The following is a 72,089-nucleotide window of genomic DNA, read 5'->3' on the forward strand; positions in this document are numbered from 1 at the left end:
ATTAAAAAAAAGCTCGAATGACACCATCAGACTTGAAACCATACATAACTACGATCATGACAAAAATGGAACCCACATGCATGTAGCTATAGTGCTATACCATACACGAATAATACGACTAATTAGAAGTAGCAAGCAGCTCCGTTGGGTTCATCGTAGCATCATTCTTGAAAATTCCGTATATATATAGTCAAGTCTTTGATGAAAAATTAACCGTGACGGTGTAAAATACTGCCCTCAAAACAGGCCCTATCTCCAACATCCAACAATTCTAATATGTCGAACAATAGTCAACAACACGCCCTCATTGATAACCTACTAAGAACTTCAACTCGACTAAAACTGACCCGAAAACGACCTATCCATCTCGAAAACAGGGCAATACAAACACAACTCCGACCTTAATATTTTTACTAACAAACACAAGGATTTCATGCTACATTATCACCCTAATATGTCCCAAAAATTTCAGACCAAACGGTGTTAAAACGAATGCATACCATGTAACGAGATTTTACCGACGTCGACTCAGAAACAGAGCACAACCTACTTCTACTATTCTGCCCATCTACCATACGTAATTTCTGTCTATAAGTGTCATATAAAACATGTTTAACAACTCCTAAAAGACCGGTATTCAGTAAAGTTAATAACCCAAATCCCGACTCGGTAATTATTCATTAAACAAATACTAAGCGAGAGGTATGTTGAACACCGGAAATAAGGATGAATAAATCTACCTCAAGTCACGAGTATCACGTTAGTAGAGGTGTTGGGAAGGCTAAACGATGGCAGTGGAAATGAAACTTGTGCGTGTTAATGTTGATGTCAATAATATACATACATATTTGATCTGTTTCTAAATTATCCTATGTGTAATTAATGTTAAAGTCATTTCATGTATGGTTTATAGTTGTATACCAGTATGTCTTCATATAATTAACTATGGGCATAAAGTTAATTTATATGCTAATTGCATTATCCGCTGATGTTTTGGTAGAATGTTAGTAAACGTTTGGTAGAAAGGTTCTGAACCTTTGGTATAAAGGTTCTGAACATTCGGTACAAAGGTTCTGAACCCGAGGTTCTCATGGTTCTCATGGGAAAGGGGTTCTCATAGGATCCTAAATATATATATATATATATATATATATATAGAGAGAGTCGGGATCCGGTGAGAACTCCTAGATATTTGAGGATTGAGTAACGAATGAAATATCACTTGTTCTTCTAAACAATATCAGTCGCTGTTAAAGGTAAAAAAAAAACACTCAGCCTTGAAAAATAAAAACGCGTAAGATTATATTTTCAATCTACACTTTCTCTCTCTAAAACTGAATGAAAAACGAAGGGAACGAGGGATTAGATTGTCGAATCAATCAAAATTACGAAGCAATACCGATCATTCTTCATGATAATTGCGTTTTGAGCGGAATTCAGGTAAATTTTGCCTTAATGCTCTCGAAATTTTGAATTTAGGTATATTTTAGTGAATTAATTGCTAAAATCGAGTAATTATTCAATTAATGTTGTATCATTGTTTTGAATTTGTGATATAATAAAAAACTAGGTATAATTATGGGAAATTGTGCAATTATTTTCAGATTTTGATTCGTTTTTGCTCAAATTAGGTATACAAATTATTACTAAAATTTATTAATTTTCATTTATTTTCATATAATTGAACCAATTACTATCATCAATTGCAGTTATAGTTGTTAATTAGATGTTTTTTTGTTTCAATCCCGAAAATTAGGGTTTAATATTGTTCGATTGTGAAATTTAGGGTTCAACAGTGAATCTGCTTTGTGCAAACTTGAGTGTACTTATCTTATCTTTGTTTCTGAATTTCTAGTCAAATTCGCCTCGAGTTATAGATGATTATGAATAATTTACTTGGAGTTTTTATTTTATATTATTGGATTAAGATTTTTGAAGTGCAACAAGGTGAACGGTTTTGTTATGTCGATGGAATATACGGATGTAAACAGCGATTCAACATCCCGTGTGAGATGATTGTGTGCATACAGCCAAGCCATTAGTCTTGATATCATGTGCATACAGCCAAACAATTAGTTTGACTATGTTGATTGAGTAAATGGATATAAATTATTGTAGTGATTGTGGTAGTGAACTGGTGATGGTTTAGCAAGTTATGGATTCTATTGATTTGGCTTGAAAGTTTTATTGAAAGAAAGTTCAATTTCGCTTATAAATGGAATGGCGTAAACTGTAGCAACTTTTGATTATTTATGGCTAGCGTTGTCTGTACAAGTGTAATAGTACTAGTAATTAGGCAGCATCACAATAACTTTGCTTTTGGTGAAATAATGATGCCTTGTGGGAGTCTTTGTAGGTTTGTTTTTGTTTTTGTTTTTGTTTATGGATTTCGTTTACAGGATGAATCAGGATGAGAGTGATTCCCAATTCAGGTCTCCACCAATCTCTGCCTTTCACTTTAAGCTTACTACTGTTACTAGGCCCTTTTTTTTCCTGATCACAAAATTCTTGTAAAAGACAGACGAACATATTTGTTACTTATATTTTACTTTTGTGATATTGTGAAACAATATCAAACGTTATTAGAAACAATATCACACCTTATACAAAACAATATCACTATTTCACAAGTGCTTTAAATGACTCCCCAATTTTGTGATACTGTGAAACAGTATCAGAACCATTAAAATAAAATACCACAAGTCTTTAGAAACAATATCACAGTTTTGTTATTAATGTGTTAAACTTACTCCCGACATTATGTTTTTGTTCTTTTTTTTTCTTTTTTTTTTTGCAGATTTCTTCACTTGCAGATGTTGATTAAGAGCTTGTCTTCATGCTGAGAAAGTCTATATTACATCATCAACTTAGCAAAATCGTCTTTTTTTAATCATTTTTACTCACATGTACAATTTTTTTTATGCTTAGATGTAATTCCAAATGGCAACAATTTTGTATTCTTTCTCCATTTTTGGTTAACAATATCATAAAACCTCAGAATCAATAATATAGTGTTACCAAGATTTACTTTTTGTATTTTACAATATCACAAATTATTGTAAACAATAGCACACCGAGTCTGGCTTGTTCGCCATGATGCACATGTTAATGTACGAGGGTGATAGTTTTGGTCACGTTGATCTCGAGAGGAAGGTGAACCGTCGATATTTGGTGATCCAGTTGGCAGCGACGCTTGTCCTAGTTGACATGAGCATCATCGGGGAAGGAGTTATGTCCAAGGTCAATGGTTTCATTGGCGAGAAATTACAGATCCTGAAGCAAGTAGAAGCCAGACGAAAAGCAGCGCGGAGAGCAGATAAAAAACCCGCGAAAAAATAGAATGTATTTTCTTTGATTCTGTATTCTCTTTTTTTTGCAACTCTAGTATGTTGTCAAGAAAGTCCTTAACAACTTAGACAACTTTTTGGAATAGATTGTTACTATATCATCTTGGTCAGTCATAATTAAAATCCAAGTTTTACAGATAAGTATTAGAGTTATACACTCTGTGAAGTAAAGTTATACAAATTATGTACAGGAGTTATACAACACATGACTGCAGTTATGAAAAAAAGGCAAAATTTATTAGACAGCTAAGAGTTATACAAAAAATATCAAGAGTTATACAAACTGTGTACAAGAGTTATACAATATATGACTGCAGTTATGTAAAAGGCAAATTTTATTAGACAGTTATGAGTTTTACAAAAAATAACAAGAGTTATACAAATTGTGTACAAGAGTTATACACTCTGTGAAGTACATTTATCCATATATGGGTAAGAGTTTTACTTAAAGCCACTGAAAATATAATTCGTTCTTAAAGCCACTTTTAAATATTAGATATGTTGCCATGAACAGAAGTCATCAAAATAATGTAAAAGAGTTATACAACATTAGCTTGAAATTCCACACACCATATTACTGAAGTTATACAATCTGGAAGGTGCAATCCCCCTTCAAAATAGACAAAAGCTAGCTATTAAATACCCCTTCCGTCTCACCAGATTTTTTACCTTTTAAAGAAAAAAAGATTGTAAATAATTTGTTGAGACGGAGGTATTTTTCTACTGCCTACTACTACAGCATGTTAAGTTTCTCTATTCTTCTTCTTCTTCGTCTTCTTCTTCTTCTTCTTCTTCTTCTTCTTCTTATTCTTATTCTTCTTCTTCTTCTTCTTATTCTTCTTCCTCTTCCTCTTCTTCTTCTTCTTCTACTCTTTCAGATGCTGGTGAAGACGGTGGATGCTCAGAGAATGGGTTAGGACAGTTCCGTTTATCGTGGTGTGCCATTTGTTTACAGTTATTACACATGCGCTTTGGCTTACAAGCCAAGGCAATGGCTTTAGCCTTAGCTGACACCATTCTTTTACCGCTGCCTTTGTTTTTCGATTGTTTTGGTGGAAGTATTGTTACCTCGTCACTGGAGGAGCAACCAAAGATTTGCTCAAATTCCTGCTGCTTTGTTAAATCCTTCTTGTACGGTAAAAGTTTCTCCTTGAACTCTCTAATTAATGAGCTTAAGTTCACAACTTCAGTCACACTCGTGCCACGAAGTAAACCAATGGTTGCATGAACTTCCGACCACAACTTCACCATCGCAACTTCTTTTGCATCAGCGCTACTATTTGTTTCCATTTGTTCACCATCACATTCTGATAATCTGAATTGCAATGCATCCTTTCTCCATCTTGTAGAAACGTAATCAATTGGAATTGTCTTCATGCCGTTAGCCGACAAAATCCATACTATATGTCGACACAGTAAATCCCATCCTCTCAAACATCATACACACCGCACGTGTAGCCTTGTGTCCCCGTAATCAAATTAAATTATGCCGTTAGTAGTCTTATACATATAATAATAAGAGTTAAACATTATCAACGTAGAGTTATACATATGGCAACAAGAGTTATACATTCTGAAAGCTAAAGTTATTCAAACTCTAATCAGAGTTATACTACAAATAGTCATGAGTTCGGTGAAAAATTGAATAAGTTCTAATGTTATTCTGAAAGTAAAGTTATACATATGGCAACAAGAGTTATACATTTCGAAAGCTAAAGTTATTCAAAATGTAATCAGAGTTATACTACAAATGACAACGATTCAAGGTGAAAAATTGAATAACTTCTAATGTTATTCGAAAGTAGAGTTATACATATGGCAACAAGAGTTATACATTCTGCAAGTAGAGTTATGCATATAATAAGAAAAGTTATACATTCATAAAACTTAAGTTATTCAAAATGTTGTCGATTTATACACAGAGATAAGCTCAGTTCATGAACAATTGTATAACTTCTATGTTCAGACAATGTAACTTTGGCACTATATCTAGCAACTTCAGTCAACTACCACATAAAGTTGATGCCAAAATGTTGTTACCTGGGTTGTACTCTACGTTGAAACTTTTCTGTCTGATTGAATCCTTTACGATCACTTAACTCCATCGACCTCAGATAGCCCCCGGTCTTACATGTATCGATTGAGCAAATGACCTCTAGTTGGAATTCCTTGAAAACCTCACGGGTATAAACATTTGACGCATATTCCTCTACGGGTAAATGCGTCCCCGTTGCCGGTGTTGAGTGTCGGTTTTCATGGTCAAGTCTCTTCTGCGTATGCCGTTGATGGTCCATAGCGCTTTCAAAACGCATCCAAAACTCCACTAACGTACCTGACTTCTGCTCGAACTTCTTAAAAAAACTAATACTGCTCTCTGATCTCTGGGTTGTCCTCATTACACCACCCATGTTCAAGTCCCTGCAACGTGCCATCACCCATTGGCTCCTTTTATCGTACGCTTCTATAAACCACTCTTCGTTCACAAGACCACGCTCTTCCATTATTTCTGCCCACCTACAGTCAAAGGCGTCTGCTTCTAGGTTGTCGTCCCATATAATGTTGTTCAATTTCTCAATGAATTCCTTATAATCCTCTCTTGTCACCCCGAACTTCGATGGCACCTTGTTCATTATATGCCACATGCAAAATCGGTGGCGTGCAGTCTTGAAGGCAAGGGGCACGGCCTTAATAATGCCCGCATCTTGATCTGTAATAATGTACTTGGGTTTCTTTCCACCCATAGCATTCAAAAACCTGTTGAAAACCCACTGGAAGGATTCATGGTCTTCATGGGCAATCAATGCCCCAACGAATGTCACTGACCGCTTATGGTGATCTATGCCAGTGAATGGCGTGAAAATCATATCGTACTTGTTTGTTGAGTATGTTGGGTCGTACGACACTGCATCTCCAAAAACGGAGTAATTCCTTCTAGCGGTTCTGTCAGCTCATATTGCCCTTCGAAGGCTGTTATCCTTGTCAACTTCATAATCAAAATAAAACCCCTGCCTATTTTGTGCCATATTCTTGAACCGGTTAATGAACAATTGACCGTCCCGTTTATGGATGAAGCACTTCACATCTCGGTGGAAGTTCTTAAAATCAGTTAAGGATGCACCAATGTTCTCGAACCTGTTTACGAACTCCTTACACATGTTGTACGTTCTAGTTGCTCCTATCCTCAACTGCAGTGGACAACAAATCCTGATCAGTGCTGATTAATAACCAAGAATTCCTCAACTATAAGTCCTTTCAGCTTTTCTTATAACTTCATGAAACATATGCATAACTCCATTGATTGATTGTGCAACTTCTTATTATTTATAACTCTTAGGTTTACATAACTCTATCATCTCGGTGTATAACTTTAGAAGTTTGCCATTCATTTAGTGGAGGTTTGATTAATAGTAAACTAACCCTTGAGTTGTACATTATCAAGTACTTTTGAAAATCTTCTATGTTCCGCGACATCTTTTGAAACTGACGATCCTCACTCGATACAAGCTCGTGATTATGCCCCATGTGGAATCGGTCAATTACTAGTACTCCATTCTTCATAAATAGCCTGACATGTGCTTTACACCCTACCCTCTTGACTGTATATTTCCTCTGGTTCGCAGTTCTTTTTCCCCATTGCATTTCTTCTTCCCTAATCCCGGTCTCATTTTTTTAATTACTGCCTCTCCTTTTGGGACATATGTGAATCCCTCTCTGTTGCAAACCAGCAACTTTGACTTGATTTCACCGTCGCGCCATTTTTTCGTCGAGTACTTCCGAACATCAAACCCGGACGCCAATGCATAAATATTTTATAGAATGTCACTGCCTCGTCGATTTCAAAAAATTGTTGCCCTACACAAGGTGTAAACTCCGCTGCCAAATGCTTACAATACTCGTTTCACGCCTTACGACCATCTGAGCAGAATCAAACATCCATGAAATGATTAAGAAATACATAACTCTACGCATATACTGTATAACTCTATGTACAGACTGTATAACTCTGGGCACAGACTGTATAACTTTGGGTATATAATGTATAACTCTTACCATATCATGTATAACTATAGTCACACTCTGTATAACTCTAGGACTTCGATGTATAACTCTAGGTAGATACTGTATAACTCTATGCACAGACTGTATAACTCTAGTCACAGTCTGTATAACTCTAGTCATACAATGTATAACTCTAGTCACAGTCTGTATAACTCTAGTCATACAATGTATAACTCTAGGGACAGTCTGTATAACTTTAGTCATACAATGTATAACTCTAGTCACAGTCTGTATAACTCTAGTCATACAATGTATAACTCTAGTCACAGTCTGTATAACTCTAGTCATACAATGTATAACTCCAGGGACAGTCTGTATAACTCTAGTCATATAATGTATAACTCTATACACAGTTTGTATAACTCTAGTCATACAATGTATAACTCTAGGCACAGACTGTATAACTCTAGCCATACAATGTATAACTCTAGTGATAGTTTGCATAACTCTTAGCATATAATGTATAACTCTAGTGACAGTTTGCATAACTCTTAGCATATAATGTATAACTCTAGTCATACAATGTATAACTCTAGGCATATAATATATAACTCTAGACACAATCTGTATATGCTAAGAGTTATACATTATATGACTAGAGTTATACATTGTAGACTGTATTACTTTAGTTTCAGAATGTATAACTCTAGTCATACAAACCCTTACCCATGTATGGATGACTGTACTTCACAGAGTGTACAACTCTTGTACACAATTTGTATAACTCTTGTTATTTATTGTTAAACTCATAACTGTCTAATAAATTTTGCCTTTTTCATAACTGCAGTCATGTGTTGTATAACTCTTGTACACAATTTGTATAACTCTTGATATTGTTTGTATAACTCATAGTTGCCTACTAAATTTTGCCTCTTTTCATAACTGCAGTCATGTGGTGTTTAACTCCTGTACAAAATTTGTATAACTCTGGTCAGACAATGTATAACTCTAGTCATATAATGTATAACTCTAGGCACAGACTGTATGACTCTAGGCATATAATGTGCAACCCTCCACATCCTATAACTTCACTTAATGAATGTATAACTTAAGCAATTACATGAATAACTATATCAAAATTGGTTGTTTAGTAAGAGTTTTTACGCAAAAATTCCGGTTAGAATTACTCTGTTACCTGAAGCTGCAGCAAATTGTCAAAGAGTTTTACAAAAACCAGTGGAGTTATAACACGATGAATATATGCACTGCATGAGTACACTGTATTATTGAAATTATACATATACGTGTCACAGTTTTACATAAACCCACTGAAATTTGCCATCATTTTTTACCATGAACAAAATGAAAAAACAAATCTAATGAACAATGATGAACACAAATGAAATAACTTCAAGCTACAATAATGAACATCAATCCAAAATTACATATAGCGAACATCAAGTATTCTTGAACATCAAGCTACAATAATAACGTAGACACAAATACGAAAGCAAACAACTCACCATCGACGGCAACTTCAATCTGCATATGATCCATTTCACAAACACTCACCGTAATTTTGATCGTCTTTCTCTGATGAACAATGACAATATTTTGATCTTCAACAAAGCGAATGAATTTTAACGGATGAACAATGAAGTACTTTATCTGATAACAATTTATTTATCTAATGATCAAAGAAGTAGTTTTACAGTTGGGATGAAATTTCTCTTCCTTTTTTGATGATTTATATTGGATTTTACAGGATTTAGGTGAATTTGTATGGTGATTTTTATGGGTTTTGCTTGTGTGAGAGGTTTTGAATGATGAATGAAGAGGGAAAGCATGCAAACTGATATATTTGTGTTTGTTTATTCCTTTTGTACGTGGGATTTGTACCAAAAATAGGACAGAAAACAGTAGCAGTGACCCCTCTTTCATACAACAACCATTTCCTTTTTTTTTCCTCTAAAAAACGCCCCCCTCTCTCTTTATCTCATCCCTTCAATCCCTTCATCCAAGGGTTCTTATAAGGACTTAGGGCCTTATATGGTATTAAGGCCTTATAAGAACCCTTCTATATATATATATATATATATATATATATATATATATATATATATATATATATATATATATATATATATATATATATATATATATATATATATATATATATATATATATATATATATATATATATATATATATATATATATAGAGAGAGAGAGAGAGAGAGAGAGAGAGAGAGAGAGAGGAGATCTAATGAGTCCTTTACCTCATTTGAGTCCTTAAGTCCTTATAAGGACCTTTAGAAGGACAACATCTAAGGTGGAGATTATTTACAAAATATAGGCCAAAAAAAGGGAAAAGCTTGGGTAGGAAAGAGGAGAACAAACCCTGCAAGTTGTCCTTCCCAATGATCAAAACTGACGGACAAAAGGATATATCCTTTGTACTATGTTTACACTCCCATATTCTTCCTTCCTTAACACACTTATTTCCAACTGGGTTCTTTCTTTCTTCTCTCTAAAACTGGGTTCTTCCTTTTGAAAACGAACTTTTCAGCTAAAATTCTCTCTAAATCTTGCAAATCATCGTAAACATGCAAATAATAGACAACATCAATGGTATTTCTTCATTTTATTCATTGTTTTCAGTCACGTTTTAATATTTTCAGTTGAATAGGATGGATGAAGGTCATGATAAAATTTGCATGTCATTGTATTTGTTCATTCTTGTTATTGTTATTTGTTAATGGGTTTGAAATGAAGATTGTTAGAAGTAAATCTGCATGCTGGGTTTTCATTAATTTGAGTATTAAGTAGTATCAACGCATTCTGAGAACATTTACATGAACACTTTGGCTGATATTTTATATTTACACTTTTTAATTGTTATAGTCACCTTTTAATTGTTATTGTTATAGTTTTAATTTTTTTTTTTGAGAAAAGATCATTATCATTAATAAAAAGTCATACGACATCTACAACATATGCCAAGCTCAATCGGATACAAATCGATTACAGCCATAGAAAATAAATTATTGTTCAAAGAATGAAACACCGCAACAGAGTCTCTATCATCGATTCGCCGCAAAAGGCTTTCATCCATAAGAGGGTCTCCGAATCTTCCTTGACGATTATATATTTCTTTTGACGTGATTGATTGTAGCCATGAATCGGACAAAATATGTAAAACCATACAACGATATATAACAACGCTGATCTTCTGCTGACTTATTAGAAAACTGCAAACGAACCAGAAAACGAAAGCTCTCAAACTGAGAGAAGGACACCACCGATAGACGGGGACAGAGCCCTCAGAAAGAGAGACGAAACAAAAACGAAAGCGGAAATTAAACAAAAACATAAAGGAAGCAAAGCAGAACACAGGAAAATAACGGAAGTCACCGCCTCCCTACCAACTCACAACACCGCCAGATCCAAGCACCACCCTGCCACACCACCTCAACAAACCGATAAGACCCGAACAACCCACATACACCACGCAAACCGAGAGAAACGGGCAGACCCGTGCGATCCAGAACCGGGCGTTGGTAAGAAAGGGAATGGGGGTTAATCGGAAGAAAGGAGACGGTCGCCGGAGAAAGGTCTTGAGAGACCCCATCCCCGGCGACATGGTAGGAGGTTGATGGGTGGCGGTGGGAGGAAGGAGGAGAACAGCGACAACAAATGGGAAAGATTTAGGGTTTTGTTTTTTAGAGAGAAGGGGGAGAGAAAACTAGAGAGAGAATCGTTAAGTTATGTGTGTTATAGTTTTAATTTGAGTTAGCATTCTGACAACATTTACACTTTTGCTGACATTTACACTTTTACACCATCACATTTACACTGCATTTCTGCTGACATTTACACTTACACTTTTGGATGTTTACATTTACACTTACACTTTTGGGACATCATAATTTGGACATTTACACTTTTGGAACATTTACATTTATGGGACATTTACATTAACACTTTTGGTGTAGTTTTAAATTTACACTTTTTAATTGTTATAGTCACCTTTTAATTGTTATTGTTATAGTTTTAATTTGAGTTAGCATTCTGACAACATTTACACTTTTGCTGACATTTACAGTTTCAGAACAGTACATTTACACTACGTTTCTGCTGACATTTACACTTACACTTTTAGATGTTTACATTTACACTTACACTTTTGGGACATCATAATTTGGAAATTTACACTTTTGGAACATTACATTTATGGAACATTCCCTTTACATTTACACTTTACTTCGACTTACGTTTACACTTACACTTCATATCTGATGACATTTACACTTAAACTCTGTGGACATTTACACTTACACTTCATATCTGATGATATTTACATTTACACTTAAACTCTGCGCACATTTACAGACTCACTAAAACAGAATGGAGTGCAACCTGACAGGCAGGAGCTATGTAGGGAGGTCGAGAAGAGGTTTACACCGTACATCGGGTAGGAGTTTGGGGGGGGGGGGTTGAGGACGCGGTGACTTTTTATAAGATATACATCATTGCTTGTGGGTTTGATGTGCGTAGGTACACAACAAAAAATGGCGTGGCGGTGAGATCAAGTCAAAGCTCGTCGTCTGCAATTGAGAAGGTTTCGCTCACAAGACGCCAAGTAAAGAACGGGATGACGGACTGGTTGGGGAGAACTCACAGAGGATATTCAGGGTCACTAGAGTGGGGTGTAAAGCGAGGATACGACTATATATGAAAAATGGTCTTCTATTAATTGACCGGTTCCACGAGGGTCACAATCACGAGCTTATCTCACTTAAGGACAGAGAGTTCCAGAAATTGTCGCGTAACATAACAGATTATCACAAGATGATAATCGTTTCGAACTCAAGGGTTTGTAATATATAATCACTGTCTATACTAAATAAATAATTTCATTCATGTTATATTTATATAACGTATCTGTTAATGATTGATTGACAACTAAAGATATGAGCAACAAAGACATACAGAATCTGCAAAGAACAAGTGAATGGATTCGAGAACATTGGAGCAAGCTTAAATGATTTTAATAACTTCCATAGGGATGTTAAATGTTTCATTCAAGAACGGGATGATCAGTTGTTCGTTGACCATTTCAAGGAAATGACTGAAACAAGAATAGGTTTCTACTTTGACTATGATCTTGACGATGATGGCAGCCTACGTAGGGCCATATGGGCGGACGGTATTGCCCGAGATAATTACAAAATTTTTGGTGATGCGGTGTCATTCGACCCAACTTACTCCACCAATAAGTATTCTATGGTATTCACACCATTCACAGGTGTTGACCACCATAAACGATCTGTGACGTTCTGTGGGGCTCTAATTGCAAGGGAAGATTATGAGTCATTTAATTGGGCTTTCAACCGGTTTTTACAAGCAATGGGGGGTAAGGAACACGAGTACATAATTACAGATCAGGACCCAGGTATTATCAAATCTGTCCCTCTTATTTTCAAGACAGCGCGCCATCGGTTCTGTATGTGGCATATAATGAACAAAATGCCCAGTAAGTTTGGTGTCTCTAGGAGTGATTATAATGACTTCATGTGTAAAATTAATGACATTATATGGGACGATGAGCTTGAAGCAGCAGAATTTGATGGTATCTGGGAGCAAATAATTGAAGATCATGGTGTTGGCGTAAATGATTGGTTTGCGGATACGTATGCTATAAGGGGACAGTGGGTGATGGCGCATTGCAGAGACTTGAGGATGGCATCGATTATGAGGACGACTCAAAGATCAGAGAGCGAAAATAGTTTTTTCAAGAGGTTTGAGCATAAGTCAGGAACATTGGTTGAGTTTTGGATGCGTTTTGAGAGCGCTATGGACCAACAAAGACATACACAGAAGCAGCTTGACAACATGGATAAGCACTCGTCCGCAACGGCGTCAACACATCTGGAGTTAGAGATTCATGCTGCAAAGGTGTACACCTATTCAGCTTTCCACAAATTCAAAGAAGAAGCCATCTTCTCAATTGATACATGTAGAACAGGAGGTTTCACTGAGAGTGGCGAGCTAGAGGTAACTACTGTCAAAGATTCATCCAGGAAGAAGAATTTTGAAGTTGGATACAGTCCAGGTAGTTTACACTTTCTATAACTTACATTTACACTTCCTATAACATAACATTTACACTTCTTATAACTTAACATTTACACTTTACAGTTTATGACATTAACACTTTACATTATATGACATTTACACTTTCCATGATATTATATTTACACTTCCTATACCTTAACATTTACACTTTTCCAGTTCATAACATTTACACTTTCAATGATATTTACACTTTCTAGTTCATGACATTTACACTTTCAATGATATTGCATTTACACTTTCAATGATATGACATTTACACTTCCTATAACTTAACATTTACACTTCTAATAACTTAACATTTACACTTTACAGTTCATGACATTTACACTTCCTATAACTTAACATTTACACTTTACAGTTCATGACATTTACACTTTACATCATATGACATTTACACTTTCCATGATATGTCATTTACAGTTTCTGTTTTTATCTCATTTAAATTTCTATATAATCAGTTACACTATTTTTAACATTCACACTTACATGCTAGCTTTAACTGATGACACAGGTATACGTAAAGCAAGCTGCAGTTGTACGATGTTTGAAAGAACCGGAATCCTATGCCGCCATATAATATGGATTTTTTCAGCAAGTGGTATAAAGACTATACCAGAAGATTATGTTGTAAATAGATGGATGAAAGAGTATCTCCGATTAAGGATTTTTAAATGTAATGGTGAAGGGACAGAAAACATGCAAGTCATCGATGAAAAACAAATTGCAATGTCAATAATGTGGTCAGAAGTTCATGAAGCTATAGGGCTCCTTCGAGACAAAGGAGTAGCTGATGGTGACAGCTTTTCCGCTGTAATTAGGGCATTTAAAGAGTCGTTGTCACCATTAGGGGAAGTGTTGAATAAAAATCAACAAATAGAGAAATTTCTGAATTGTACGGCATGTGAGGTAGTGACGATATTGCTACCAAAGAATTCAAAAAACAAGGGTAGCGGAAAAAGATTGTTGTCAGCCAAAACAAAAGCAATGGTGTTGTCTAGGAAACCCAAACGTAAGTGTAAGAATTGCAAGAGAAAGACAAATCACGACAAGAGGAACTGCCATAACCCCTTCTCAGCACACACGCCATTGTGCGAAGGGTCGTCTGAACCAGAAGAGGATGAAGGAGAGGAGGAGGAAGAGCTGGAATCAGAACAAGAATAGACGTCAGAGCAGTGACAAATGTTGCTCTATATATTTTGAGTGTGTAACTTTAAACTTTGATGTGCTATAACTGAAGCGAGGGATTAGGAATTGGTCTCATGGCAGTGTAACTTTGAACTGCAGTTGGTGTAACTTTTAGTAACACCAACGTTAGAGTTACACTGTCACAAGACCAAAATCTCTCTGTTTTATTAGATAGCCAAACATTGTGTTACTTGAACTTATTTTGGATAACTTATGTTATTTCAAGTAACAGTTACACTTATTTTCAAGTAACTTGTGTTAACATTTACACTTCCCATGTCACCACATTTACCCTTTACCTTTCATTCACATTTACCTTCCATCTGAATAAAACTGAAATTCAATTTCAGTGTGTTTACATTCATACTTTCAGTATGAAAACGTTTACACTTTCAATAATAGTTTCATCTGAATGAAACTATTCTTCAATTTCAGTGTTAACATTTACACTTTAAGTGTGTTAACAGTTACACTTGCAATTTAGTCACATTTACACTTTGAAAAAACTATGATTATAACTGCCAAAAAATATACCATTACACACATTAGTGTAAACATTGCCAACCAAAATACAAATAGTCAAGATTCTTTTCTAACTTCGACATTGCCAAACAAAATACATTTCAATCAAAAATATGTCCACAAATTGTTTACTTTTTCGATAACACAGCCTTAACTTTGCGCTTCTTTTGTAACTTGCCCCATAAATCTTCTTTTCCAGCGATAAACCCATTCAACTTTGCTTCAAAAACGTCTCTGTTGACATTTATGTCCGCTAGTACAAGGGTGGCCACCAACTCGACTACCAAGTACCGTCGATTCCTCTTCCTCTCCAAGTCTGGATGCTCAAAAGATTGACCCTCGTACATCAACATATACATCATACAGAAAATCCATGATTCTGTTATGTGAGGAAGGGGTGTTTGGCGCCTGAACGGGATTTGCCGATGCTCAAAGCTAGTAATCTCGTACCCCCTGTCCGTTCTGACATCCAAATAATCGCTAACAGCTGATGCCTGCCATTAAAGCACTAACAATTAAATAAACCATATATTGTTCATCTCTTCGAAAATGATTTATTGGCATCAGACTTACCACTTGGCGAGTAACATTGCACATTTGATCGCTCCCGATTGGCATGATGTTGGTAGTCAAGGAGATCAACGATTTGCGCTCCAAAATTTATACATACGCATGCAAAGTGCCCACCAATGTTGACAGATACGAAGATAAACTCGACATTCAGGTTGAAATTTTTATCACAGTCCTGGATGAAGGTATCCCAAATTAGATACAGCCGATCAGTGATAGCATTAGACTGTGAGCCTGCTTCACATATATCCAAAAGCTGCATGACACATTCCTGTTCAGAGAAGTGAGTGAGCCTACATAATAAAAGTAAAAATAATGTATGACTTTTAGGCTTTGTGTTGGGGGGGGGGGGGGGGTACCATATGACGTATCCCAAAGAAGGCCATCCTAGGAAGTAAGTATTCAGCAGACTCCAAGTGGTTCAGCAAAACAGCCCAGGACTCAATGACAACAGGCGACATTACAACCTCAGGAAGCATGGACATGATGTCGAACCGGCGTAGCGCGGCATGCCTACTGTACCAAGAGATTGATTCGCTACAATGAAACACACGTATAGTAGTAAGAAATTGAGAATTAGTTAGAAATTCAATATCGTAACTAATTGACCCTGTTATAAGAGTCTGAGAGATACTAACGAATTTTCAAAGTCGTGGTCGTCTAACAAGCAATAGTCCACCGCATGCTTTCGATGCGATTGAACACCCCCGACCAAAGTTTGATTGTTCCGTAAGAAGGTCGAGACAACAAGAATCTGCGTACCAGCAGCCCCACAGTCGATTGAGCATCCCAAGCCATCCCCCCCGCCCCGGGGACGGCCCCTTACGGGTGACAAGGGTTGGCTTCCTAAAGACTGCACTGACGCTTGAATAACGACGGGGCTGCTTTCCGCCGGTATGACTACAGGTTTGACCACAGGGCTTCCTTCTACGCATTTAGGGGGTGGGTTTGCGAGACGGGGCGTTCATCGTACGTAATCTCTTCCTCATCGTCCGGACTCCATGCATGGCAAAGCATTGGAGACCGAATTCAGACCTTGACCATACTTTTCCCTGAATTGGGTTATCCTTGCGCGAACGCTTTCCCTCACTTTGTTATGGTCACTTAGGATAAGGATCGACACCACTTCAGCCCGGATGAGGTTGATAACGTTCATCTCACCTAAGGCGCAGTCAAAAGGCTTCCCATTGAAAAGCAGCATGTGTATCATCATGTACACCCCGCAATCATACGCAGAATACCCCCTACCTTGCCATTTAAATTCGACATTGACAAATTTAACCCCGGCGACCTTTGAACCTCTGGCAATCCCTTTAGACTCCAGATACTCGCCCATTAAATCACACTGTAAAAGGTATTTCAAAAAAATAGTCAATTTAAAAATAGTGTTTACAATTCCAGAATACATATACACTAAAGAACAAATTAAGGTATGCTATTTATAGTTATTACCGCAATACGCGAAATTCCAAAATATGGAAGCTTTTCAAAATCATCGTCGTAACGACGATTGTCCATATACTCTATCTGCTCAGATACGAAGTTTATGCATGCACATCTGTAATGATCATTATTGCCAGATAAGACCGGGATGAAGACCTGGCGGATGTGACAACAAAGCCATAACAGTTAAACTCGGTAAAATTTCACATTTACACTTTCAATAATTCGTCATATTTACACTCCCTATGTCATGACCTTTACACTTTCCATATAATCACATTTACACTTTATATGTCATGACATTTACACTTCCTATTTAGTCACCTTTACACTCCCTATGTCATGACATTTACACTTTCTATATAATCACATTTACACTATACATCATGACATTTACACTTCACTATGTCTCACGTTTACACTTCATATGTCGTGACATTTACACTTTCTTCTTAATCACATCCACACTTTATATGTCATGACATTTACACTTCACAATATCTCACATTTACACTTATCCCTATCATAATCAAGTTCAAAAGGGAGACACATTTACACTCCCTATGTCATGACATTTACACTTTCCATCTAATCACATTTACACTTTCTGTGTGATGACATTTACACTTTCCATCTAATCACATTTACACTTTATATGTAATGACATTTACACTTCCTATTTAGTCACCTTTACACTCGCTATGTCATGACATTTATACTTTCTATATAATCACATTTACACTATACATCATGACATTTACAGTTCACTATGTCTCACGTTTACACTTCATATGTCATGACATTTACACTTTCTTCTTAATCACATCCACACTTTAAATGTCATGACATTTACACTTTCTATATAATCACATATACACTTTCTGTGTGATGACATTTACACTTTCTGTGTGATGACATTTACACTTCACAATAAGTCACATTTACACTTACCATATCAGAATCAAGTTGAAATGGAGACAAACAGGATTGAATCCAAGCATCCCACCCAGCCCAGATTTCGTCCTTTTTGTCAAGAACAATCTTCTTGGCTTTCCAAATATCCAGTGCAACACTCTGTTCAAATAAAGGGCAGCGCTATTAAATTTAGACACTTACGTTACAATTAAATTGAAACTATACAAATTGCATTGAGTGAGGATAGGACAAATACGGTGTGACTAAGCCCGAAGAAACAACGAGAGGATGCAACTGGTGCAGTTTGGTCATACATCATCTTATTGATTAGTAGGCACCAACAATCGATTACAGAAAACATAACTTCCTGTCCAGGTTTAAGGGTTAACATGTCTTCCCGTGACACGAAGAAAAAGTCTGAAAATACTGCCAATTCTCCTCTACAAAAAAAGAAAAAATTATATAAGGCGAACATGATTACGACAACTTATAAGTATTAATATGTTTGACATAGAAGTTAATCGACTCACCCTTTCAACCAAGCTTCTGATTTGTTAAATACGTAGTCCAGGACGTATTTCCTTTCCTTAAAAACATTCCTAAATAATTTCTTATTCAGCTGCAGGTCTACAGTAATAAAGCCCTGCTCGGGCATGGGTTCCCCACAATCCATGGTGCAAGTCGATTCTCAGGGACCACTTCCATGCACTGTAAGGGCTCAGTTGAATGAAATAGGAAAGGGTGGTGATCCAGGTTACTCCGAGGGACATAAATTTCCCGACCAGCCGCAGGAACGGCTGGTTTAGAAGGGCCTGCCGCATCAGTCGTTCCAAACTCCTCAACTGGAACCCCCTTAAATGCCTGAGCTAGCTCTGGAGTAGAAATAAACGTACACTAAAATTCCGGCAACTTAAACTCGGAGGAGGGTGCTTCAACAACCACCTTATCTGCTCCCTATACAACATCCATGGGCTTGTCATCATTCTGAAATGAACCGGGATAAGTGGGTTGTGCAGTAGGGCGTTGACCTTGCTCGTTGACCATGCCACTACCACTCTCTGACCCTTCTTGAGATGCATCTTCACGGTCTGTGGTTGAAACAACGCCTGGCTCAACATCCGGTACTTTCGTACCACTAAATTGGGGTCGGTCAACGGGCTGTTCCACTCCCGGTGCACTGCTAACATCCACAGCCTCGCCAGGCACTAGTCCAACCACCAGTGATTCGGGCCCACGGCAGAGCCCCTGATCTTGAGGCGGCTCCATATCCATGCCCTGCACAGCCTCGTCCTGGTCTCTCGGTGCACCGCTAACGTCCATAGCCTCGCCAGGCACTAGTCCAACCACCAGTGATTTGGGCCCACGGCAGGGCCCCTGATCTTGAGGCGGCTCCATATCCATGCCTTGCACAACCTCGTCCTGGTCTCTCGGTGCACCACCCTCTGCCACTTCACCGTCACCGCTATCTGACAACCTTCGCAGCGCGTTATCAATATCAGCTGTCGCTATAAATTTCAACTAAAATGAAGATGAACCATCTTCAATTGACGGGACTACCACATCCGCATCCACCTTGTTCGCTACTTTTGAATAAGACACTTTCCCTTCACCAGTAACATGCCCCTGTTCTTGAGCCGGCTCCATATCCATACCCTGCACAAACTCATCCTGACCTCTCTGTGCACAGCCCTCTGCCCCTTCACCATCACCAATATCTGTCAAACCTTGCAGCGCATTCTCAATATCAGCAGTTGAAATAAATTTTAGGTGAACTGAAGATGAACCATCTTCAGTTGACTGAACTACCACATCCGCATCCACCTTATTCGTTGCTTCTGAATTACCCTTCTCAACAACATGTTCAGCTTTCTCAGGGGCGCCACTAGTAACAGGCACTTCTCCTCCCACACTTTCCTGCTTCGCGTTTAATGAGCGCTTCGTATAAGCTTCTTGAACTTCATCCGGGCTATAAATTCTCTCTAGAATCTGCCGATCCGTTAATTGAGTCAAGTCGTCGGTTAAATCTAGCCCACATTCCTCTTCCTCTCGTCGACAGGGTTCGTTAAGTTCAGCGGTGTTGTAGAAATCAGCGGTCTCCATTACCTGTGACATCGCCGCATCACCTGCTTTATCACCCAAATCAGAATCTTCTGCAAGTGATACAACCTCTACAGTAGGCGTAAACTCGAATTTTGGAACCTTGGTCTTTTTTTTCTTGTTTGCCTTTGTTTTTTTCTTGGCCACCTTCCCAACATCTAACAATGAGGGAGTGTTATCATTAGATTTCTTCATTTGGGACGCTAAATTTCCAACTTCTTTAATATATTCCTTCACCTTTGCACCTTCAAAAAAAGCTTGCGTCTCTTATGACGGAACAAGACCAGTTGAAGAAGTAGCACCTGTTGTTAAATTCTTAATCATTGCAGCTGCATCCACATACCAGGAATAGAAGGCCATAGCGTTCCTTTGAATCTTCAAGCACAGCTCGTGTACACCCTACAGTTGGTAAAAAAAAAAGATTTAAGAGTCCAGATACACAAAATATACCTGAACAATATATATATATATTAAAAAAAATAGGCCATTAATTAAACATTCATAACATAATACTTACATCTACAGCCCTAGCTTTCAACTCATCGTCATCTTCAACACCGGGGGGGGGGGAGTTCAATCTGAATAAACTTCTTATCGGGTGTTGTACCCGACGTTGAAATCAGAAGAGGCGTAGGGCTTGCCAATTGTGCCTTGGGCGCACCAACTATGGCCAACATCGTATTACCAGTGTCCTTCTCATCAGGGATCTTGTTTTGACATCGGGGGTACTTCACCTTGGACAAAGGTAGTCGACCCAATGGACCCGCGTCCAGCTCATCCTTTAACCTATTCGATAAAGTCTTCAGATCCCAATGCTGAATAAGTGGAAGGCCGTCTGGGCAACTCTTACCACGGTAATCATACCGCTGAAAATAAGTAATCATAAGGAAAGGGATACAACCAAGCAGATATGACTGCACGTTGCGAGCCTCAGCTGCAGCATTAGCTAAACATTCTAATACATACGAGCACCAGTCATACTCCGGTATGGCACTCGCATCTTCTACCACTTTCAAAAGTTTCATTTCAATGCCGTTGTTCAAAGTCGGCGCAAGGAATGATGAAATGCTAAGCAGCACAAACAGGCGGCAGAATTCATCCCCTCCATCTTTGAATTGCTCTGACTCAATATAATTCAAGACGTCTCCTAAAGGAATAGAATCAGAATTTGATTTCACTTTAAACTTTTTGCGCCACAGTTGTTTTATGCGCACATATTTTTCATCTTTAGCACCAGGCATTTGTCCAGTAGGTACTATTTCCATTTCTCTCTCACCAACAGGTAACATGAAACAGCCATAGACATCATACTTAGTAACCATAAACTCCTTCAACTCCGACGCCCTGAAAACATAAGAACCATCGCTGAAAGCATCGAGAAATTCAGGAACATGTGAAAGCGGGAAAGTTCTGAGTTTAAGATAAATCAGCCCCCCAAATCCAATCCTCTGTACGGCAGCTCGTTGAGCAATGTTAAGCTTACAAATAATCTTGTGAAGCCTGTTGGGGCGACACTTAACGGAAACAGTAGGGGTAACTTGTGGTTGTTCTTCGTTTTGAGGTAGTTCTCCATCAGATGCCATCTGAATCAGGAAAAAAAGTATATAAGAAATGCACAATATCAGTCACCCTATAACAGTCTACACATTTACATTTACACTTACTCTATCCTCACATTTACACTTCCAATATCTTGACATTTACACATCCAATTTAGTCAGATTTACACTTTATTTGTTCACATTTACACTTCTCCTATCCTCACATTTTCACTTCCAGTATCTTCACATTTACACATCCAATTTAGTCAGATTTACACTTTATTTGTTCACATTTACACTTCTCCTATCCTCACATTTACACTTCTTCTATCTTCACATTTACACATCCAATTTAGTCAGATGTACACTTTATTTGTTCACATTTACATTTCTCCTATCCTCACATTTACACTTCTAGTATCTTCACATTTACACTTCCAATTTAGTCAGATTTACACTTTAAGTGTTCACATTTACACTTACTCTATCCTCACATTTACACTTCCAGTATCTTCACATTTACACTTCCAATTTAGTCAGATTTACCCTTTATTTGTTCACATTTACAATTCTCCTATCCTCACATTTACACTTTCAATTTAGTCAGATTTACACTTTTAAGTGTTCACATTTACACTTACTCTATCCTCACATTTACAATTACAATTTACTCAGATTTACACTTCCAATGTAGTCAGATTTACACTTTATTTGTTCACATTTACACTTCTCCTATATTCACATTTACACTTTCTATTTGTTCACATTTACACTTTTTATTGGTTCACATTTACACTTGGGATGTCCTCACATTCACAGTCTCAATTACATCACATTTACAATCCCCATAAACAGGCTCGATTGAAACCCTAACAAATACATTCACACTACCCATCAGTTTAGATTTACACTATCAATTTAATTAGCAATTCAAAGACTATCATATTTAAACTACCCACTTAGAATTAAATTCAAACATGCTAATGAATCAAAATGTTTATGGATAATCAAATATAATAAAAATCACATAAATTTAAGCATGCAATAAAATCATAAACTCATAAATAACAAAATACAAAAATGAAATAACCCGTATATAACAATTACGACTCAAGGATAATTTACAAATTTAAAAAATTACAACAAAGAAAAGAATAAAGGATGATCAATGAATTACCTTCAAAGTGAGGTAAAGAAACCAAGATAGGAACTACGAGCGTTTGAATGGGATAAAATATAGAGAAGAAAATGGATTTGTTGTATTTGGTAAGGAAGAGGAAATGTAGAAAAGAAAATGGAAGAAATGTGAGATGAAAGACAGAAATTAGTAAGGACGGTTTTTTAAAATTATTAGAGGAGTTGTATGAGAGAGTGGAGGAAAGTTGAATAACGTGCGTATGACTGATGGAGGAACAAACATGCAGAAGTTGAACAGTAAGTCTATCACCCTAAGGAGAGAGGTAAATACTCTACATATTATTATAATGTTATAAGTTGCTTTTTGGTGTAATCTTAGCCATTCATCTTCACAATCTAAGGGCTCTAAATGGGACGTATGGACTCCATGACTTAAGGTGGACTTATTAGATCTCATTTATATATATATATATATATATATAGATAAAATATGAAAATTATAGGTGAATTTGTAGCATCACTTTTCTAATTTTTTAATTAATCATATCATATATTTAACAAACATATATAATTTAATAATAATAATAATAATAATAATGTCATATGGAGTACTTAATAAACATATATAATTTAATAATAATAATAATAATGTCACATTAATTTGCCATGTCACATGCCACGCCACAATTTAATTTGCCGTGTCACATTTGCCACGTCGCAATTAATTGCCATGTCACATTAGCCTTTTAATTATATTTTATAGATTATGATAAATAACATAATTGAGAAATTTAATTGCATGATTTAGCGATGATATTCAATGTATGCCTGGGATTATATGCATCATGTGAAATATGTTATATAATTATTCTAATGAAATATATACTTGAAGTATACATGCATAAGACCATCTTAAATATGAAACGTGATCTGATTATATTTGAATGAATTAGATATGTTGATTATAATACTTTGGCTTGAAAAAGATATTTATGTTGTTGTTTTACCATATGGTATTTGAGATGATATAAAGACACATATTCGGATTATGCTTATTGGAATTTGGATATTTAAAACTGAAGGAATTCATTGATTTATTGCGGTGATATACCACAACTGAATATGTACACCTCTATAAAATCACACAATAAGTAAGTATATGAATCTAATATACATTTAGTGATTTGATTATTGTGTGAGTATTGTGTACATTTCACATATGAATAATTTCCATGTACATGATTTTATAAGATTATTTCATACATTTGATTCTGAAATCAACATGTAAAAGAGACAAATTCCGATATCATACATCTATGGCCAAATTTATGATATGTTCTTGATAATACCATGAGAAATAAAAATCCTTATATTGGCAGTATACATGAAGATTGTGATTAATTATTGGCCACTAATTATGAAATAATGTATTACACTAAATGTTATTCGGGTGATATTATGATACATTGATGGAGTAAATACATGATTGGTACAAATAATGAAAGTCTCCAGAAGAGCATATGAAGTGTTGTCTATGAGAACACATTTTGAAATAATGAAAATTCGAGAAAGTGATCGAAGTATTAAACTCTTTCAAATCACAAAATATAAGAGAAAATATATTAATCTCATCTAATTGTTTTAACATTTTCGCTGAAGCGAATATGGAATGTCACCTATTGTGGTCGAGCACGTGAACATGAATATCATCGAGTTTGACATGTGTATTTTAAAATAAAAATTATCCCATCTACAAGAAATATGATGGTAAAGATATATTACAGTTCTTGAATGAATGTGAGAATGTGTCCACTATATGTATTTAGTGGATTAAATAAAGTCAATGGGTTGACACTGCAACCGATTTGAAAGTTACTAAATATCCACCACTCCTAAAGGGAAGATTTGATTTCTAAATTGATATATATGAATTATGATCATCTAAACGATAATGCTATATATATAAGCATATGAGAATGAAAATAACCAGTTTGCACAAATTTATGATACTAAAAAGTGCTATGAAAAGATTTGACAAGAAATTTAGAAGTCAACTGTATATTCAGTCAATTATGCTTGTTGGTCATATGATATACTATTTCTTATAAAATAATTACTTATAGTAAACTAATATAGTTGATAGTTCAATTCCCTGAAAGAATATTGATAAGTCTTGCCTAAATATATATATAAGACATCATTTTGTGTCTTAAGTCACATCGTTTATCTGGCCAGATGAAAAATAAATTCATTTAAGTTTATTTAAATATAGCTAACCAGAAGATTAGCACGAAGAGCATAGTCAACTAATAATGTGGCATGTGAAAGACAAATTATCGATACACAGCCAAAAGGAAAAGAGCCATGAATTATGGGCAAATAGAAAGTTGATATAAAATATTTAAACATATGATAATTTTGACCATCCGGATTCTCAATATACCTGTTTTGATAAATCAGAAGTTTATCTTGGAAAAAGGATAATAACGTGCTGAAAACTCTCTCATTTTGTACTTATATTAAGTGAATAGCGAGACGCACAAATGAGATTGAGTATGATTTAATATTGGAGATCTTGTTGATAAAATCATCTATTATCGATGTTGTAGAAGTGGATAAAAGTCCACATAATTTTTTTTCAGTGCCCAGAAGTCCACATGTGCAATTTTATGAAGCACAATTGATTTCAAATGGATGAAGAGATCTCTTTGGGGCATATTTATATCAGCCGTAGAGAACCAACTGCGTAATATTGAACTCCCCATGTTTTGTTCTCCTGAAGAGAACTAGTTGATTAAAATTCATATAAAAATGATATGAGGTATGTTCTAAGGTGGATATAAATATTTATTGCCTCTTAAATCTATCTAGAATGGATAGTTTTTACCACCTTAGAGGGAGATTGATAAGAAAAGCCTGTAAAAACAAACAAGTAGTGTTGATCCCCAATTGAACTTGAAGTTCAATTAATTATTTAAATATGAAATACATCAAATAGAGGTTCAGAAAATAATAATGATAATTTATATTCATGTGGTTATGATGATGTATTATGACACATACATACCAGCTTGATCACTTCGATCATCTTATTATGACACGTTTTATACATTGAAATCTATGATTTAACTAGTAGACAAATTTGACCCAATCTGGCATAGTGAGCTATAGGTTGGTCATAGAGAGTATATGTAATGAAATTTGAATTCTTGCCAAATTGTATAATAATTACACGTGAAGTGTATTATGAAAGTCATATTCGGTTCACATATTATAAGTTTTAAGCAAGAGAAAAATGGCAAGCATGTGCAGTTGGTACTCATGAAGAGTAATGAAACTTGAATGTCCCTAAAGTGACATAGATATCTGAATAATAATAGATGACCTATACGGAAAAATAATGGTACCATATATATATATATATATATATATATATATATATATATATATATATATATATATATAGAGAGAGAGAAGGGTTCTTATAAGGCCTTCATACCTTATAAGGCCCTAAGTCTTTATAAGAGCCCTTGGATGAAGGGATTGAAGGGATGAGATGAGGAGAGAGGGCGTGTTTTTTAGAGCAAAAAAAAAAAAAAGAAAATGCTGATTGTGTGAGAGAGGGACCACTTTCTTTGTTTATGTATCTTGCGTCCATATCAAATCCCGCGGACAATAGCAATAAACAAAGCCTCCTATATCATTTTGCATGCTTCCCTCCTCTTTTCACCATTCAAAACGTCTGAACAAGCAAAAACCCTAAAAAATCCTCTAAAAAACGATCCTAAATACTGTAAAATACAATATCAATCATCAAAAAAATAAGAGAAATTTCAGCGCACATGTAAAACTACATCAGTGATCATCATCAAATAACTTTGTTGAAGAGAAATTAAATTCTCAGTGTTCATTAGAGAAACAAGCAGGAAATGACAGTCAGTGTTTGTGAAATGTATCATATGCAGATTGAAGTTGCCGTCAATGGTGAGTTGTTTACTTTCTTATTTGTGTCTAGGTTATTATTGTAGGTTGATGTTAATGGCAAAAAATGACAGGTTCTTATTTCATTTTGGTAGCTTGTTGTTGATGGCAAAAAATGATGGGAATTTAAAAGCTTGATAAAGTACGAATTATAACTTCAGTGGGTTTTAGTATAACTCTGAACCAAATATGTATAACTTCAGATGTCTGATGTCAACATGCGTTCTATATTCATCGTGGGATTTTGTAAAACTCTTTGACAATTTCTGCAGATTCAAAGTGAGTAACTCAAACCCTAAATTGTGCGTAAAAACTCTTACTAAACAACCAATTTTGATATAGTTATTCATGTTATAGCTGAAGTTTATACATTCATTAAGTGAAGTTATAGGATGTGGACAATTGTACATTATATGCCTAGAGTTATACGGTTTGTGTCAAGAGTTATACATTGTATGATTAGAGTTATACAGATTGTGTATAGAGTTATCCATATATATGTACGAATTATACATTGTATGACTAGAGTTATACATTCTGGAACTACAGTAATACACTCTACAATGTATAACTCTAGGCATATAATGTATAACTCTTAGCATATACAGACTGTGTTTGGAGTTATACATTATATCCATAGAGTTATACATTATATGCGTACAGTTATACATTTTATGCGAAGAGTCATACATTGTGTTTGTAGAGTTATACATCGTATAACTAGAGTTAAACAGACTGTGCCTAGAGTTATACATTATATCCATAGAGTTATGCATTATAAACCTACAGTTATATACAATGTATAACTCTATGAACAGTCATTGTGACTTAAATTAATAGATATAGATAATGTATAACTCTAGTCATGCGATGTATAACTCTAGATACACATTGTATGACTAGAGTTATACAGATCTATTCATAGAGTCATACATTAAATGCATAGAGTTATACGCCGTGTCTGTGTCTAGAGTTATACATTTTATGATTAGAGTTATACAGGCTGTGTCTAGAGTTATACATTGTATGATTAGAGTTATACACATTTTGGCTGGAGTTATACATTGTATGATTAGAGTTATACATTAAATGCCTGCATAGATTATACATTCGTGCCCGAGAGTTATACATGTTATTTGCATGTGTTTTTCTCCGTCATTGTTTTTTTCTGTAATTATTATTCGCTTAGTTTTTATGTGTTTGTTAGTAAAACAAATTAAATAAAATAAAACAATGAAGATGATGGAGAGGATAGTAAAACAAACCCACATTTAACATACATGAACTTAATTAATAGATATAGATACATAAGCTTAATGCATTGCTAAAAATACAGTTCTTAGGTGTTCATATAGGGATGAATTCTCTTCTATGATATTCATCCTCTCCTCCTTTGCTATTTGGAGGTTTCGTTCCGCAGATGCGATATCATCTAATAGCTGAATTATCTGCTGCTCTGACAAGCCATTTTCTTTGGCGTCCTTGAGTGCGATCTGAGCGTCCTCAAGGTAGGTCCTGTACCTCCTCTCAATGTCAAGCAACCGGCGTATGAAACTCTTGTTGTACTCGGTCATAATGCATGTATAACGAATGGCATCATTCATTGTTGTTGAAGGAAGTTTGAAGTTTATTATTAGGTTTTAACGATTTAGGGTTCTGAGTTTAGGGTGGAGATAGGGATATAATGAACTGGTTTTTTAGATAGTAGAATGAAGAGAATGAATTTATAATTAGTAATGCGTCCTTTGAGTTGTTTTTAAATTAATATGTTTGGGGTTTGATGCTTAAATTAATACGAATTTTGTTTAGGAAGTTGTGCCATATCCCTGCTTGAAATCTTATAACCCTTCGCATTCCATATATTGTGCTGTTTCATTAAATGTATAACTCTTAGAATGCAAAGTATGCCTAGAGTTATGCATTATATACCTAGAGTTATACATTATTTGCTAAGAGTTATACATTGTGTAGAATGAGTTATACATCTTACAGTCTCTGCCTAGAGTTATACATTGTGTAGGTAGAGTTATACATCGTATGACTAGAGTTATACATTGTGACTAGAGTTATACATTGAATGACTAGAATTATGAATACTGTGACTAGAGTTATACATTTTTTGACTAGAGTTTTACATTCTGTGACCAGAGTTATACAAACTGTGACTAGGGTTATACATTAAATGACTAGAGTTATACAAACTGTGACTAGAGTTATACATTGTATGACTAGAGTTATACAAACTGTGACTAGAGTTATACATCGTATGACTAGAGTTATACATTGTGACTAGAGTTATACATTGAATGACTAGAATTATACATTATTTGACTAGAGTTTTACATTCTGTTACCAGAGTTATACATCGTATGACTAGAGTTATACATTGTGACTAGAGTTATACATTGAATGACTAGAATTATACATTATTTGACTAGAGTTTTACATTCTGTGACCAGAGTTATACAGTGTGACTAGAGTTATACATGGAATGACTAGAATTATACATTATTTGACTAGAGTTTTACATTCTGTGACCAGAGTTATACATCGTATGACTAGAGTTATACATTGTGACTAGAGTTATACATTGAATGACTAGAATTATACATTATTTGACTAGAGTTTTACATTCTGTGACCAGAGTTATACAGTGTGACTAGGGTTATACATTAAATGACTAGAGTTATACAAACTGTGACTAGAGTTATACATTGTATGACTAGAGTTATACAAACTGTGACTAGAGTTATACATTGTATGACTAGAGTTATACGTTATCCGACTACGATTATACATTACGTGCCCGAGTTATACCGTATGTGCATAGAGTTATACAAAGATATATGCGTTGAGTTATGTATTTCTTAATCATTTCATGGATGATTGATTCTCGCTTTCGGATGGTCGCAAGGCGGAAACCGAGTATTGTAAGCATTTGGCGGCGGAGTTTACACCGTGTGTAGGGCAACAATTTTTGAAATCGACGAGGCGGTGACATTCTATAAAGTTTATGCATTGGCATCCGGGTTTGATGTTCGGAAGTACTCGACGAAAAAATGGCGTGACGGTGAAATCAGTCAAAGTTCTTTGGTTTGCAACAGAGAGGGATTCACATATGTCCCAAAAGGAGAGGCGGTAATTAAAAAAAATGAGACCGGGATTAGGGAAGAAGAAATGCAATGGGGAAAAATAATCGCAAACCATAGGAAATATACGATCAAGAGGGTAGGGTGTAAAGCACATGTCGAGGCTATTTATGAAGAATGGATTACTAGTAATTGACCGATTCCACATGGGGCATAATCACGAGCTTGTATCGAGTGAGGATCGTCGATTTCGAGAAGATGTCGCGGAACATAGAAGATTTTCACAAGTACTTGATAATGTACAACTCCAGGGTTAGTTTACTATTAAACAAACATCCACTAATTAAATGGCAAACTTCTAAAGTTATTCACCGAGATGATAAAGTTATGTAAACCTAAAAGTTATAAATAATAAGAAGTTAGAAGAATAGCTGAAAGGGTTAAAGTTGAGGAATTCTTGGTTATTATTCAAAGATCGATAAGGATTTGTTGTCCACTTTGCAGTTGAGGATAGGAGCAACGCGGACGTACAACATGTGTAAGGAGTTCGTAAACGGGTTCGAGAACATTGGTGCATCCTTAACAGATTTTAAGAACTTCCACCGAGATGTGAAGTGCTTCATCCATAAACGGGACGGTCAATTGTTCATTGACCGGTTCAAGAGTATGGCACAAAATAGGCAGGGGTTTTACTTTGATTATGAAGTTGATAAGGATAATGACCTTGAAGCGCAATATGGGCCGACAAAGATCGCTAGAAGGAACTACTCCGTTTTTGGAGATGCGTTGTCGTACGACCCAACGTACTCAACAAACAAGTACGATATGATTTTCACGCCATTCACTGGCATAGATCACCATAAGCGGTCGGTGACATTACGTGGGGCATTGATTGCCCATGAAGACCATGAATCCTTCCGGTGGGTTTTCAACGGGTTTCGAATGCTATGGGAGGAAAGGAACCCAAGTACATTATCACGGATCAGTGTCCGGGCATTATTAAGGCCGTACCCCTTGCTTTCAAGAGTGCACGCCACCGATTTTGCATGTGGCATATAATGAACAAGGTGCCATCAAAGGTCGGGGTGACAAGGGAGGATTATAAGTAGTTCATTCAGAAATTGAACAACATTATATGGGACGACAACATCGAAGCAGACGACTTTGACGCTAGGTGGGCAGAAATAATGGAAGCGCATGGTCTTGTGAACGAAGACCGGTTTCTGAAGCGTATGATAAAAGGAGCCAATGGGTGATGGCACATTGCAGGGACTTGAACATGGGTGGTGTAATGAGGACAACCCGAGAGATCGAGAGCACTAATAGTTTTTTTAAGAAGTTCGAGCAGAAGTCAGGTACATTAGTGGAGTTTTGGATGCGTTTTGAAAGCGCTATGGACCATCAACGGCATACGCAGAAGAGACTTGACCATGAAAACCGACACTCAACACCGGCAATGGGGACGCATTTACCCATAGAGGAATATGCGTCGGATGTTTATACCCGTGAGGTTTTCAAGGAATTCCAACTAGAGGTCATTTGCTCAATCGATACATGTAAGAGTGTCGGCTATGCTGAAGTCGATGGAGTTGAAGTGACTGTCGTAAAGGATTCAATCAGACAGAAAAGTTTCAACGTAGAGTACAACCCACGTAACAACATTTTGGCATCAACTTTATGTAGTAGTTGGCTGAAGTTGCTAGATATAGTGCCAAATTTACATTGTCTGAACATAGAAGTTATACAATTGTTCAGTGAACTGCAGTTATCTGCTGTATAACTGCAGTTATCTGCTGTATAACTCTACCTTCAGAATAACATTAGAAATTCAATTTTTCAATGAACTGTTGTCATTTGTAGTATAACTCTGATTACATTTTGAATAACTTTAGCTTTCAGAATGTATAACTCTTGTTGCCATATGTATAACTCTACTTTCAGAATAACATTACAACTTATTCAATTTTTCACAGAACTGCAGCTATTTGTAGTATAACTCTGATTAGAGTTTGAATAACTGTAGCTTTCAGAATGTATAACTCTTGTTGCCATATGTATAACTCTGCGTGATAATGTTTAACTCTTATTATTATATGTATAAGACTACTAACTGCATAATTTTATTGGATTACAGGGACACAGGCTACACAGTGCAGCTGTATGATGTTTGAAAGGATGGGATTTTCGTGTGCCGACATATAGTGTGGATTTTGTCGGCTAACGGCATGAAGACAATTCCAGTTGATTACGTTTCTACAAGATGGAAAAAGGATGCATTGCAATTCAGATTATCAGAATGTGATGGTGTACAAATGGAAACAAATAGTAGCGCTGATGCAAAAGAAGTTGCGATGGTGAAGTTGTGGTCAGAAGTTCATTCAACCATTGGTTTACTTCGTGGCGCGAGTGAGACTGAAGTTGTGAACTTAAGCTCGTTAATTAGAGAGTTCAAGGAGAAACTTTTACCGTACAAGAAGGATTTAACAAAGCAACAGGAATTTGAGCAACTCCTTGGTTGCCCCTTGATGACGAGGTAACAATACTTCCACCAAAACAATCGAAAAACAAAGGCGGCGGTAAAAGAATGGTGTCAGCTAAGGCTAAAGTCATTGCCTTGGCTTCTAAGCCAAAGCGCATGTGTAATAATTGTAAACAAATGGCACACCACGATAAACGGAATCGCCCTAACCCATTCTCTCGAGCATCCACCGTCTTCACCAAAGATCGAAGGAGAAGAAGAAGAAGAAGAGAAGAAGAAGAAGAAGAAGAAGAAGAAGAAGAAGAAGAAGAAGAAGACGAAGAAGAAGAATAGAGAAACTTAACATGTTGTAGTAGTAGGCAAAGAGAAAAATACCCCGTCTCAACAAATTATTTACAATCTTTTTTTCTTTAAAAGGTAAAAATCGGTGAGACGGAGCGGGAATTGAATAGCTAGCTTTTGTCTATTTTGAAGGGGGATTGCACCTTCCAGAATGTATAACTTCAGTAATATGGTGTGTGAAATTTATGAACTAATGTTGTACAACTCTTTTACATTATTTTGATGACTTCTGTTCATGGCAACATATTCAATATTTAAAACTGGCTTTAAGAAGGAATTATAATTTCAGTGGCTTTAAGTACAACTCTTACCCATATATGGATAAATGTACTTCACAGAGTGTATAACTCTTGTTCAAAATTTGTATAACTCTTGTTATTTTTTGCAAAACTCATAACTGTCTAATAAAATTTGCCTTTAAATAATCTGAGTCATATGTTGTATAACTCTTGTACACACAGTTTGTATAACTCTTGATGTTTTTTGTATAACTCTTATTTTGTCTAATAAATGTTGTATAACTCCTGCACATAATTTGTATAACTTTACTTCACAGAGTGTATAACTCTAACACTTATCTGTAAAACTTGGATTTTATTTATGACTAACCAAGATGATATAGTAACAATCTATTCCAACAAGTTGTCTAATTTGTTAAGGAGTTTCTTGACCACATTCTAGAGTTGCAAAAAAAGAGAATACAGATTCAAAGGGATCCATTCTATTTTTTCGCAGGTTTTTTATCTCCTCTCCGCGCTGCTCTCCGTCTGTTTTCTACTACCTTCAGGATCTGTAATTTCTCGCCAATGAAACCATTGACCTTGGTCAGAACTCCTTCCCTGATGATGTTCATGTCAGCTAGGAGAAGCGTCGCTGCTAACTGGATCACCAAATATCGACGGTTCACCTTCCTCTCGAGATCAACGTGACCAAAACTGTCACCCTCGTACATTAACATGTGCATCATGCAGAACAAGCCAGACTCGGTGTCGTTTATCGTTTGCGGATGCCAGGCAAACGGGATCTGACGGAACTGGAACGACGGTATGTCTTTCGCTCTGCTCTTCGCATCGTCCCTAGCCTCCACGTAGTCGCTCATGAGGCTCGCCTGGCAGAGACAAGAACGTCAAAAAGTGAGATTTGTGAAAGCGGTGAGAACACTTTTTAGTTGAACATAATTACAATTTAATTCCACTTACAATAACGTGACATGCTCCGCATATCTCCGATTGCCGCGGACTTGAATAGTACTTACTGTCCAGGAGATCAATCGTCCTAGAATTAAAGTTGATACACACACATGCATAATGCGCTTCAATCTTAATGGGTACAAAGATTAAATCAGCCTTCAAGCTGAAATCTTTGCCACAGTCGGTTCGGAAGACGTCCCACGTATGGTACAACATCTCGGTGTCCGGTGTTTGTTGGACAGGATTTCGTACAAGGCTCAAGATTATTTCCTGTTCAAGTAGCAGTATATGAATGAGGATACCAGTGGAGTTATAGGGGTTGTGCATTGGAGTTTCACAGTAACTCTTACAGAATAATGAAGAATGGCTAAGTATATATTGGTTGTTAATAACTTCTCAAAACAAAATGTTTAACTCCAGGGAGGGTATGTATAACTTTATACTTACTATCCACTGTGACAGTTTTAAAGAGGGTATGTGCAACTCTTATAACATATTAAAGGATTGATTAGGACCATACCATATGACGGATACCGAAGAAAGACGAACGAAACATCGCGCAATCCTCTGCCTCCAATCGATTAAGCAACAAGGACCAACACTCAATAACTTTTTCATCCATTGGCGTCTCAGGGAGCATAGACAACATTTCCAACCTATTAAGTGTTCCGTGCCGGCCGTAACTCACAAGTGGTTCACCGTAGTTCGACACGGCAGTGTTAATCGAGCTATGACGTATACTAAATGGGAAGGTAACTGCTATTAAAATGACTGCATAACTTCACTGATGAAACGTATAACTGCAGTTTAGGAATGAGTAACTCCATTAACGATATATATAACTTCAGTGATGATACATATAACTCTATGTATTACTCTAGGTATAACTCCAGTCCTCTAATGTATAACTCCAAACTATAAATTGAACAACTCTGAGCATATTATGTATAACTCTACGCAACAAAGGGTAGAATTCCAGTATGGAATTGTCTCTATATTGATAAAACTTAATATGATAAAACATTAGGATTTTAGCACAGCTTACGTAAGTGGAAATTTGTAGTCATCAAGGAAAACGTAATCAGCCACTTGTTTGCGATACACCGGGATATCCCTAGTTAATGCCTTGTTCATCTTCAGAATCTTGGCGACCACGGTAAGGTTGGCGTCTAGTTCTCCGCAATATTTGGTGCAACCAAGGCCATCGCCCTTACCCCGGGAGCGGCTATTAACAGCTGAGAGGGCCCGACTGGACGGCGTCCGGCCCAGGGCTACTTTGGAAGGTGGAGTCTGGAAGGTTGAACTGACCTTAGAGCAAGGTCGTTTAGCAGAACTGTTCAATCCGGCGTCTCCAACACCTCTCTTCCTTCCACTTGTGTTGCCAGCTGTCCTCTGTTTATCACGCACCTCCTCCAATTCACGGTCTTTAAGCTCCTTAAAAGCTGATACCCTGGATAACACTTCTTCCCTGTCCAAGTTAATGTCACTGAGGACAAGGGTTGCAGCAATTTCCGCTCGCATGAGGTCATTGCTTTCCTCAGTCCCTAGGGTACAATCGAATGGCTCTCCACGGTACAGCAACATATGGACCATGACGTACGGACCACGTCATTGGCGGTATGTCCCTGCTCCTGCCGATTGAATTTAACGTTGACAAAAGGGAACCCTTCAACTTTCTTGCCTTTGTCGAGCCCTTTGTAGGCCATATACTTTCCCATTGCATCAGCCTGGCGGAAGTTAGGCAAGGCGTTTAAAAGGGGAAGACGTATTAACAAAACAAATGGAGCTGATAATTAATCTAGTCACCAGTTTTATAAGTCTTACGATGAATACGCGCAATCCCTCCGTATGGTAATGTCGGAAGATCGTCCTCGTAAGAACGATTATCAAGGTACTCGATCTGCCGGACAGAAATTTATGCAAATGCAAGAGTAATGATCTTTATCACCACCGCACCGGGACGAATACCTACAAAGATGCACCAAAAATCTAAGAGTTTTGAAACATAAATAGCAGATTAGAGGCATACATATTGTGCGTAGTTGGAGTTATACAGTCTGTGCCCGAGTTATACATTATATGTGTAGAGTTGTACATTCAATTTCCGAGTTATACAAAGTATATTCTTGCGATTTGTACATTATGTGCACTAAGCGGATACTGCAGATTATACATTATCTCGTATATGCTTACACTTGTACTTTATGTGCGAGTGAGTTATACATCCTATGGTTAAAGTTATACATTATATGCCTAGAGTTATGGAGTGAAATTAGCCACTCATCAAAACTCTAAGCATATACTGTATAACTCTAGACAAATAATGTATAACTTCAGCCCTAGAACGTATAACTCTAGTAATTCTGAAAACTAAAGTTATATATCGTATAACTCTTGCCATAGGATGTATAACTCTAGCCATAAACTCTATAACTGTAAGCATATACAGTGTAGTGTATAACTCCAGGTATTACTCTAGGTAAAACTCCAGGCCTAACTCTAAAGCATATATTGTACAACTCTAAGCATATCTTTGTTAAACTCTACGAAAATAATGAATAATTCCAGTATGTAAATGACTCTATATTGATATCTGAGCTCACCATATCGGAGTCCAGTTGGAATGGACTAGAACACGACTCTTGCCACATGTCCCACGAGTAACAAAAGCCTTCAGAATGATCAACAACCAAGTTTTTCTTCCTGCCTTGCCAAATTTCAATTGCTAGGTCCTATAAAAATGATAGACGGGGTTGGCGGCTTGTATCATAAGTTACGTACGAGTTTGTCACAAAATAACTTGCGGAGTTCGAGCACACTTACAAGTGTGAGCTAGGCAAAGAAACAGTAGCGAACTTGAAACAGTGCGGTGTTCGCGTGCGTAAGGTGATTGAGTAGTACTGGACCAAAGAATGATCGATGACATTACCCAGAATCTGTTGCCCGGGCATCAACGACTGGAGATCAATACGCGTTATGCAGTTTGGACAGGGATATGTGACCAATTGTTCCCTACAAAGGATTAGCAAAATTGAGATACACAGCAAGGGGATGCATTCATGCCCTGTTTGACTGTCGTATTGAAATATAGGTCAAACTTATCTTTTACTTACGATTTTTTATGGTCGTGGAATTCATCAAAGACATAATCCATTACATCCTTCCTCACCCTGAACACCGTCCTGAAACGTTCCTTGTTAAATCGCAACCACTGTGAGCATACGTGCTGGTCAGGTTCGGGTGCCCCGCAATCCTGAGAGCAACCTAGGTTCTCAGGTACAATGTCCATACACGGAAGGGGGCGTTGAATGCGAAGAACGGATGGTGGATCATGTCACATCGCGGCACATAAATAGGGGTGGGAGTGGCGCAACAGGCTCAACCCTAGCATCTCTAATTTCAACTACCAAACCTTCTTTGGCAGCACCAATCGTTTGCTCCTCAACCCCGGCAAATGCCTCATTCACATCTGCCGTACTCATGAAAGTCAGAGGGATTTCATTTCCAGTACATTCCGTTGAAGGATTCCCCGGGGTGATCTCCACACCGACGCCAACATCTACGTTTACACCCCTATTGTTAGAATGTTGTTCAACATTCTCAATTACATCCTTTTAACAAAGTGGCCTGAATGAGAAATAACAGAATTAAACACCAAACGTATAACTCTGGCCATAAAATGTATAAGCGTAAGCATAGAATGTATAACTATCTTTGTATAACTCTAGATATACCTCAGCTATCTAATGTATAACTCCAAAGCATATATTCTATAACTCTAGTCATATCTTTGTATAAACTGTAGTCATATCTTTGGTTAACAGTGGCATGAATGAAAAATAACAAAATTAAACACCAAACGTATAACTCTGGCCATAAAATGTATAAGCGTAAGCATAGAATGTATAACTATCTTTGTATAACTCTAGATATACCTCCAGCTATCTAATGTATAACTCCAAAGCATATATTCTATAACTCTAGTCATATACTGTATAACTGTAGTCATATACTGGTTAACAGTGGCATGAATGAAAAATAACAAAATTAAACACCAAACGTATAACTCTGGCCATAAAATGTATAACTGTAAGCATAGAATGTATAACTCTGACCATAAAATGTATAACTGTATACACTATAATGTATAACTATACTGTATAACTCTAGATATACCTCCAGCTATTTAATGTATAACTCCAAAGCATATATTGTATAACTCTAGTCATATACAGTATAACTGTAGTCATATACTGGTAAAGAGTTGTACCAACCGGCCGTTGCAGTGGCACTACAGTTAGAAGGCTTCAACATAAGTTTCAACAAGGTTATACTTGATCAACTTAGAGTTATACACGACCAATAAACAAAAAAAAAACGATTGTATAAAAAGTATTTATCGCAAATTAACAAACTTACCTCGCCACCAGGACCACTCCCGTACGCTGGAAGTCCACGTGCAGCTTCCTACATTTCAGCAGTAGAAAACAGACACTCCATCAATTCTTGTGTGTCCAAACCCAATTCTGGGACTGTAGATTTTTCCATCACCATATCTGACGGTTGATTGTCTGACAATCTTTCAACATTTTCTGGCAATCCCTCCCCATGAACTTGCTCATGCACCTCATCACCTACCACGGGCCGAGGTTCAGCATTCTCTGACCGTCCGTCAGCTTGGCCTACAATGTCTGCTGCTCTTTCATGGTCAGTGTCTGCCAATCTTCCAACATTTTTAGCATTTTCATTCAATCCGTCCCCATGAACGTGCTCATGCCCCTCATCACCTTCCCAGAGGCCAGCCTCATCGTCCTTTGACGGTCCGAGACATTGGTCAATTTCCTCCTCGGAGTAACTCGCCTCCAACAACAGTTCTCTGACAGATGGGACGGGGGTGCACACAACCTGATCCTCTAACCCTGGGCTAGCAGGTGACACCGGCTTAGAAACGACTGTATCACCTCCCACTTCCTCCATAATCTTTGACCATGAAACTGCAACCGATTTCGTTGGCGTGTCGCCTTTGACGGACTCTCGACGCGGCTCAACACAGGGGTTACCACCCCATCCACCCCCATCATTGCCGAGACTCTCAAGAACTTCACTGATTTGACGCGTAGATGCATCGATTCCGATGATTTTTTGGATGCTCGGTAACTACCTCTCCAAATGCGGGCGTTACCCACGAAACCTTGACCTTTTCGCAACTGCTCACTTCAGCGACGTACTTTTGAATCTTTTCACCCTCAAAGAATTCTTGAGAGACCTGACTAGCATTTAGGCCCGTCGGATCACTATTTACAGCTTTGATCCGTGCGGTTGCATCTGCGTACCATGAATAGAACACAATAGCGTTCCTTTGCATTTGCAGATAAAGCTCGTGAGTACCCTGCATCCAAGAAGTACAGTAAGTTAGTTATATTATAATATATGGGTACGTTCGGTGAAACAGAATCCATCTGCAGAAATATATAATAGTTTGCACTTACATCGATGACCCTAGCTTTCAATTCCTGGTCATCCTCGACCCCCTTTGGTAGTTCTATCCGAATGAACTTCTTCTCGGAAGTTGGGCGGGGTTGAGGGGGTTGGGGCTGTTAGCAACATGTAGTTTGGGTTCACGCGGGTCGCCGAGGCCGCACTCTGTCCACACTCCTTCCATAAGAGGGGTCTTGAAGGCACCTCGGATACGGGTCTTAGACAAGGTTAAAGTACCCAATCCCCTTGACCCACCTCAAATTTTACCTCTCTATAAGCGAAGCTTCATCCCAATGTTTAATCAAAGGAAGTTCATGATTACAAGGCTTACCCCGTAATCATATATTGAAAGTAGCTTATCATGAGGAAGGGGATACACCCATTCAAAATTGTTACCCCCTTTTTAAAGTCGACCCGCTTTCACCGTCATGTCCAAAATATAAGAGCACCGGTCAAAATGCGGGATGGCTTTAGGATCTTCTACTGACCCTTAACAGACTTCCAATCTATCCCATTTGTTTGGGGCGGGTGCGAGGAATGAAGACATACGAACAAAACAAATAGCGGCAAAATTGATCGTCCGCCTCCTCGTACTCCGAAGTTGCTTGTGAACTTTCCCTAAGGGTATTGCACTATTCCCTTTGGCCACCCCGTACGCTTCCCGCCATTTGTCCTTGACTCCTTATTCTCGGGGTCGGTGGACCCCTTCTGCGAGCTCACGGGCACCAAAGGGAGAGGGTTGGGTCCGAAAGGTAACAAGAAAACAGATCATGCACGTCATGCTTATCGATCATAAACTCCTTCTTCCGCGAAGCCCCGAACACATATGAGTTGTCGAGAGAAGGATTCCAAGAACAGTGAACGTGTGCAAGTGGGAAGTCTGCTAATCTTGAGCTCCAAAACGCCACCAAACCCAATTTTCTTAACAGCGGACACCTGATCCTCATTAAGCTTTTCAATGAGAGAAACAAGTCTTTGAGGTCGACACGAAACCGTGATATCATGCACCCTCTTTACCCTTGGCTTGGCCTCAACCATCTGGGGAAAAGCAAAGACAACACACAAAATTATACAGATTTGTAGTTGCAATTATAGATATTTGGAACAAAGAAATAGACATACTGTGAATTAAAGTAATACAATAGATAGTCAGAGTTATACAAAATATAAGTAAAGTTATACATTCTGATAATAGAGTTATACAAAATATAAGTAAAGTTATACATTCTGATAATAGAGTTAATCAGAAAATATCAAGAGTTATACATTCGACAAAGAAAAGTTATTCAAAATGTAATCGAGTTATACAACAAATGACAACGATTATAAAAAGCTCAAACTTTGAACTGGGAATCGGCTCCTTCTCAAGTACTTGGTGCATCATCCATCTGTAGCTGACAAATAAAAAGGGATTCAGATTATATAATGTGTAAAATTATATGTGTAACTCGAGCCATTAATGTATAACTCTATTATTAAAATGTATAACTCTAGCAATAGAAAGTATAACTCTGGCCATGTAATGTATAACTCTAGTAATAGAATGTCTAACTCTGGCCATACATTGTATAACTCCAGTTATACTTTATGACAGCAGAAGTTATTCAACATGTAATCAGAGTTATACAACAAATAACTGCGATAAAATGTATAACTCTAGCAATAGAAAGTATAACTCTGGCCATGTAATGTATAACTCTAGTAATAGAATGTCTAACTCTGGCCATACATTGTATAACTCCAGTTATACATTATGACAAAGCAGGTTATTCAACATGTAATCGAGTTATACAACAAATGATGCGATAAAATGTATAACTCTAGCAATATAAAGTATAACTCTGGCCATGTAATGTATAACTCTAGTACGTGAATGTATAACTCGGCTATACAATGTATAAGCGTAAGCATATACAATATAATGAATAACTCCAGGTATAAATTGTATAACTGTAGGCATATATTGTATAAATCTATGTATGGAAACTAATTAGAAGTATAGTCATACATATAACAATTAGAGTTTGACATTATGAAGAAGGAGTTGGTCACAGAATCAGAAGAGCTATACATCTAGAACCCAGAGTTATACATCTAGGAACCAGAGTTATACATATTGCGTACTAAAGTTATACATCTATTACCCAGAGTTTTAAATTAATTAACCAGAGTTATACATATTGAGTACTAAAGTTATACATCTAGTAAGCAGAGTTAGACATCTAGTAACGTATAAATCAAAATCAAAACTTTTAACCTGGATATCAACTCCCGTGTCAATACTTTCTACAACATCCATCTGTAGATGACCAACAATTGGGATTAGAGTTATACAGATATTTAATTGAAGTTACAAATCATTCTATAAGAGTTATACCAACAAGACGAGATTTTTACCTTCGATTGATTTCTTGGAAGATTTCTTGGCATTTTTCTTGGCAAAAACCATTGTTAATTAACAAATGACCTCGAATTCGTTCTGCACAACCATAATTAACAATTAAACAAATAAACATCAGCAAACCCATAATTGCAGATTGAAAAATCAAATGAACTCTTTTTATGATAGTTTAACAAAGGCAATAATTAACAAAAAACAAACTACAAATCACTAAATACTGAATGGAGAAAATACCTTATAAAAAAATGGAGACAGCCGAGTTTGCACGCGAGTTGGTATTAATTTGTTGTGATGAAAATGGCGTTTGTTAGGATGGACTTAATTGGTAATGATGAAAATGGAGTTATCGTAAGTGCGAAGATAGAAAAGGAAGACGAAATGACGGAAATAGAGGGAAAACACAAATAGCCGCAAGTTGTTTTGAATTGTCTAGAAAATGAGGAGGGAAATGATCATGGACTGATGGACAAACAGTGTAGCATGCATGGGTTAGTGGGTAAGAGAAGAGAGGTAAATCAAAAATATTAGTTTAATGGGGTTTAGTGGGGTTTGACTGCGAAATCTTGGCCATTCGTTTGATTGATCCAACCGTCCACATTAGGACTTATGGACTTATTATATATAAGGACCTTAGTTGATCCTTCCTCTATATATATATATATATATATATATATATATATATATATATATATATATATATATATATATATAGAGGTAAGATCTAATGAGTTCTCCTCTCAAATTGAGTCCATAAGTCCCTTTAAGGGCCATTGGATGGCCTTAATGAATGGTTGAGATGAATTTGATTAAAGGCCATTAAAAAGAAAAGGAAAAAATGTGGATGGTTGGATTGAGATGGGTGGTTGAGATTGAAAATTACCAAAAAAAATTACCACTAATCAAATTTCTATACACTAATTAATTTTTCTTTCTCTCTCTAGCCCCTAATTAATCAGTTTTGAGTTTTAGATTTCAGAAGTGTAAATGTAATGTTGTATGAGTTTTACAAGTGTAAATGTGACGAAAATTTTGAATTTATATAATTTTAACATTTTACAAGTGTAAATGTGAAGTTTTACGAGTGTAAATTTAACATTTTAAGAGTGTAAAATTTATTTTTTGTGACGGAAATTTTGAATTTATATAATTTTAACACTTTACAAGTGTAAATGTGAAGTTTTACGAGTGTAAATGTAACATTTTTAGAGTGTAAATTTGATTTTTTGTGACGGAAATTTTGAATTTATATAATTTTAACATTTTACAAGTGTAAATGTGAGGTTTTACGAGTGTAAATGTAACATTTTAAGAGTGTAATTTGATTTTTTGTGACGGAAATTTTGAATTTATATAATTTTAACGTTTTACAAGTGTAAATCTGATGTTTTACGAGTGTAAATGTAACATTTTAAGAGTGTAAATTTGTTTTTTTGTGACGGAAATTTTGAATTTATATAATTTTAACATTTTACAAGTGTAAATGTGATGTTTTACGAGTGTAAATGTAACATTTTAAGAGTGTAAATTTAATTTTTTGTGACGGAAATTTTGAATTTATATAATTTTAACATTTAACAAGTGTAAATGTGATGTTTTACGAGTGTAAATGTAACATTTTAAGAGAATAAATTTGTTTTTTTGTGACGGAAATTTTGAATTTATATAATTTTAACATTTTACAAGTGTAAATGTGAGGTTTTACGAGTGTAAATGTAACATTTTAAGAGTGTAAATTTGATTTTTTTGTGACGGAAATTTTGAATTTATATAATTTTAACATTTTACAAGTGTAAATGTAAGGTTTTACGAGTGTAAATGTAACATTTTAAGAGTGTAAATTTGATTTTTTAGTCAATTTGAAGGTTTTAGAGTGTAAGTTTTGTCCTTTGAGTGTGAATTTGGTCCTTTATAAGTGTAAATTTGTCCTTTACGAGTAAAACATTAGTCCGACTACCAAAAAAACGCCACCGTCAACTTTGTCCTTTACGAGTAAAACTTTAGTCCGACTACCAAAAAACGCCACCATCATCGTCCTTCCCCACCAACTCATATCCACAAAAAATATGAGTGCAAATTTATATAATTTTAACGAGTGTAAATGTAAAGAAATACAAGTGTAAATGTAAAGAAATACGAGTGTAAATGTTAAGAAATACGACTGTAAATGTTAAGAAATATGAGTGTAAATTTAAAGAAATACGAGTGTAAATGTGAGGAGATACAAGTGTAAATTTAAGAGAAATACGAGTGTAAATGTGAGGAGATACAAGTGTAAATTTAAATAAAAACGAGTGTAAATGTGAGGAGATACAAGTGTAAATTTAAGTAAAAACGAGTGTAAATGTGAGGAGATACTAGTGTAAATTTAAATAAAAACGAGTGTAAATGTGAGGAGATACAAGTGTAAATTTAAGAGAAATACGAGTGTAAATGTGAGGAGATACAAGTGTAAATTTAAATAAAAACGAGTGTAAATGTAAAGAAATACGAGTGTAATGTAAAGAAGTACGAGTATAATAAATATATTTATTAGATCTAAGAATAAAAATCATGATAATACGATAAAAAAAATCTACTATATATTTATTAGATCTACCCAACAAATCATGAAAAAGTGATTAGAAAACGAAATTAGAAAGGGTGGTAACAATAACTCATTTCCCCATCAACAATAAGACAACCACAACCTTTCAATTTAAAAAAAAAACGGATCTGAAAATTTTAAAAGCTAAAAACAAGAAATAAAACAATTAAAAAAAAGAAACAAAATCACGCGCAAACAAAAACACGCACAAACAAACTCCATCTAAAATAACGAATAAAAACAAATTGGAAGAAAGGAGAAACAAAATAAAAAAAAAAAATATACAACAAAAAAAAAAAAAAAAAAAAAGGCATTGAAACGAGATCCGGAAGAAAGGAGAAACAGAAAAACAACATAAACAACAAAGGCAAAATAAACCAACAGAACAAAAAAACAACATAAACAACAAACTCATCAAAACTAAAAAAAAAAAAAGACAAAAACTACAAAAAAAAACAAACCAACAGAACAAACAGACGAAAACCAAAATAAAAAAATTTCAAATCTGAGAACTCAAATGTGAGACGGAAGCGGGTTATTTTTTTTGTGTTTTGATTTTTTTAGTGTGTAAATGTGGTGGCAGGCGTGGTGTTGCTGTGGTGGTGTCGAGGTGGTGCGTGGTGGTGGTCTCAGATCTGGAAAAAAAGGAGAAGGGTGGTGTGTCGTGGACCGCGGGTGGTTGTTGTCGTGGATGGTTGATGGTGGCAGATCTGGTGGTGGCGTGTTTGTTGTCGTGGTGGTGGTGCGTGGTGGCGTGTTTGTTGTCGTGGTGGTGGTGGCGTGTTTGTTGTCGCGGGTGGCGTGTTTGTTGTCGTGGTGGCGTGTTTGTTGTCGCGGGTGGTGTGCCGTGGGTGTGCGTGGTGTTTTGGCGGGTGGTGTGTCGTGCGTGTGCGTGTTTGTTGTCGTGAGGGTTGTGGGTCGGTTGGTGGTGGCAGATCTGGTAAGAGGGGAGGTGGTGGTGGTCGTGGGGAAATGTGGCGTGAGGGTTGTGTTGGGAAATGTGTCCTCAACAATAGTGCGATCATATGATTTAAATATCATTATTAAATCTCGTTTTAAGAATACAATTGGGAAGTAATATTGTTACTGTCAACTGGTCAACATATATCGGTAATGATTGGCTGACTAGAGTTTGACATTACTGTCGTGTGACGGTGGTGATCAGTTGACCCCCTAGGTCATACCTATAGGGCAATACTCTTAATTGATTATTTAATTAATCGTATAATGTTGCGAGTTAATTAAATTACTTGAAAATTGACGGACGATTTTGGAAGTAAAATTTACGTATCATATTAAAATATGATTTAATAAGGTACGGTCTGAGTAATTGAATTGTATCATTACTCGGATGAAATTATTGTTTAAAGAAACAATCGGAACTGAATGAATTATTATAAATACAATCAGTTGTAATTTATAAATGGTAAAATATTTTGGCACAAGTAATTATAAAATTACTAAGTCGATTTTTGTATGTGACGTATTTTTGATAATACGTTGATTTTTAATATGTTAAAAATACATAACAAATTTATGTCACATATGACATGTGACATAATTGACAATTGACAAAAATAATATGGAATCCATATTATAGATTGGGCCGAAAAATTGGAGGAGAATTAAGCTAAAATTGTGTTTACATTTTAGTGGTGAACATAATGATTAAAAGCAAGTGTAGCCATGCAACCCTATAAGACATTGTGAAGACAAATAAGGGCATGCATTGGCTCTCCTACCTCTCTCCTTTGGGCCGGTTTTTGAGAGTGGAAAAACTAATTGTTTTTCCTCTCAATTTTACCTAATATACAATAATGAAAGATTATTATTCATTCATTCTTTCCACCATCTAAAATATGAGTTTTAGAGAGATAAAAACTCCCATCTTCTTCCTCCCCAAAAACCGAAATATTCAAGAGTTATATAAATATTTTGGTTCAATTTTCTACCTAATTAATATTATACTAGTTTTGTAATATTAATTAAAATTAAGAGAAAGCCTTGGGTATAAAGCTTAGGGAGAGATCCTACACTTGGATCTTGGTTCATCCATAAGGAAAAGCTCAAGAACAAGAGAGAAAGGTGATCTCTCTTGTGCCCAATAATAACCGAAATCTACAATGTAAGGACTTGATTTCTCTTCTCTTATATTATTGTTTGCATGCATAAAATCCGTTTTAATTTTATGACAAATTAATTATGACATATATGAGTATGTTAATTTGTATATGAATCTACTTTTCCTTCAATCGGTATCATGAGCCACGGTTGTTTGCATGCAAATTGGTTAAAAGTTTTTCCGAGTTATATGAATAACAAAATAAAACTTGTAAAATTTGTGTTATTATGATATATCACGAAATAATTACATGCATGTTAATATTTCTGGTCCTAAAGTGTTTTAGGATTTTTTGGTTAATTTTTCGGATTTTTATTGTTCATATTTAATAATAATGACATTTAAATGTGATTTTATGAGTAAAAATGTCATTTTTGGTCGAAAATTAGCTATACTTCGAATTTTCACTTGGTTTTTGGATATGTTGTTACATATATTATTTTGAGATAACCTGTAAATTTTCATAATTTTTGCACTTGTTATGCTCGAAAAATGAATTTTTCACTATTAAATTCGGATTTAAGAGAAAAATAGGTTAATATGAGTTAAATTTCGAATCTGGTCATAGAAAATTAATATGTTGTCACATGCAATTTTACAAGATTTGTGTAAAATAATTGGCTATAAAGAAGTCTTTTAGCATGATTTATGAATTTTTGAAGAAAAATGGCATAAATAGTGACATTATTAGTTGAAAATTAATAAAACATAACCTATGACTAAGGAAAAACGTATGATGTTGCATTTTATTATATTTTTCAGATCTAAAATTGAAAATTTAATGAAAATAATTTTTCCATGTTTTTATGATTATTTTATTAAATATCGATAAACCGCAACATTGTTTTTCCGGAAAAATTTCGAAATTTTTAACCTAAGATTTTGAACATTATGAGTGTCATGGAATTTTTCCAGAATGTTCATGAATTTAAATTTCAAATTTTGAATTTATTTGAAATTTTTGGATTTATTTGAAGTTTAATAGCTTATTTTTGTAATTTTGGTCCATTTATGAACAATTTTTGTAAATAAAAGTTAATTATGGTCAAATTACTAGTGGAGACTATATTTTGAGTCCTAAGAGGTTAGGGTAATTAACTTATGCATAAATGTGAGTTTGTGCATTTTTGTGATTATAAAATGTTGAAATCACGCAAATCCGTAAAAACCGAGTTATATACGATATTGGCTAATTAAAAGGCGATTTAGCATAAAATTGAGCATGTTCATACATATTATAATGCTGTTTTTTTTTCTTTATGATTGTCATAATTTTAATTTATGTAATTTTGAATTATGTAATTTTACTTAGTATGGCCTTAGATTTAATTGGTATTTCCCGAAATGTATGGGAATATCGATTCGGTTGTAATTTTTATTGTGATCTCGTATCACCGTTTTGTAATTTAATAGATTTATTTTATTTTAAGTTACAAATGTATAATAGGAAATTATGTAATTTATTATGTAATTTTATTCATTCCGGAGTTCCAAAAGACGGATTTCTTCAAGAATGACGATACATAAAGACGGTGTTACCTTGAGATGCGTGCCACAACCGAAGTTCAAGGGACCAATGGAGTTGGTTTCCGAATATGTAATAGATTAATAGTTTTTCTATTTTAGGAAAGGCCATACTAGGATTTATTTATTTTATGCTTGCATTTTATTTTATGTCACATGCATCGCTAAATCGCCATAACTAAACATGCATTGTCATTTTATCGAGTTCATCGACCGTGTCAATTAAAATTATCGTAGTTCACCGCTTTAGTTCACTTAAAACGTGATAGATAATAAATTGACATGACCTCTCGCTAAAACAATTAATTGAGACATAGCCTTACCAAATAGTAGAAACCATGAAAACCTATTTCGCGAGGGAGTGCGCTCGGCCACACCGGGGTACAAACCTTGTTACGTAGGGGAAGTGGGTGATGAATGTTAATCCACCGAATTCATGTTGATAAGGGATGTATCGGCTACCCCGTGCCCAAATTGATGTGGGTTTGGATAATGGACACATTTATTCGAAATTTGGATTGAACTCAACAAAAGTATTTGATAAGGGATGTATCGGCTACCCCGTGCCCTTGTTGATGTGTTTTGGGCTATAGATAAACATTAGCGTAATTTTATCGACCAAGAGTTCTAAAAGTAGAATCGATTAAAAGGTTAATCCACCGAGTTATATTAATGAAGGTTGCATCGGCTACCCCGTGCCTAAGTTGATATGAATTTGGGTCTTGGAATCATTTATCATAGTTGGGTAGAGGTCACTATGTAAATGCTATACTTGTTTACAAGTATTTATAAAACGATAAATGTTAAAGTTTTCCACTATTCCGTTTTTATATTGTTCTATTTCTTTGCCACAATTCATATACGATATCATTTCGTTTTTGATTCAAATCTCCATTAAAACATCGTAACTAAAGACAAATATGAATTTGCTTCTAAAACCTCAAGTGAACCATTGCTAAGGATCTCTTGTAAAGAGTATAGATTAAAGTTATTCATTATCAAACAGGTTTTTGATTCTTGACTAACACATCTACTTGCAATGGATTGTTATTCATATACTTAATTGAATTAAGTATCTTGAAGCGATAAATTGTTTTGGTAATTAGATTTGTTGGAATTCGTAATTGACCAAAATAATCGCAACCACTTCGATAAAAGTTTTAAGACTAAAACGAACAAATGAAGAGTAATCTTCATGAATTCAATTTTTTGCTTCTCAAAGCAAAGACTCATTGAAATGAGTGGGAGCATTCTCTTAAACCGTTAAGATGAGGACGAGGTTCAAGAAGTAAAGATTATAATGGAATTGATACAAGGTAATGTTATAGGTAAAGTTGTTGAGAATAACGATACTAAACCTATCAATCCCGACCGATAAAGTTTCCATTGTCTTAAAATGTTGGACATGAGAAAGGAAACTACCCCAAATTATTGAAGAATCAACAAGTTAGTTGTGGGACATCTAATGGGACATTCTTCTTTAAAATGTTTATTTGATTAAACATAAATTTTGCTAGTACTACTTCGTCAATATTAGAAACCAGTGGAGGTTTTCATCATTGTTTTCGACACAAAAGATGATTAGAATATGACGACTAGCATCAATAATGTCGAGAGATAGAGTAATTGTGTACTCAATCTAGTTTTTGGATTTGGAGTTGTACTTAAATATGACTATTAAGTGCATAAACTCTAAATAAGAATATTAACTTGTTAAGATACAAAAGAGGTTTTCACCTTTGTGACCCTTAACACCATGATTTGATGTATGGCTAGCCCATCATCAAGGTGATTATATTCTAAACCAAACTAGAATGGTATATCATGAAGATGATGTAAGACTCAAATTGGTAACCCAAGATTAAACCTTAAATTTTGGAATGATGAACGCAAAGAGTTATCGAGTACTCTTGAAACCATTAGATTGTTAATGGTATATGCGTATCTTGTATTCAAAGCAAGATGTCTCGTGCTTTTTGGTTGAAAAGGAGATCAAGGTTGTAAATCATCGATCCAAAATAGGTTGATCATTTTCTTTTACCAACGATTTAAGTTGACGCTAGTATGTTCACTTAATAAGGTAAATAGAGAAATCTTTGAAGAAGTTCAAGAGTTCAAGGAATCACGATTCAGTCGTGATGGGACTATCAAAGTGAAGACTTTGATATAAGCCAAAGGAAATGTGATATAGTATCACAAGTTAATCTCTCTTAGCACGCATTATGAAATAATGTGTGGATGGATAAGAAATCAAACGCTATTCGATATGGTTTGAACTTCAATCAAGTTACTTTAAGTTACTTGATCCTTTTGGGGATTTTATCATTTTGTCTAAAATTATTTTTCCACTAAATCGAATCATATGAGATATGAAATGGTAAGGGTACCATGTTTGTAAGTTTTCACAAGAAACAAATACTCAATTTTTCCCTTTCAATTATCACGAGTACGACGGGTTTGTGGCTCGTGAAGCTGTCTTTCTAAAATACAAGTTTATTTTTGAAGACAGAGTGGGAGAAATTTTTCAAGAGCCACAAAGGATGTTATGTAACAAGAAACTGGTCTTTCTTGGCTACATGAGACGTTTTGTGTAAGACGTTGTTTCTTCAAAACCTAGGAGGTTAAATTCGTCACTTGTTAAAAATGATGAATTCATGCTACTTTTAAGAAAGTAAAGAGCTTATAACTTACAAAAGAAATTGTTTGATTAAAGTTGATTACTTCTAGAAAGTAATGAACATATGACTTACATAAGAGTGTTTAAGTCACAACTCAATATAAGGCTTAGAGCCATGAAAATCCGAAATAAAAGGGCTTGATTAGTTGCAAAGGGTTTTGCACTAATAAAGAGAGATTTCAAGGTTTGATTGGTTGCAAGGGTTTTGCACCAATTAAAATGCTTAAGCCTATTTGGATATTCTTAGGGATTGTGTTTCATTATTATGAAATACATAGCGAGTGAATCTAAAACCCACTTCTTCAATTAGAAGGAATGTATTCAATACATATCTTGAGTTTTGAAGATTCTTGCAATCCTAAGATAATGTGAAACTTAAGAGAGGGTCTTAAGTAGGACATCAATGAGTTGGAATCAACATTTTGGATCATGTGATAAAACATTTCTCGATAAGTCAAGAAGTTGTGTTTATACATGGAGTTTAGTGGGAGTTACGGAAATTTTAATTAGTCCGATATGTGGATGACATATTGATCATTGCGAATGATATAAGACTTTTGGAATGTTATAATACATCTTGAATATCCGGATTTATGAAGATAAATCCACATGATATTAGCGTCAGTAAGAAGTCTCATGTTGATAAGATTCATGACTAGTTCAATTAAATTGAACATATTTGATTGATTCCATTTGCTTATTCTTAGGATCAATTAAATGAATAATGATGTATAACACTTCATATACTTTGAGTATGATGAATTGTTTTCAAAATCGAATTTAAGTAATCTTTACCTAGTATGTAAAGATTACCCTTAAGTGCATGCAGAAGCATTAAGGAAGTAAAGCAAAGTGTTTATGATGCAATTTTGTGTAAGGGTGTTACACAAGTGACAATTGACAATTGAGGTTGCGCATGGTTTCCGACAAAACCATAATCAAAACACATTAGGATGGTTAAGATACCATTGTGGCTATGATAATTAAGAAGTAGATTTTCTAGAATCGTTCTAGGCAATAAAGAACAATGAGAGATATTTATAACTGAAATTGAGTACACTTGCAATCATGAGATGTGCAAGAGGATGAGTCCCACACACTATGAAAACAGTGGGAGCTATTCGTAGGCTAGAGGATCTATGTCTTGATTGGATCTCGACACGTACTCAGAAAGTTTTGTAATGCAAATGTATACATTACAAAGGAAAACGAGTATGTAGTAAGGTTGAGTAAGGTACAAGAAATTGATAAAACCTACTAACCAAAGCCTTCTCAAAGGCTAAACATGATGAGTCATGTCATTTCAATTGAATTGAAATGAACAACTACGTACAAGATCAAATTAGATTATAGAACATGAAACAGTAATCGAGCATTGACTATTCATGTGTGATAATCGCATTTGTCGTTCGAGTTTTATTTTAAAACTCTTTCATTATACTTTGTTACATCCAAACGGGTTGTAGAGACAATTGAACCCCGTTAAAGTGAACACGGATTAACATAGTATTCGCCCATAGTCACTTGTATGAGGTGACGTCTCGAAGTGACTAGAGTGTGATGCGATTGATGGCAAGTTCAAGTGCCATACAGTCATGTGAGATGACTAGTCGATCACATAGGCAGACTGTTAGGAACTTTTTGTCGGGCCTTATGACCGCTTATAGAGTTCTGGCAATTTATATAGCCTGGTCGTGGCGAGAGCTGCTATAGTATTCTAATGAGTCGATTCTTTTGACTAAAGACTATTCACCTAAGATGGCACAGTTTCAGAATAACTTTGATTTGTGTTACTACGACCTTCGTAAATGGGGTCAAATGGGCATATTTTGGGTTATGATGGCTGTGGCTAGTCGAAGGGAATGAGTGCGATAGGAATTGTCCACCCCCTTGTCAGGGTTATAACAATATCTCAGGGCCACTCGAGGAGTAATGAACTGGAAATGCGTGGCCACGCTCGGAAGATATCCAGAGTGGATAAATCCGGTCAAACAGTTATTCTCCAGATCGAGGAAACCACTCTCGATATGATCACTTGCAAGTACGACCCGAAAGACACCTTGCATTGAGTGGGAGATAGTAATAGGACAAGAGAATTGGTGACGCACACTTGTCGAGGACAAGTGGGAGATTGTTGGGAAATGTGTCCTCAACAATAGTGCGATCATATGATTTAAATATCATTATTAAATCTCGTTTTAAGAATACAATTGGGAAGTAATATTATTCTTGTCAATGGTCAACATATATCGGTAATGATTGGTCGACTAGAGTTTGACATTACGTCGTGTGACGGTGGTGATCAGTTGACCCCTAGGTCATACCTATAGGGCAATACTCTTAATTGATTATTTAATTAATCGTATAATGTTGCGAGTTAATTAAATTACTTGAAAATTGACGGACGATTTTGGAAGTAAAATTTACGTATCATATTAAAATATGATTTAATAAGGTACGGTCTGAGTAATTGAATTGTATCATTACTCGGATGAAATTATTGTTTAAAGAAACAATCGGAACTGAATGAATTATTATAAATACAATCAGTTGTAATTTATAAATGGTAAAATATTTTGGCACAAGTAATTATAAAATTACTAAGTCGATTTTTGTATGTGACGTATTTTTGATAATACGTTGATTTTTAATATGTTAAAAATACATAACAAATTTATGTCACATATGACATGTGACATAATTGACAATTGACAAAAATAATATGGAATCCATATTATAGATTGGGCCGAAAAATTGGAGGAGAATTAAGCTAAAATTGTGTTTACATTTTAGTGGTGAACATAATGATTAAAAGCAAGTGTAGCCATGCAACCCTATAAGACATTGTGAAGACAAATAAGGGCATGCATTGGCTCTCCTACCTCTCTCCTTTGGGCCGGTTTTTGAGAGTGGAAAAACTAATTGTTTTTCCTCTCAATTTTACCTAATATACAATAATGAAAGATTATTATTCATTCATTCTTTCCACCATCTAAAATATGAGTTTTAGAGAGATAAAAACTCCCATCTTCTTCCTCCCCAAAAACCGAAATATTCAAGAGTTATATAAATATTTTGGTTCAATTTTCTACCTAATTAATATTATACTAGTTTTGTAATATTAATTAAAATTAAGAGAAAGCCTTGGGTATAAAGCTTAGGGAGAGATCCTACACTTGGATCTTGGTTCATCCATAAGGAAAAGCTCAAGAACAAGAGAGAAAGGTGATCTCTCTTGTGCCCAATAATAACCGAAATCTACAATGTAAGGACTTGATTTCTCTTCTCTTATATTATTGTTTGCATGCATAAAATCCGTTTTAATTTTATGACAAATTAATTATGACATATATGAGTATGTTAATTTGTATATGAATCTACTTTTCCTTCAGGTTGTGGGTCGGTGGGTCAGTGGGGGTGAGGATGAGAGGAGGTTGGTGGGTCGGTGGTGGTGAGGATGAGAGGAGGGTGGTGGGTCGGGGGTGGTGCGGTTGGTGGGCGTGGGTAGGTGGCGGTGGAGGTGGTCGTGGGTCGGGTAGGTGAGGAAGAGGAAGAGGGGGGAATTTTTTTTTTAATTATTTGGTTTTTGAATTTTGTTGGATTTTTGAGAGGAATTGAGTTTTTTTTGGTTTTTAGAGAGATGAGGGGGAGGATAACTGTGAGATGAGAGAGAAGTGAGTGGAAAAAGAAGGGTTTTATAGTGTCATTAGGTCTTGATTAGGGATATTAGTGAGGGAAAGTGATTAATTAGGATTGATCCCCTAATTTTAGCACTAATCCTCCCTTTTTCCCTTTCAATCTCATCCCTTCATCTCATCTTTTCAATGGCCCTTATGAGGACTTATGGACTCAATGAAATTGGGTGGACTCACTTGATCTCTTCTCTCTCTCTCTCTCTCTCTCTCTATATATATATATATATATATATATATATATATATATATATATATATATATATATATATATATATATATATATATATACTTATATTCGAGATATCATTGAACATTACTGATAATATCAAGAAATAAAGAAATTATATTGATATATTCATGGAACCGATACATATTCCGCGCGAAATTTAATGGACTATATAATGGGGATCTTGTATATGAAAATGAAAGTCCATTACAATTGTCGACACAATCGATGATCAGAAATGAGCTCATAGACCTGAAGTCTATCTTGGACCTGAAGTTCATCCATGAACATGAACATAGACCCGAAGTTTATCTTGGACCTGAAGTCTGTTCATGATCATGAATATTGAAAAGAATACTGTACAGTTCGCATTATTGAGTCGTCTTCATCATGTGCATATAGAAAGTAAATTCATCATTTGCATATTATCTACATCACTGCATTACTGCATATCAATTACATCACTACATTATTATAGAACATGTAATTTAGTACTTAGGTATACATCATATGCATGCACATGGTTGATATCTTTTCTCCTACATGAATAAATATATAAGTGGAGATATATACTCACATAATTAAGTGGGGATATATACTCACATAATTGAGGGAGCCTATTATAAATTATATCAATTGATGGTGTGGTTGATCAATTGAGCTTCTGGAGCACTTATGATTAAATATATGAACCTCTACACACTGATTGCGGATATTGAACATCAATGCTCTTGAAAAGTTTATTGTGTCTCAACCTGAAGTTTGAGCATCTATGAGAATTTATGTGATTATATACTCTTGCTAAATATATGAAATAATTTATGGTCCAGAAGTACCATAATAATCGAATAATGTATTAAATATTTATATTGAGAATATCAATCTATAAGATCAGAGGATTTAGTAAAGAAAACCACTGAAGATTTCAGATGACTTATTCAATGATCAAGTTGATTCTCAAGAAGAGAACAAACTAATTGATGACTGTTACACTCTTTTTCCCTTCGACTAGGTTTTTTGTCCCATTGGGTTTTTCCTATCAAGGTTTTTAATGAAGTAGCATATTAAGTCCATAAATACACTTTATGCATGGATATATTGATGCTGATATGACATTTAGTGTAAGCTACTAAAGTTATGCTTACTAATGAGAATGGTTGAATTATATCCAACTATAAGAGTCAGCATATTATTTGAAGTACAGATTCAAGACTCGATATAGATAACCATTAGAGCTTTGAAGAAGTGTGATGATTGAAATGATCACTAATTCCTATTGATTGAAGATACCAATTATGCTTATAAAATATGGATGCATATTAGTTCAAAGACAGAATTTTTATCACAACGTGGATCAAGTCGGCAAAATCCAAGGATGTAATCATGAGGGGGAGTAAAATACGCGCTGTGCTCTTTTTCCCTTAACTATGGTTTTATCCCACTCGGTTTTCCTGGTAAGGTTTTTAATGAGGCAGCACCATATGCATATTAGAAGACCTTATACAGTTTTGATTGACGTACATCCAAGGGAGAGTGTTATAACATATACATTATTTATGGATGTCCGTTACGCATTTAATGTTCTATACGTTATCAATATTATATACTCCTACGGTACAACAAAGTGTAACTATAAATAGCATGTACAAAGTATCAAGATCAATACAACAATTCTTCCCTCCATTCTCTTTCCTTATGTATATTACTCTTATATTTACCTTTACTCATAACAAGAATGAAATAATCGTACTTATTTAATGTCATTAATAAATACCGTAACATTTGTTAGACTATAATTAATACTTTGCTGAGAAGTATGCAGTATTTATTATGTTTATACTTATTGATTAGTTGAAGTTAATGACTGTAATTAAGGTTGAAATGTCACGTGTCGCATCCACAACGTTTAAACCCTGTTTTATATATATACTAGGTGGTATCCAGCGCTTCGTGCGACCAGCTTTAAAATTTTATTATTTTAATTGACGAAAAATAACATAATTCATATATGACCTTTAATATTTTTACTTATAAATAAAAATAAATTAATTTTTCTCAAATTTAATTTTTTTAGGTTTAAGTTCAATGTTTCAAAATAAAATACATACAATTTTAATTAAAACTAATAAGTGATAGTTAATTATGCCTGAATGCATGATCAACGTTTTATAAATTATTTTGTGACTGATCAAATATCATATTAATTAAAATAAAATTTGTTTGAATAATGGAACAATCGACATTAAGTTCTCAAATTATATCATTTCACGATACATAATGTTCCAAATCAATTAATACTTATTTAAAATGATGTGAATATAATTTTATATAATTTTTAATTTTTTATGTATAATGTGTGATAGTTATGTATCATACATATAGAGTCCAAACTCAACTTATTCAAATATTTTTATTGTGTTTTGCATGTGCTATGTGTCAAACATATCTATAAGAAATTTGTACCTTTTGTTTTTTAAAACGACTATATATAATGATGTTTAAGAGTTTACCTGTAAATAAAATAGGTTGAACTTTCCTAAATATTATTTTTTGAGATTTAACTTCAAAATATTTAAAAGATAATATATAAAATATTTAACTAAAAGTAATACTTAGTTAGTCATAATCAATATTTTATACTTGACGTTAGAGCTGGCAAATAATGACACGACACGAAATTAACGGGTTTGGGTTGAGGCTCAATGACCCATTTATGTAAGTGGGTCAACACGAACACGACACGATATTTAATTGGGTCGGGTTTGGGTTGAGCTCTCTAAACACGAACCCGACACGAATGACCTGTTTAATAAATTAATCCTAATTTTTTTAACTTTCATCACATAAATATACTTAAAACTTTCCAAATATTGACATGACACGAAAACACGACCCGAACCCGACACGATATTAGCGGGTTAGGGTTGAGGCTTGATGACCCATTTATGTAAGTGGGTCGACACGACACGACACGAGATTTAAACGAGCCGGGTTTGGGTTGAAGGGTTTGTGACCCGTTTACATGTGACACGAACACGAACCCGACACGACCCGATCTGTTTGCCAGGTCTACTTGACGTATATCTATTTAATCAAAGATATTAAAGAAAAATGTAATGTGTTTTCTACTTTTTCATGTCGTTTATAATACTATATTACTTAATAATCATTACTTTTGTTTGATTATTCAAATGTACTCACAATCACTTATCCTCCCTTTTCAAGGTGCTTTTACACCTAATCGATTCATTCAAGATAATATCCTTTTGGCGCACCAGATTTTCAACTCGTTTAAACGTAAAAAAGACAAAGCAGGTTGGCTTGCAATTAAACTTGATATGGAGAAAGCGTACGATCGACTAGAATGGAACTTTATTGAGGAAACTTTTAAACAAATGGGTTTTAATCATAAGTGGATTTCCTGGATCTTGGAATGCATAAAAACTACTTATTTCTCGGTTTAGTAAATGGAACACCCGGAGACGTCGTCTTTAGACCCACTCGAGGTATTCGACAGGGAGACCCGCTTTCGCCTTATATATTTATTATGTGCGCCCAACTTTTAGCAAGATCACTACAAAAAACAGTGATCTTGGTTCTAGTGATATATTGGCATTCGAATTGGATCCGGGGTGGAAAAACTTTAAATTTCTTACTTTTGTGGATGACACTATCATTTTCGCTAAAGCTACTAAGAAGAGTTGCAAGACCATTAAGGCTATTTTAGACAAACTTTGCACGATATCAGGACAGTTTGTTAACTTTGACAAATCTACTTTCCAATGCACTAGAAATATTGATCGTACTATTCGTGAATCCTTTTAGGGGCATTCTTCAGATGAACGAGGAAGCTCATTTAGTAAGTACTTAGTGTAAAACCACCTAATGCACGAAAGTGCTACCATCTCGGTTACCCGAAGCAATGTATAGCAAATAGACCATAATGAAACGTACTTAATTAAGTAAATGAGTTTAAGTGGTTACAAATCCAAAACCAAACTGATAGATGAAATACAAATGTTCCAAAACCAAACCAACTGAAAAGAAATCTAAGTTCTAGACACAACGGAAGACTCTAGTGACACGTGGTGACTCCATCCCAGCTATCCCTTGCGCAATCCATCTCATACCTGCTCAATAACTGCTCACCATCCCCGAATGGATCACCACAATTTTCAAAACATTTAAACGGGGTCAGTTACTGATTACACAATACAGAATACACAATATACAACACACATATCCCCCAAATCCATCATATCTCCACACACTTGACTACACATTAAAGTGTGTAGTCCTGCCAGAATATCCATTACAACAGATATTCCACGCCGCCAGTGGGGGACCGCAGCCGTACCCCCCAAATCCCCGCTCATCTATTCCGAGCGAAAACCCATGTTCCTTAATGTGCACATCCCCTCCTGTGGCGGGTTCTACAGAGGGTGAATCAAGGGCGTGAAGCCATTCCCGCAAGTGACTCCACTCAGCCGAGGACACGCCTCGCGAACCACAGATAAACACAACCAACCACATTATACAAGAACAATTACCAACATGATAAAGATCAACAATAGTAAACAACCAACGACAATTCACCAACCAAACTATGTAATCAATAACCGAGTAGGGAAACCCTACCCGGAATAAGCAAATCACCAAGACCGTCACAACAGCTACTCAAATCTGCTCCTCTACGAAATCACCTCCTATAACCATATAATCATATAATACTCTCTAATACGCATCATACTCGCAAAATCCCCCAAAATATCCAATTAGGGTTTTAAACAAAATCAACAAAAAGACATAAAAATTGTACAAGGATCTTACCCACAATACGACGAATTCAACGACATAAAGAACACAACGACCCGACAACTCTAGCCCTTAGGATTTGATAGCAATGCGAAGAATGAAGCAACATAACTTGTTTAGGTTTTGAGAAATTTAGAAAAAAGGTAAAAAGTGAAAAAGAAACTGACGGAAGTGTTTATATATCATTCTCGCATTGCTAACAAAACCCGTCAAAAATAACTCGTAGAACCGATCGAGTATGTCACTTACTCGATCGAGTGACCCTTACTCGATCGAGTGCCACACTTACTCGATCGAGTACCCATCAGACAGTGTACTGTTTCGTAACCAAACTCACTTACTCGACAGAGTAAGCCCTACTCGACAGAGTAAGCCCTACAGTACAGGAAACCGTAGTATTACACTTAGGATGCCCTATAGTTGATAGCAGAGTGACTAAAAATACATTTTAAAGCATTATTCAATCTTCTTGCACTCAATTATCCAAATGGAAAGAGAATTCATTACTTCAAGCAGGTAGACTAGTTCTGGTCAATGCTAATCTAGCCTCGAAGAGAACTTTTCAAATGCAAAGTTTCCTTCTTCCGTCATCAATCCACAATAGATTATATAAGATTAATAAAGACTTTCTCTGGAATAAGAATCCTACCCACCGCTCCCCTAATTTGATTGGATGACATAAAGTTTGTTTACCAAAATCAGTTGGTGGAGTGGGCATAAAACCTTTTCAAGCAACTAATAAAGCTCTTCAAATGAAACTTTTATGCAAAATTTTTATGGATAAGGAAAGTGTATGGGTTAAAGTGATATCTAAAAAATACTTCAGAAATTGCTCATTCTTTGACCATAAAGCCAAGTTCAGTCTCTTCTTGGCAATGACGTAAACTTAAGAGTCTTCGGACTCTTTTTAGAAAAGGCCTGAGATGGCAGGTAGGTAATGGTAGCAACATTAACTTTTAGTCTGATAATTGGGTCTTTTCTCACCCGCTTACCAGCAGTATGGGTGATGATGATGATGCTTGTAAATTATCCAATTTAGTGAATAATGATATTGTAAATCATATTACTAACATTCTACTGCCACAAAATGATATTCCAGATACCCTCCTTTAGGGGTTGTCCGTGGATGGAAATTTCTCTACCAAAATAGCAACATGGTTAGCGCAAGGTTTGGAAACTGAATATTCCTCCAAAGTTAAAATTTTTTCTTTAAAAAGCCTGTGTTGACGGCCTCCCAACGAAAGGTAGGCTGCTCAAGAGTCATACCAGTGTCCCACATCATTGTGTTTTATGAAACTATCCTATTTAAAACAAAGATCATTTCTTTTACAAATTTACCTTGATAGGGTCTGTTATCTAAGACATGAAAATTATTAGTTTTAAAATTTTTTTGTCAAATTATGATAATATTGCAAGTCAAAGTTTTGTAATGAAACTCAATTATCTTAAAGATTTAATTCCAAAAGACGATTTCATTAAGATTATCTTTATTTGGTGGAATGCATGGTTTTATAGAAATAACATTATCTTTAACAATGTTCATTTCAATATCAGCAAACTCATTACTTTATGTAATAATAGCATTAAGATCTAGAATGAGACTAGACATAAGGATCTCGACAATCCCGTAAAAGACAAGTCAACTAGAATCAGTTCTAGTAAGGAAGAAATCTGGTGGAAGAAACCTAGAAACGGTTTCCTAAAGCTAAATTTTGACGAGTCGAGAATAGAAGGCAATAAAGCTACTTTAGGATATTACATAAGAGATCATAATGGTAATGTCGTTTTGTTAGGAGTAAAAAAGTGCGGATCCAATAGTATTCTTGTTGCGGAAGCTCTCTCTTTAAAAGAAAGCATTTCAGCAGCTAAATCCTTAGGAATCTCAAAGCTAATTGTGGAGGGTGATAATTTATGTATTATTAACTCAATTTGTAGTACTTGGCAAATCCCTTAGGAAATCTCTAGTATTATCAAGGATGTGAAATTAGACCTTCATTGTTTCGATGAAGTGATAATCAAACATTACTTCCGCGAATCCAACAAGGTTGTTGACTTTATGGATTCTATTGGACATTCATGTCCAACTCTTTCGAGGTGGTTTGAAATCCGGTGGCTTTAACTTACCTCATTCATTTGAAAGGATGAGATAGGATGTCCTATCCCATATGATCAATCTAGTTTTATTATCTAATAAAAAAAAAGAGAAGAAAGATTGTAAGTAACATAAGCGCAAAAGCCATAGCCTAGAGCCCTAGAGTGACTGCTTTTTCATTGGAAATACATAGAATCATGGGTCAATTATCTACTCGCCTTCTCCGCTTTACCTTTCGAATGCGGCCTCAGGCCTAAGGCTTTCTGAATCTCACCATTTGGCATCCACCTGTTGGCTTAGCCCTATCAGATCGTTCAAGTTTATCTGAGATTTCGTATGGATAACGAATACACATATTCAGTACAATTTTTTTTATTTCTTTTCGTCTATTTCAAATATTAAATTCTTTAATTTAATAATAATTTCATCTTTCTATATAATATTTATAAATATTTCAATTCAATAAACTCTTAATATTATTCTATTCATCGATTGATTCGAATTTTTTATTTAATTTGAAGTTAGAAACTATACAGGGCAAAAGAACAAAAAAAGCTTATATTACTATTTCTAGTATACTGAAAATTGAATCTCATTTTTAAAAAATACGGAGTAGGAAAAAGTAACTTAAAAAGTATCAAGCTCTTTGAGAATTTTTTGAATCGAACTTGGCCTTGTTCAACATGGCTTGCGAGGACTCAAGTCGAACTCGAGCTCACTTGGGCCGCGCTTTGATCGCACCGATCTCAAGCTATTCGCCGGATGTCTTGGGTTTCTAAACCTCGCAAACCAATCTGACCCAAGACCCGAAATTGACTTGAACTACAACCCAAGAATGTGAACTGAAACCCAAACTGACCCAACCCGACACAAACTTGTCCAGGGCTTTGTTGGCTCGTAACTAACCTGACCCGAAGCGACCCGATCTAAAACCACCCGCTCCAAAAATGACCCGACAAAACATAATTATAATTAAACAAAAAAGACTTGACCGACGTTGAGCGACCTTAGAGACATGCCTTGACCTTCGGAAGCCTTGCGAGTGATGTCTTGTGATGTTGTGAGCCTTGGCTTATGTGTGGCTCGATCTAGTTGAGGCTAATTGATACCTGTCGAAGTGAATACCAAAAATAATATTTATAAAACCAAACTACAACTAGCAAGTGGTAGTAAGGGTCGATCCGCAGGGAGGTAGGGAGATAATAGTTGCTATATATTTCAGTCTGTCGGGTAACAGTTGTGGGGGTTTTGATGTGAATAAATTTTAAAACTAATAACATAAATTAAATAAATAAATGAAAGTTGCAAAAGGTGTAAACTATGATAAAAGAAATGCTAAGACGGTCGGTTCACTATAGCTGCGATGTCACATAATCCTAGGTAACTTCGAAATACGGTCGCGAAGGATGGGGAAAACAAGTCCTCTCGGTCCATGTTAAATAGTAGCTACCTCTCGACCTATGCCACTATTCCCTAAGTCTCACTAATACTAACTCTCGTTCTTGATTAATGATTCCTAATGCAAACTAAATCACGTTATCTCTCGATCTTAGCAATTTAGTCGTTTTAATTCGTTAATTATTGTCCATTCCTATCTCTCGATCTATGGGATGGTCAAGTTTAAGCATCTATCAAGTCTCCTCTCGGTCTCATTGAAAGATAAAACACTTAACGAAACAAACAAAGCAAACCAAACGCGTAAACAGTCGATCGACCATGGGTACCGGTCGATCGACCATGCCGTGAATCGAAATCGCCTATAATTTATGCCATCTACGCTATAGCTCCCCTACATCCTAGCAATGGTGATTTAGCTACTAATATTCATGCAAATAACAACAATGAAATTGGTAATTAAAATAATAGATGAAAGCATAATTGAACTAATTAAATTGATAAAGCGCATAAAACTACACTAGGGTTCGAGGGATCTAAACTAGCAATTTCTAAACTAATAAAACAGTAAGAACAAACTGAAATAAAGGAACAAGAATTACCAAAATTGGAACAAGCGAAGAATAGATCCGAAGCAATGAGAACTTTACTGATAAATTGAATGTGAATGAAAACCTAAGGTAAAGTGATCTGAAAACTAGATGATTGAGCTAATGAATAGATGCCTAAAGAAACAGGAAGAGTTACGTTATATAGAAGAATAACGTAACCTAAACCAAAACCTAATTACAATATGGGCTTCCTCGTATTTTAATTTTCGTATTAGCTCGCGTGGTGGTCGATCGACCACTGAGGTCAGTCGATCGACCACAAGCGCTGTACAGAATTGCATTCTGACGATTCCTGCAGCGCGCACCGATCTTAAAACAGCTGCCATTTTTTCGTTACTTGGTCAAATCAGGCGTTCTACGCGGCGTTGGAAAGCTAAGAGGATAAGCTTTCACCTCCAATTGTAATCACTTGATTATCTGCTCTACAACTCGATATATAGCCATCTGAAGCAGCCTGCAATGTCGAGAAGCATCTCTTCGCTTGTTTAAGCTTTGCAATTTGTACGCAACCATGCTTTTGCTATCTTTTGGGCCTTGAAACGCGCACCAAGCTCATTCCTCGAGTCAATACTTCATGTCAAATCCTACGCTAAACACTCCGGGATAGATTTGGTCCATTTTCCGCCATATTCTTCACATTCCTACAAAATCACACAAAAAGGAAGAAATACACGAAACAAGGGAAATAGCAGCATAAACTACTCAATTGAGCTCTGAAATGCGTGTGAAATGAGGTGCAAAATATCATTTATTAGACACGCATCAAAATTCCCCAAACCAAACCCTTGCTTGTCCCCAAGCAAGAACTAGACTCGATCTTAGAACCTAATGGAACAAGTTCAATCTCAGAGCAAAATGCAACAAGTAAAGCCTAAACCAATTTAATGCACAACTAACAATCAATTAGCATTGTGAATCATGCAAACGAGTTATGGAGTCATAAAAAAACTGCTGAACCGTCAACTATAGAGACTTGTCAAATTGGACTCTCACGGGTCGCTCAAATCACACAAAAGCACAGGTGAGTATATGTAAAAGATAGAAAGAAGTAATTTTGTAGTGACTCTCACCTAACTACGACCTATAAGAAAATGCCTACAATCTAATATGAAAATAATCTCTACAACCGTACATACGCATTCCAACCAAACAGATGACCATGACACATGCCGAGGTAAATATGGATATGTGAGGTAATGGGTAAGAAGAGGCAAAACATTTATGGGAATGTGGAGGTATAGGCGGCCAAGCTAGTACCTAAACAAAACCATATGGCAACATCCAACTTCTTCCTCAAAATTAACAACAATAAACCCGGTGCTATTTAGAAGCACAAATCTCGTAATCTCCATAATTAATCAACTCCCCAAAGAATATAAATGATAACATGGGAGCAAAAATCGCCATTTGATAAGGACTTTGAATTATGCGATTTTTTATTCTTTTCTTTTCTCGGACTCCAGTCGATCGACCATACTCTACAGTACAGCACACTCTTTGTTTGAAATTAACGAAAACTCGTAGACTATAATGTAGTTTGCCAAAAATCTAAGTCAAGTCTCCAGATTCAGCGAGTAAATTAACGAAAACTCGTAGACTATGCATATGATTCTACTAATAACATGTCAATTGGCAAGGCTTAGGCATAAACAGATGAAAGTGCAATGTCATCATTGAAATACTACCGTTCCGACTCGACCTACATGCTAAAATAAACGTGCAATTTGTTTGAAATTTTTGAATTTTTTCGATTTTTTTAAATTTTGTATATATGAGGGAAAATAATCAACAATGCAAGACAAAATTGTAAACGTGGATGCAAGCAAATGAAATGCAACGCAAAACCCTTCCCCAAACCAAATCACACAAACCCATTGTGCAAAATCATATAATGAAATAAAAGAGAAATGGGAATTTGCGTTAAATAAATAAATAAGACATGAAATAAGGACTCGGGAACTCACAAGACTTTAAGCGCAACAAAAGGAAACCTCCCCAAACCAGCGCGAGCTAGGAGGTTTCAGTAGCCAGCAGTGCTACTATAGGTACCTGAAAAGACAAACAAAAGATACCGCGCGTAATTCGAGAAAACAATTATGAAACGGTAAAATTATGTGCAAAATAAGAAAAACAGAAGAAATCAGAAATTAAGCGGAGAATAAAGTGAAGGGAATACTCCCTTATCTCCGCAAATCGATTAAACACAGCAGGGGAATGATCGAAAATAGGTACAGCAGCTCTGGGCGGTCGATCAAGCACATCACTCAGTCGATCGACCAAGGTGAACAGCAACAGGAGCTTCTGGAATTCGCAACCCAGTCGATCGACCATAGAAGGCAGTCGATCGATCGGAAAACTCTTTATGAATCTGTTTGATTTCTTCGAATTAGCTCATTAACTTGAGCTAATATGGTCTATATACCTGCAAAAGCACATAATAACGCGCCCAAAATTGAGCAAAACCCAAAGTAATAGTCTAAAGGTCTTAAAAATCCTAAACAAACTTAAAAGAGCGAAGTCTCGCACACACAAAAGCAATAAATAGTCTACATGCAGTAAAATAGTTTTTAAAAGGTCTAAGAAACGCATAGATCAACGGAAACTGTGGAAAATCTCCGACCAAGGCTTTTGTCTACATGAAGTAGCTTCCGCAGTGCTCATCTCAGAAGCTGGACTCCACTCTACTCCGCCTGGAATACTCAACGGATCATCTCTAGCATCTTCCCAAGCAAGGCCATCATCTTCTAGCTCCTCACACTCAAGATCCGACTCCGAAATTTTGACTGGCTCCTTCTTCTTGGGCTCCTCATCTGGCTCCTCGTCAGTGCCATAGCTAAGACATCCTAGACCGCCTCTCTGAACAATTGGCTCCTTCACAGTTAAAGCAGTGAGCGGTTCTTCCTTCCCCAAACCAGTTCCTGCAACAATCAAAATAGAAGAATCTTCCTTCAATTCGCTCCCATTCTGGGGCGGAGGTGTCATAACAGGAATAGGCACAGGGGCAGGCACATCAGAAAGCACAAAATAAGATTTCTTTTCAGAAATCATATTACAGGTCATGGGCCACATGGGATCTTTCTTCCTAGGGGACTGGGCAAACATAATAGAGTGCTTCCCTACCTTAAATCTCAAAGTTCTTTCCCCTACATCAATTATTGCACCAGCAGTGTGCAGAAACGGTCTTCCCAAAATAATTGGGGTGTTGACATCTTCAGGAATATCCAAAACGACAAAGTCAACAGGGAAAAAGATTTTTTCAATTTGAACAGGCACATTCTCTAAGACCCTTACTGGCCGAACTGCAGAACGGTCAGCCATTTGCACAGTCATGTCAGTAATAGCAAATCTAGTCAATCCCAATTTCTTAGCCAGATTCAAGGGCATAACACTGACACTAGCCCCTAAATCACATAGTGCCTTCTCAATTGAGAAGGTACCAATATTACAGGGGACAGAGAAACTACCTGGGTTAGACAGTTTACGGGCAGCTTTGTGAGTTAAATATGAACTAGACTCCTCAGTTAATTGGACAGACTCGACAACATTCAAAGACCTTTTCTTAGCTAGCAACTGTCTCATAAACTTCATATATGCAGGTACTTGATTAACTAGCTCTAAGAAAGGTACTTGCACATTAAGACTACGCACTAAATTTTTGAATTTATCGAACGTTACCTCATCTTTGGTTGGCACTAGTCTTTCCGGATAAGGAGTCATCGAGAAGTAGCTTTGCCCTCTCCTCTAGGTCTCTCATCCGGCATCAGTGGACTTAGGCTGAAAATCCACTACTTTGTCTTTGTTGTAACTTGACCCTTCTTGATCCGTCTCGAAATGAACCATTGACCATCGTAGGGTCATACTTTGGAATCGAACAGACCCATCAAAGCATCGGATCTTGCCTCGATGATTTGGTGAGTGTAGTACCCCGAAACAAGTAATCCCTCAAGTTATCGGCATTGGAGGATGGAATGGTTCGTCATCATTGCTTCCTCGTCGATCGACCATGTTGGTCGATCGATCGAATGGTTTCAACAGATACCGAGGTCAGGTGTGTCATTTCGCGGATCGGTCGATCGAGGTGATGTGGTCGATCGACCGTGATTCTCGCTGATCGTCTTTTTCTCGCCCTTTTTCTTCTTCCCTTTTTCGTAGCTTTCTCGGGTCCATCGAGAGCAGACCCGCTCCTCAGCGTCATTGCATGTACGGTCTCAATACGCTGATTCGGAGAGTGGAATTGACTCGGTATCTCAGCTGCATTCTTGTCTAATGTAGCAATTTGAGATTTCAGCTCCATGATTGAGACCTCATTTGCCGCATTACTTTTCTGTACCTCTACCATAAGCAGCTGCACTAGACTTATCAACTCTGCAACTTCATTATTTGACTCTTGCTGTGACGGAGTGGATGGTGGTGGGGCTTCATAAGGAGGCACATATGGTTGATGCAGTGAAGTAGGATCGTAATTATACGAATTGTCGAGCTGAAGTTGATGAAAAGCAAACATCTTCTCCTTAGGGTTCCTGCATGCCTCAGATGTGTGTCCCGCTCCGCCGCATCTCCCACAAAACGGCACCTGCTGCTCCTGAGAATGGAACATGGGTGCACCCTTCTGAAGTGCTGTAGATAGGACCTGTAGGACCTAACAAAACAATACTAGAGGAAATGGTAAAAACTGCCTCAAGGTACTCAGTCTTCCCTTGAGGCGAAACACAGACTAAAAGAAAAAATAACTAAAACTAGCGCTGCCTCCCCGGCAACGGCGCCAAAATTTGATACCTGTCGAAGTGAGTACCAAAAATAATATTTATAAAACCAAACTACAACTAGCAAGTGGTAGTAAGAAATACACGAAACAAGGGAAATAGCAGCATAAACTACTCAATTGAGCTCTGAAATGCGTGTGAAATGAGGTGCAAAATATCATTTATTAGACACGCATCACTAATCGATCGAGTAACTTAGGAGCTCGATCGAGTATGGGTCACTCGATCGAGTAAGTCAGTTACTCGATCGAGTAACGGGTTTGCAGCGGGGAATTATAAATCGTGTTTCGTGAAACCTCAAATCATTTCCGCACCTCATTTCCTAAACCTAGATGCCGTCACTCCTTCTTCCCTTCACCATAGTTCCTCCCTTTATAGCCCTTGAGGATGCTTATGCCATGGGGATGGGTTGCTTGAGTCGGGTAGCGGCCTTGACGCCAGATTGCTATGCATAGGTATGTCATCGTCATCATCATTGTCGTTGTTGTTTTCAGTTGGGGTTGTAGTGGTAGTGATAGATGTTTGTATTATTTGTATAGGTGTGTTCCGTGGTTGATTGATACCATATGGTCTGACGTGGAATCGCTACGGTTGGCTAAAGGTAGGTTTGCTTACTAAGTATTTTTGGTTGTCTAGACTGTCCTTTGATGTGATTTGGTTGAGGTAGTGTCGATATGGTTGACTGATTGTGGTAATTGGTTGGTGTTATGTGATCTCGTTTATTGTTATTATGGTGCAGCTGATTGTAATTGTTTGTCTATGGTTCTCGAGGTGCGTCCTCGGCTGAGTGGAGTCACTTGCGGAAGTGGCTTCACGCCCGTAGTTCGCCCTCCATGGAACCCGCCACGAGAGGGGATGTGCACAATAATGGACATGGGTTTATCGCTCGGTATGATGAGCGGAGATTTGGTGGGTACGGCAGCGGTCCCCCACTGGCAGGGCTGGTCCAGTGGACAGTCAGTGACGGAGATTGGTTGGAGGAGATGTGATGTGTGTATGTTCTGTGGTGCCTGTGTTGTATCTGTGGTTGTTAGTGTGTCTCTTCAGTTACTGACCTTGTGTGGTTTGTCTTGTTGTTTGTTTCTATTGTGTCTGCCGTGATCCCTTATGGTGAGCAGTCAGTCTTAGCAGGTTGTGATCTGGATGTTAGCTGGGTGCTTGGCAGGATGAGTCTTTCACGAGTCACGACAGAAGTAGTCCACTTAGCTGACAGTAGTTTGAGTTGTACCTTTATGTATATGTATCTTAGTTTGGTTAATCACTATAATGTAACTTAATTGTTCTTTTATCGACATTTGATTATTACTGTCCTCGGGCAACCGAGATGGCGACGCCCTTATATGCTAGGGAAGGACTTGTTAAGGCTCCTTGGTATATGAGGGTGTCACAAAGTGGTATCAGAGCGACGATTTTAGAACCTGTAACAAATGAGCCTAATGAATGTAGAGAGTCTAATAAAATGAACCTGGTGTATGTATATTGGGAGCCCTAGTTGATGGTATATTTTGGGTGAGTAGGCGCCCTCATTTCAAAATCATGGCCCCATTATGCTTAAGCCAGTCACCGGGTATGGGAATGTTGAGTCGGAAAACTGTGTGCCTAGTACGTGTAATGGTTATGCGTGAAATGTGTGTGATGAAGTCCTCGTTGATGCTAGAATGTGTGATTGTGATGATAAGCAGTGAAAGTCAGAGGTTGATTGGGAGTGTGTGTGAAAGTAGTAGGAGTGGTGAAACGTTCGTGGTACGTGACAGTGTGTATGATATAGTGATGGTAATGTTTTGCAAATAGTTGGTATTTGTAACACCCCGTAATTTCGGACCGTTAATATATTGCGGAAGTAATTTATTAATCAAGTAAAATTTGATATTAATGTATTTGAAGTAATAATAATTCAAAGAAATATAATTTTATTATATTTTGAAGTAAAGTATTTATTTTGATAGTTTCGAAATGTTTAAAAATAGTTTAAACCGTGTAAAAACTTTTTATTTTGAAATAAGGGCATATCGGGAGAAAAATGACAACTCTATTGAAAATTGGGCAAACGATTTTGGAAATGGGTCATATGAGTACTCAATTTTCTTGTAATCTCGTGTTTAAGAACTTTGGTCTTGTCGGAATTTGCGTTTGACAAACGGTTCTAATTATCGTCGTAACGAGCCAAACCCGACTCATGAAATCCCGCCTAAAACCCGCTCCTTTCCTCTCCTTTCCCACGGCAAACCTCCCCTTCTCCTTTCATTCTGATTTTTCTTGCCCAACCAGATTTCCTTGAAGGTTCTAAAGCTTTCCAAATCAAAAACCACCATTTTTATACAAAATCCAAGCTAATTTCATCATAACTCACTCGTTTCTAGTCCGGTTTTCACAAAATTTATATTTTCGGAATCCTCTCTTCAAGATCTACATCCTAGTATGTTTTAATTTCAGTTTTCTTGATGTTGATTTAAGACGAATTTGGGCATATTTCGATTGGGTTAGAGATCAGAAGGTCTGTTTGGTTCTGGAGTTTGGGTACTCGATCGAGTACATGGGGGCACTCGATCGAGTAGCCCGTTACTCGATCGAGTGGGTTTGGATACTCGATCGAGTAGGTTCTGGGCAGCGCTTTTTCGTGTTTTGAGGTCTAGTACGTGTGTTTATGTTTACCCTTTCTTATATAGCTTCAAGATGCCGCCCAAGAGAAATGCTTTGTATGCGAGAGCTGAGCTTATGACTACGGACGACATCGTCAAGATGTTAGAGCACCAGGATGCTCTCACTGAGACCCTGAAGAGAGTGAATGAGGACAAGGATAAGAGTAAGGAGAAGGAGGTTGACCATGCTAAAGTCAGCCTCTATATTGCGAGGTTTAACCCGAAGGAGTACAAGGGAGTTGAGGAGCCTAACCTTCTTGATAGTTGGCTGAGGGAGATGGAGAACATACTAGATTTAGTTATTTGTCCCGATGAGATGAGAGTGGATGGAGCCTGCATTCTATCCGAGGGAGGCGGTGGCAAGTGGTGGGATTCAGTGAAAGTGAGTGCCAAGGAGATATATACCAACCAGGGGTTACCTGCTATACCTTGGGAGGAGTATCGTAGGGCTGTGAGGAAGGAGTTCGTACCAGAACATGTGAGGAGTAAGTTGAGAGAGGAGTTCGACAAGTTTAAGATGATCGCCGAGATGTCCGTGGTGAGTACTACGACAGTTCAATGAGAAATCTAGATATGCGGAGGATATGGGTTTGAGTGAGGAGAATCTGGCTTTGAGGTTTGAGAGAGGGCTTACCACGAAAATTATGGATAAGTTACCCGTGGGAGTCCTTGCGATGTAAAGGAAGCGTATGAGAGGGCGGGAGAGCCGAGAGACTAGTGGAGATGGCTCGGGAGAGGTCGGGTGGAGAGAAGAGGAAGTCGAGAACGAGGGTGGTGGCCAATCTAATTTCAAGAAAGGCAACCACAATCAATCTAAGGGATTTTCTTCCGGGTCCGGGTTTAGTCTTTGGAACTTCCTTTGGGCGAGGCCGTGGGAGTGTGAGCAATAGCTGGGGAGTGACTGCTTTGGTTGTGGTGGCGTAGGCCACAAGAGACATGAGTGCACGAGTGCAGGATCTTTCGAGAGACCGCACGAGCTTTGCGAGCAACAAAGCCCGGTGGATCATGGCCAAACCGGGAGGTCGAGCTACAGAGTGGAGGCAACCGCAACGGCGATAATTCTTATCGAAGACACCGACGAACAACAACAACA

The 72,089-nt window shown here is 36.4% G+C and overlaps 3 protein-coding genes across 3 annotated transcripts; 2 read left to right on the top strand and 1 right to left on the bottom strand.

Annotated features, from left to right (window-relative positions):
- The first annotated feature begins 12,472 nt into the window (after positions 1–12,472).
- LOC141602140 (protein FAR-RED IMPAIRED RESPONSE 1-like) lies at positions 12,473–13,134 on the top strand. The gene is made up of 2 exons (XM_074422450.1): positions 12,473–13,015; positions 13,078–13,134. The coding sequence occupies exons 1-2, from the start codon at positions 12,473–12,475 to the stop codon at positions 13,132–13,134; spliced, it is 600 nt and encodes a 199-aa protein (XP_074278551.1).
- Positions 13,135–13,201: 67 nt separating this feature from the next.
- On the top strand, positions 13,202–14,644 carry LOC141602141 (protein FAR1-RELATED SEQUENCE 6-like). Its single transcript, XM_074422451.1, has 2 exons — positions 13,202–13,460; positions 13,995–14,644. The coding sequence occupies exons 1-2, from the start codon at positions 13,202–13,204 to the stop codon at positions 14,642–14,644; spliced, it is 909 nt and encodes a 302-aa protein (XP_074278552.1).
- Positions 14,645–33,450: 18,806 nt separating this feature from the next.
- Positions 33,451–34,215, bottom strand: LOC141598471 (uncharacterized). The gene is made up of 2 exons (XM_074418183.1): positions 33,984–34,215; positions 33,451–33,892 (listed from the first exon to the last, which is right to left on the bottom strand). The coding sequence occupies exons 1-2, from the start codon at positions 34,188–34,190 to the stop codon at positions 33,506–33,508; spliced, it is 594 nt and encodes a 197-aa protein (XP_074274284.1). The 5' UTR covers positions 34,191–34,215; the 3' UTR covers positions 33,451–33,505.
- Between the last annotated feature and the right edge of the window lie 37,874 nt (positions 34,216–72,089).

This window comes from Silene latifolia, chromosome 9 (assembly GCF_048544455.1).
Source record: "Silene latifolia isolate original U9 population chromosome 9, ASM4854445v1, whole genome shotgun sequence".
Lineage (NCBI taxonomy): Eukaryota > Viridiplantae > Streptophyta > Magnoliopsida > Caryophyllales > Caryophyllaceae > Silene > Silene latifolia.

What these genes read in the sequence shown, in the direction of transcription:
- LOC141602140 (XM_074422450.1), top strand. Translation starts at nt 12,473, where the DNA reads ATGACTGAAACAAGAATAGGTTTCTACTTTGACTATGATCTTGACGAT. An exon ending in TTGAAGATCATGGTGTTGGC is followed by an intron (nt 13,016 to 13,077) that starts GTAAATGATTGG and finishes GGCGCATTGCAG; the next exon opens with AGACTTGAGGATGGCATCGA.
- LOC141598471 (XM_074418183.1), bottom strand. Translation starts at nt 34,190, where the DNA reads ATGTTGTACCATACGTGGGACGTCTTCCGAACCGACTGTGGCAAAGAT. An exon ending in GCGGAGCATGTCACGTTATT is followed by an intron (nt 33,893 to 33,983) that starts GTAAGTGGAATT and finishes TGTCTCTGCCAG; the next exon opens with GCGAGCCTCATGAGCGACTA.
- LOC141602141 (XM_074422451.1), top strand. Translation starts at nt 13,202, where the DNA reads ATGGACCAACAAAGACATACACAGAAGCAGCTTGACAACATGGATAAG. An exon ending in TGAAGTTGGATACAGTCCAG is followed by an intron (nt 13,461 to 13,994) that starts GTAGTTTACACT and finishes CTGATGACACAG; the next exon opens with GTATACGTAAAGCAAGCTGC.